This window comes from Canis lupus, chromosome 29 (assembly GCF_011100685.1).
Source record: "Canis lupus familiaris isolate Mischka breed German Shepherd chromosome 29, alternate assembly UU_Cfam_GSD_1.0, whole genome shotgun sequence".
NCBI classification, from domain to species: Eukaryota; Metazoa; Chordata; class Mammalia; order Carnivora; family Canidae; genus Canis; species Canis lupus.
Genome location: NC_049250.1, coordinates 41199349 through 41271437, shown reverse-complemented (window position 1 = coordinate 41271437; position 72089 = coordinate 41199349).

Here is a 72089-nt window from a genome sequence, read left to right as displayed (position 1 = left end):
GCTCTGCTTGGGAGCTAACAGTGGGCTTCCTGTAACTGTCATAACTGCGTCTGTGCCTCCCTCCGGACCTCGAGGACAGTGACATGTCATCCAGGGCCGCGGCCCAGCAGACCGCCTGGCAGACCGCTGACTTCTCAGCACGCATGTGTGGCCCGATTAAGGACAGTCCTCCTGAGCCTCGGCTGCCTCGGCGGCAAAGTGGGGCCGGTACTGTTTCCCTGCGGGATTTCTGTGGGGACTGAGCAGGTGTAGGTGGCGTGCCCAGCGCACAGCCTGCAGAGGGAAGGACTCCATGGCAGGCCGGCCTCACTCCCATCGGGAAAGTGCAGTGGGGAGTAGTGAGCGGAGGCTGCAGGTCAGAGTGGAGGCTGCGGGTCAGAGCGGAGGCTGCGGGTCTGAGCGGAGGCCGCGGGCCAGAGTGGAGGCCAGGGTCCAGAGCGGAGGCTGCGGGTCAGAGCGGAGGCTGGGGGCCAGAGCGGAGGCCGCGGGTCAGAGCAGAGGCTGCAGGTCAGAGTGGAAGCTGCGGTCAGAGTGGAGGCTGCAGGTCAGAGCAGAGGCTGCGGGTCAGAGCGGAGGCCGTGGGCCAGAGTGGAGGCCGGGGGCCAGAGTGGAGGCCAGGGTCCAGAGCGGAGGCTGCGGGTCAGAGCGGAGGCTGGGGGCCAGAGCGGAGGCCGCGGGTCAGAGCAGAGGCTGCAGGTCAGAGTGGAAGCTGCGGTCAGAGTGGAGGCTGCAGGTCAGAGCAGAGGCTGCGGGTCAGAGCGGAGGCCGGGGGCCAGAGTGGAGGCTGGGGGCCAGAGTGGAGGCTGCAGGTCAGAGCAGAGGCTGTGGGCCAGAGCGGAGGCTGTGGGTCAGAGTGGAGGCTGCAGGTTGGGGGTACCTGGTGGCTCAGCTGATTGAGCATCTACCTTCAGCTCGGGTCCTGATCCCCGGGTCCTGGGATCGAGTCTTACAGTGGGCGCCCTGCTCAGTGGGGAGCCTGCTTCTCCCTCTGCCTCTGCTGCTCCCCGTGCTTGTGCGCTCTCTGTCTCCCTCCCTCACCCCCCTCTTTCTCTCCTCTCTGTCAAATACATAAATAAAATCTTAAAAAGAAAGAAAGAAGTCAAGTTCGTTTCCTGGCTGCTCTCCATCCTGGGCCACTGCCCCACGTCCCGCTGTCCGTCCCTGGACTTCCACATGCCTTTCCTCGCTTTGGCCGCACAAACCAAGTCTGCTTGGGACGGTGCTTCCCCAGGGGCAGGCTCTGAGGGACACTATGCATCCAGGTGCTTTTTTGTTATAAGTGACAGAAAACCTAACAGAGGGAATTTTTTATCTCCGAAAGGATCTGGAGTAGGTTGGGTTTCAGAAGTGGATGAATCACCGTGGCCCGCTCCGTCTCTCTGTGGTTGTGCTGTCTCGGCTCCCTGTCCTTGATCCGTGCGACTCGCAGGCTGACCGACCTCACGGTGGCATCAGTGACCGCGGTCCTGTGGGACTTCACTGTCCTAAAGGAAGCGTCCCCAGGTTCACTCTGGTTCCGTGGATGCCACGTAGGCCGCATGCCCACTCCTGAATCAAGAAGACAGATGGGGAAAGGGACTATACGGATTGCTTACGCCCATCAAACTGGAGTCGGTGGCAGGAAGGAGGCAGGGTGAGCTTCTAGAAGGGATACCTGGGGGAGGGAGAGGAAATTACAGGAGTGAAAATCTTACAGGGACGAATGGATGGCCCCCACGGCCATGAGGGAAATTGTTATTATTTGAAAGAAGGTATGATTTTGGACGGCTAGTTGATTTAGGTCAATTCAACTAGGTCTTTACCCGCACCCCCCAAACTCGGGGAAACCCCGCAGGAGGCTTCAGTAACGCCCACATAATTGCGAGATAGAGAATCACAAGCTTCATGAAATTGCGTCCCTTTAATAAAAGTTAGTATTATATCTTTCGGTTGTGGGATTAGATAGAAGAAAAAGAAACAACCAACCCTTGGCTTCCCAACAGTACCTCACGGTTTCAGAAAGCCATCGAGACCCTTTACATCAAGTTCCAACAGAAGATCGGTGATTAATGGTTGAGCCGTAAAATACAAACGCGGGGCTGGTTCATAACGTGCTGTCTCGGCTTCTAGACAACGTGGTTGTCTAGAAGCTCTAAGTGAACGGCCTTCTGCCCAGCTGCACCTCAGGCCTTCCTTTCTGTTTTAAAAATAAAGCTACCAGTTTATAAACAACTTTCATACCAAAGGCTTGACCCCCTGGGTGATAAGTGACAAGAGACGTGTACTAATGGACATTTTAAGAGTCCCGCATCAGCAGACTTAGCCGGGCTCAGACTGGCTTGGGGTTATCAGTGTAATCTTTTAAAAATTACTTTCTAAACAAACTTAACAACTAAGATGATTGGTATAAGGGAAGGAAAGTTAAAGCCAAAAATATTTCAAATGTAGCTTTAGAAAGAATGATGGCACATACATTACTGATCCGTTTCTGAGCTCTGGACATTTTCCTGTTTTCTTTGTAGAGCAGAAGAGTTTTCATCTGCTCTTGTGCCTTTGACCTCCTGCCACACATCGCAATCTAAAAAAAAAAAAAAATGTGAATGTTATAAATAGGATTCAGAATGACTCCAGCGCAGTGCGGCGGACCGCGTTAGGTGTGACGGTAAACAAGATAAACAGCATCTCCTGAGATATGGTCTCTCCCACGAAGCAGCTTTGATTTTACAGCAAATTCTTAACTAGTCTTCTAGTTACATGGGTACGCGGACCTCATGTGTTTTCCTCCTCTACCTCTCCCTCCCGAGGCCCCAAGAAGGAACGAGGAAATATTAAAGGATCAGAAATTCAAGCCGATTCTCTGAAAATAAAACAAGGAATTGTCCCCGACAGAGCAGGAGAGAGGAGCAGGTCATAAGCTCAGGTTCTGTTGAGTCAGATGCTGATGAGGGACAAAGAAGGATGTTGGTGGCCGGCAAATCACTTGCCCCCCGTCGCCTTCCTCCCGTGATGCTGAGGGATATAGAGGTTCCAGGAATCCCTTAAGGTGAGCATGAGGAATAGAACTAAAACCAGGAGACTTGTTGAACTAAAAATCTGTAAAGGAAATACTAGGACTCCAAGATCTCCTTCTTGATGTTTTTTTTTTTTAATTGAAGTAGAATTGACGCACAATGTTACATTAGTACCACGTATACGACGTAGTGATTGGACAAAGGTATATGTTATGCTGCATTTATTGCACCGTTAGTTGCGATAGTCAAGATATGGAAGCAAGCCAAGTGTCCATCAATAGATAGATAAAGAAGATATTGTTGTATGTGTATATATGTATATATATAATATACATGGGATATTATATATGGAATATTATTTAGCCATAAAAGGATGAGGTCTTGCCATTTGCAAGAACCAAGCATGGATCTAGGCGGTATTACGCTAAGTGAAAATCAGAAGGAGAAAGACAAATGCCCTATGATTTCACTCTTACATGGAATCTAAAAAATGAAAATTAATGAACAAACAAAAAGCAGAAACCCTCCGGGATGCTGTGTAAGGGGGGGATGTTACCCCAAGGACGACACTAGACGTGCATTCTTTGGAATTCTTCAAGGCTTCCAGGTCTAGGGAGGGCAGGGAGCGTGTAGAGCTGAAGGAGTGAATTCGATAGAAACCTCCGTTAGGAAACGTGTGCCCCTTAGGCTGCTTCCTTCCTTGCTCCTCTGGACACATAAGTAGCCTGGGACCAACTCCTGGTGCAGGACACTGGAAAGAGAGAGACTGAAAAAAAAAAAAAAAAAAAAAAAAACAACTCCAGAGACACTGAACTGGTCCAGAGAAAATACTTTCACGGGCCATACCTGGGAGCTCCCCGACATAGAGCCGGCGGCTGACCCCTTGGCTATGGTGGAGTCAGCTGATTACAAGCTCCGACCACTCACAGAACTTCCAAATAGCTGAATTAAAAAACCCTTCATTACAGAAAATGTCGAACGTATAGAAAAGTAAAGAGGATGTGTCATAAACCCTCAGACATCCGTTGCTCGGTGTCAGCAATTAGCGCTTTCTGGCCAATCTTGTCCGTGCTGTTACCCATTTTCACTCTCCTGAGTCACTTTGAAGCACGTCCCAGACATTATATCATTTCACCCTTAGCTATTTTAGGATGTATTTCGTGTGTTCCTAAAAGATACTGACTCTTCAAAAAGGAAAAAAAAAATCCACTCTCCTAACATCGCCCTGAAATAAATTGACAGTAATTCCTTAATATCATCCACCATCAGGTCACTGTTCAAATTCACAATTGTGTTATAAATGTCATAATTTTATTGTATAGTTTGTGGCAGTCCCCAGATTAGTTTCACTCTTTGCAATGAGTTGATATGTCTTTTAATCTTTTTACACCATGGGGTCCTTAGTTATCTTTCTCTTTTTGTTTAGAATTTATTTGTTAAAGAAACCAGAGTTTCCTTTCTGAACTTTCCATGTGGTAGGATTTGCTGGTTGCATCCGTGTGGCGTAGTTTCATAAGTTCCTTTGTTGTCTTTATTTCCTATAAATTGGATCTAAAGGCCTGATCAGATTTAGGCTGGAATTTTTTTGTAAAGAAAAAATTCCCAGGTGGTATTGTGTTTCTTCCATTGGGAGGCACATAATACGTGACTGTCTTTCTCTTTTTAGGATGTTAACACTTTTTAATGCTCGTCCATTAATTTATTAAGGGATGCAAAGTGGCAATATTCTAACTCTACCAGTCATCCATTTATGAGTTGTAATGCTTCCATAAAGAGAAACTTCCCCTTGTTTGATATTTGCTTGCATACAGTAAAGGTATAATAAGTGCTTGATTCTCTTTATTTGCAGTTTTCTAAATAATGAGTTGACTCACTGATACTCTCTAATGATGACCAATTAAACTTTTTTGCCTTGCTGCTCTTATGAACTCATTGATTTAAACATATTTAAAGTGTTCCAAACTATTGATATTATTATTCTATGAAGCTTAAATTGTCCCATTTTTGGTGAGTGAGTTTGACTACTGAATCCTTCTGATAGAACATTAATATCACCAATCACTTCTTTGCTATCAAAAGAATGGAATAACACGATGATCTACACCCACTTGGACTATTTTTTCTTTAAATTGCAGTCCTGAGAGAAAAGTGTATATAATATGGAAAAAAGATATCCAAAGAGAAACCCAAAAGAAGCAAAGGTAGTGCAGAAAAACCATAGAAGTCTTCAAGAATAACTCAGAGGTTGCTAGGAAAGAAGATAAAGCACAGGAAATTTCCCAGGGAGAAAAAAGAATAAAAAAGGAAATAATTGAAAATGATCAGCTTGAGACCCAACATTCAACTAGTAGTAAGACCAGAAGAAAAGAATAGAAAAAAATCAAAGAAAGAAAATTACTGGAAAAAACAAAACAAAACAAAACTCAAAACCCAAAACCCAAACCAAACAAACACAAAACAAAACCAACTCTGTTCTCCTCCTTCAAATTTTCCCAAGGTTAAAACTATGAATCTTAAGGGTGAGAAGGCCCACGTGGAACCAAAGACAATGAATGAATATTGACCTATATTAAACGCACCATCATGAATTTTCGGGAAGTTTCAGGACACCAGAAATAAAGCGATCCCCTAAAATTTATTACATACGCAGAAACAAAAATGAGTAGAGCTTTAGGCTTTTCAACAACAAACACACTGAAATACAACAGAGGGACTTTGGCTTCCATCTAAAACGGCGTAACGGGCCTGGGCTTATCCTCCTGCCTAAAACAACTGAAAAAAACAGGCACGATATGCAAAACAATGTTTTCCAGACAGTAGACACTAGGGAGCAAAGTACGGTGATCCCTGAGGGTCGAGAGACAAAAAAGGTTGCCTCAGCTTGCTGCCTTGAGAGTTTTCAGGCCACAGAAGTGAACTCAGGGAGATTAAGTTAAGGGTTAAGGAGATTAAACAAACAGTGTGGTGGCTGCAGTTCACAGGCAGAGCCTGGGAGAGAACAGAGCCAAGCAGAGAGACATCCAGACACCTGTGGATGAGCTCCTTCAAGTGCTCAGCAAAGCACTCATCAGTGACCTCACTGAGGCTGGGCAAAGAACCAGCACATAACAGAATTAGTGGGAACAGTACCTTGAGCTCATATAGGTCTGGGAACAGTTCCCGTCTTTACCATCCAGACTGGAAAACCTCATTAGTGAGCAGAGTCAGGAGGATGTCTCCTCATTAGTGGAAACGAATTAGTCCTAAATGAAATGCTACTCTGCTTTTGCTCAGTAAATATTAAAAACAACGTCCAAAAGGATCAGACTATTTCTAAGGCACTTCTAGGATGAAGTTCAAGAGTATTTAGAAGGATGAAAAAATATCTAGTATCCAGTGACAAGAGTGGAGTAATCTTTTTAAAGTACTGAAAGAAAAAATTTCAACCCAGATTTTCATACCCAAAGTGCTACAGAGTAAATGTGCCCCTCCACATGCATATGTTGAAATTCTCACCTCAGTGTGACAGCATTAGAATGTGGGGACTTTGGGAGATAATCTGGTCAGGAGGGCGGAGCCTTCCTGATGGGATTAATGTCCTTATAAAAAGAGACCCCAGAGACCTTCCTCGCCCCTTCTGCCACATGAAGTCACAGAGAGAAGACCGCTGACTACAAACTAGCCAGTAGGTCCTCACTGGACACTGAATATGCAGGTGCCTTGATCTTGGACTTTCCAGGCTCCAGAACTGTGAGAAATAAATTTCTGTTATTTATAAGCCACCCGGTCTGTGGTATTGTTAGAGCGGCCCGAACAGAACAAGACACAAAAGTATCTACGTGGAAACTGAAGTTGGATTACAGAACTTTTCAGACATATGAAAGCTGAAAGGATCTATCACCCACAGACCCGTATTATAAGAAATGTTAAGGGAAGCCCTTTAAGCAGAAGGAAAATTATACCAGATGGAAAGATGGATCTAAATACAGGAATGATGAGCATCAGAAGTGGCATCTACATGGGTAAATATATGACCTGGAAAGTACTCACATCTGTTTAAAAGATAATTTCCTACTTAAATGAAATGATAACTATACATGTGGAGTCTATAATGTATTAGAAAGTAAAATGAATGACCACAATAGAATACAGGTGGGAAAGGGAGAAACAGGAGTATACTGTTGGAAGGTCCTCATATCATATGTGAAGTCGTATAATATTACTAGAATGTAGACTGTCATAACTTGAAAATGTCTACTGTAAACCAAGAGTAGCCACTGAGATAACAAAACAAAAATTGTACCTAATTAGTCAATAAAAAAAGATAAAATGGAATCATAAAAAATAGTCAGCACCCCTCCACCCCCCCCAAAAAAAAAGTAGAAAAAAAAAGGGAAAAAATGAACACATGAGAAAACAATTTACTTATTTGTTAGGACAAATAGAAAACAAATGGCATGATAGTATTTAAACTCAACTATATCAATAAATATGTAAATGTGTAGAAACATCTTAATTAAAAGGCAGTTAAAATCAGATTGGTTAAAAAAGCAAGACCCCAATTAATACGTTGCCCACAAGAAGCCCAGTGTAAATATAAAGACATCATTAGGTTAAAAGTCAAAGGATGGGAGATCTACTATTGTAAAACTAATCAAAGGAAATCTGCACAGGCTATATTAATATCAGAAAAAGTAAACTTCAGAGCAAAAAGCATGATCAGAAATAAAGAAGGTTATTTCTTAATGATAAAGGAATCAATAAATCAAGAAGTTATAGCAATCCTAAGTGTTCCCACACCTAATAACAGCTTCAAAATACATAAGGCAGGGGTACCTGGGTGGCTCAGCGGTTGGGCATCTGCCTTCAGCACAGGTCATGACCCCAGGGTCCTGGGATTGAGTCCTGCATCGGGCTCCCCACAGAGAGCCTGCTTCTCCTCTGCTGTGTCTCTGCCTCTCTCTGTGTCTCTCATGAATAAATAAATTAAAATCTTAAAAAAATACATAAGGCAAAAACTGATATGACTTGCAATGAGAAACATATAAATCCATAATTTCAATATTCCTCTTTCAGCTTCTGGAACAAGGAGATAGAAAATCAGAACAGAATGGGTGAAGACAACTTGAACAATACAATCAACCAACTTGACCTAATTGACATTTACAGAGCACTCCACCCAACACGAGGAGAGTACACACTCACTCCAAGTGTGTGACAAGTCAAGAGCCAACCATGCACGGAACAAGTCAACACAGTCTACCAAGGCAAGCCATAAAGTAGGCCTTGGTAACTGAAGGAATTCAAGTCATACAGAGTATGTTTTCTGATCATAATGGAACTAAGTTAGAAATCAACAACACGGGGAAATCTGAGAAATTCACAAATAAATGGAATTATGCAACGTACTGAAATATTTACTTTTCATTCACCTTTTTGGAGGAGGCTAAAAGGATGAACTCCAGAGAAATTAGAGAATACAACAAAGAAGGGAAAAACCAGTGCTTCAAGACATAGGAAATCCCACACAAGATCTTGTCCAAAGCAGGTTCAGAATGACAGTTATCCATCGACCCAGAGAGCAAGCAGATCAAAATTAGGAAAAATGACGGGGAATTTCCTAAGGGGGGAAAAAAGTGATGTAGCATCTGGTATGTTTAAACACAGGCCATTATAGAGGAAGAGATTTGAGATATTGGAGGATCTGTTTATAGATAATTATGAGATAAAAGGGAGGTAATAAGATAGTACCAGTAAAAGTAGAAAGTTGTGTAAGGAGCATAATTATACCATACTATTTGGCTATGTGGAGAACAATATTTTGTGTTGTTATAATAGTGGTAATGATAGTTATTGATTTTATTAAAAAAATATGTGACAGCTGTATTGGGAGGCTAAAAGTGTGTTGGTGTTGGGGGATTTAATATCTATCATAACATCAGTAAATAACGCATCTACTTGATAAATCAAGAGGTAGGACCCCACCGTCTTACTTAAAGCAATGGAGGTTAATATCAGAATAAACCACTTTCAAAGCTGAACTTGGTGCCTCTGGATGTTACACTAGGAGAGTGGAATGGGAAATTGCGGATCAAGGGCACTGATAATCTCTATCGGACGCTCCCCTCATTCTTCGGTTAAGACAAAAATCGATAGAGGTATTTTTATTTTTTTATTTTATTATTTTATTTATTTTATTTTTTTCGATAGAGGTATTTTTTTGATAAAATATTTAGAACATAAAATTAAAGCCAACAGTTAAGCGGGACACAGCCATATCTCCAATTACCCTCTAGTTTGAGGGCAGAATGAGGAAAATTTCTTAGCGTCACTCATTGGCATGCGGGCTGTAGGAGGTGACGCAGAGTATGTCCAAGGTGCAAAATGTAGACCTACTTTTATAGTATTTAACTAAGCGTCCTAGCTCGTAATATTGAGTTGTAAGGGTAACGACGTTTAAAGGGTAATGATACTGCATTGAACAGTTAATGGACTGAGGAGGGCATACCAAAAAACCTCCGTAATCAAAATAACATTGTAATGTAATATTTTAGAAATCTAGATTAATGTGAGAAATCTACAATGAGCAAAATATCAGCAGTGTTCATGAAAGACAAGATTGTTTTATATATTTTTTCTTTGTGTTAGGCTCCTACGTGGCTCGGCACGGCGCTGTTCCACAGGTGATGAGTGGTCCAGGTACTGGAAGAACAATGATCACGTCTGCTTTCTTATCTTACAATTCTGTACGAAGAGAAGCTCTTGTCACAAGGGAAAGTTTTTTGAAAAAATACGGTATGAATGTCAGTTGCTTCAAATAATCTCCGTAGTACTTTATTACCCGTTAAATCATTGATTCTAATCAAAGGTATATTGACTTTTAGCAAAGTCCTCAATCCTCTCTTTTCTTCGATGTTCTTAGCAAAATGAGTAATTCTTCGGGATACCATCGTCTTTGCAGGCGACTGGTGTTTAACGTTATTAGCCGTCTGTTCCATTTCCCTTACTTCTCACAAGAGGAGGGCAATTTGTCCAAATTCCAATGTTGTTTTTTTAATTTTTTTTTTTTAATTTTCCTGCATTCACAGCTTGGACTGTAACAATGGGGATGGGACTAAACGCATTTTCTGTGAGGCGACAGTGCACCTGTGGGAACGTGAGCTATTGAGCTTCAGGTTTTGGCAAGTGATGGGGTACTTGGAAGCCAGTGGGCAGCCGGTAGAAGAAATGGAGTTCATGCTCCTGGGCAGGCACCTTTCCCCGAGACCTGTTTCTCTCAAGGTCCATCGTTTTAACTGCTGACTTTGCACAGACTCCAAAAAACCTGCATACCATAATCTGAAAGGGAAGGTCAACCTAAAGGTCACGGGTTTTAAGGGTGCTACTTCAAAGACATTTATCTCCTTTACAAGGCCATTAGTCTTGGGTAATGGTCTATTGTCTTTCATCATCCCAACCTCTTCACCTGCCTGTTTACTTTGAGTCCAACCACAGAATTCAAGGCCCAGCACAAACGGGTGCTTTTTCTTTTTGGTCCTTCGCGCTGGCTCGGGGGAAGCTTGCTCACGGTCTGTGTAAAGCGGTTGTCAGCTGCGGGGAGGGAATGCAGCTCCTCGGGAAGGTTACGTGTTAGCTTTCAGCTAAGACACGGCCAAGACCTTTTCGGGGGGAGTCATTCACAGTGAAGAAAAGAGCCTTATGCGTTAAGACGGGTGTTGTGTGTCAGTCTAAACAGGTATCAGGGGCGTAAATATCGGACAATAAACACAGCTACCTTGGTATAGTACTGGCCTCACCATCTCCTATCAGATCCCTCACTGGATCCGCACTGCGACCCCAGGAAACAGGTATTCTTATTAGTCCATTTTACAGAAGGATAGTTTTTCAAGACTCTAGTAAAGAGCAGAACTGGTGTCTGAACCCAGGTGGTGTGGCTACAAACTATAGGCCTGTAGGCTCTCTTCTATGTTGTCGTACCTATAAAAGAATAGGACAGCCATTTGGTGAAGTATTATCTAGCCTTTAAAGTCTGTGGCAACAGAAATCTGAGATATAAATGTCACGACCCTGGGTGTAAACAGTACAAAATACACACAGTGTAGGTGAAGACTGTCGGAGGCCAAGAACCCCAGATGGCCAAAATTAAAAAAAAATAATAATCACAAAGCTGAAATATACCAAGAAGGGCCATAGTCGAATACGTAGTACGTGTGGAGTAGAATTTGTCAGGGAATCTGTAGGAGAATTTGTGCACTGTTGCTAAGAACTCTGTTCCTGATTCAATTCTGTTTCCCTAGACTCGGGTTTGTCCCCCAGATTTAGACTTCTTGCAGAGCTCTGGAAGGGTTCTTGGGGAAATCTCTTGTTGGTGCACATTCCCCAACTCTCTTTGGCTGCTTGGGTCACACACTAATTCACCTTCACATGGTTCATACTCATCATATATCCGCCAGTCTCTACCCCTGCCCAGCACCCCCATACCACAAAAAAAAGATAATGAGAATAGTTCATGTGGTATGCTGATGGGATTACGGTGACCATTTTCCCTTATTAGAAATAAGAATAGAATGTCTTGAACCCAGCTGTAAGAGTGAGTGTGATATAGGGATTTATTTCCTTAAAAAAAAACCTACCTTGACGGTGAGCATTGAGTACTGTACAGAATTGTCAAATCAATGTGTCGTACACCTGAAGCTAATAAAACACTGCCAATTACACTTCAATAATAAAAAATTGGGAGACGAAAAATAAAAATAAGACAATGAAAAGCCTCCTTTGATCGATCAAGTGGGTTATGTTTTATTGATACCCGGTGCAAACACGAATCGGGTAAAGCTGGGTGTGAGCCTACAAGTGAAAAAGCAAAGACTTCTCACAGTTATGAATGAAATGATATTTGGAGGAACAGGTTGTCCTGGCAGAGAAAGGAACCGATGGATTCCCCACAGAGTCCGTGATCAATCTGTATCAATCCATTCATCTATTCAACAGATATTTATGGAGTATACACCACGCGTCAGGCACTGGGCTAGGTGCTGCATAGTCAGTGGTGATCACCTGGACAAGGTCCCAGCACTTGTAGACTTTACCATATAATTAGTAGTCGAGACAGATTTTATTTTTATTTTTTTAATTATTTTTTATGAATTTATTTTTTATTGGTGTTCAATTTGCCAACATATAGAATAACACCCAGTGCTCATCCCGTCCAGTGCCCCCCTCAGTGACCCCCATCACCCAGTCACCCCCACCCCCTGCCCACCTCCCCTTCCACCACCCCTAGTTCATCTCCCAGAGTTAGGAGTCTCTCATGTTCTGTCTCCCTTTCTGATATTTCCCACTCATTTTTTCTCCTTTCCTCTTTATTCCCTTTCACTTTTTTTTATATTCCCCAAATGAATGAGACCATATAATGTTTGTCCTTCTCTGATTGACTTACTTCACTCAGCATAATACCCTCCAGTTCCATTCATGTCGAAGCAAATGGTGGGTATTTGTCGTTGAAACAGATTTTAAACAATCAAATATAAGTATATAATTGCTAACGGTTGAGTGCCATGAAGGAAAAAGCGGGACATCCGGAGAGAATAATCTGGGGATCTGCTTTAGACTGAGCACTCAGAGAAGGTCCCCTGGAGAGCCCAGGCTGACGATAATGACTTGGAGGATGACGAAGGACCCTCCGTAGTGGAAGTCACCATGAGCCCATCTCAGGTGCTGGGAACAAACAGAAGCTATGAGGACCCCGAGGTGACAGGGAGGAGTCCGAAGAGGCTGGCATGCAGCCAAGGAAGAGGGGACTAAGGCGGGTGAGGGCGGAGGTGTGGGTCCCGCGAGCGTAGTGGATGCAATTGCACGTGCAGTGGGAACCTGGTGAGGATCATTATTGTTGGAGAATAAACTTGAGAGCCACACGAACGAGAATGCGGGGGCCACTGCAGATGTTCAAGCAGGACATGGTGGCGCAGGTAGCGACGGTGCGGGGAGGGGAAGAGCTGAAGGTGGATCGTAATGCAGGAATTCTGGGAATTCGGGTAAGGGGCTGGATGTGGGAAGGACGGGGAGCTAACAGGCTGATGTGTCCGTCGGGGTGACCGCTCTGACCCTCTGGCCCCTCCACGACTCGGTGACTTGCCCTCTAAAAGCTCTTTCCTTGCACGTATCACAGGCCAGTGTGGGTCCGCGGGAGAGGGGGCGAGGTGTGCCTCCCACATTTAGGTCCTTGCATCTTGTGGGGTCTCCGTGGTCCACGGGCGGCCTCCAGAATCACCAGGAGCAGGGCCTGGAAGACCACGTGGAGCAGCATCGCAAGGGCCAGTGCAGATCCGGGGGCATCACTTCTCCCCACATCCTACGGCCAGAGCTCGGGGATGGAACCGCTCCCGACTGCGGAGGTTTGGGGGAGCTGGTGACGAGGGTCACCTGGCTGCCTGTTGAGGAAGAACACGGAAGAGGTTTGTGGCATCCGCACGGCTCCAGTGGCTGCCTGCTCTGGGCTTGAGCGACGGGCCAGATGCTCCTGGGCCACCTGTACCCTGAGCCGGGAAGCCCGGTGGGGAGCGAGTTTGCAGGAGGCGATCGAGTGGGTGGTTTGAGTCCCGCTGAGCTCCAGATGCCTCGCCGGCTCCCGCGCGGAGCTGTCAGGTGGGCGCTGGCCACTCGCGGCCGAGTTCAGGTTTTGGCCACTAAACCACGACGGGGCTTCTAGCTGGGCTGGGGAGGCCGTGTGCCCCGACTACGTGCTGGTCAGACTACTAGTTTGCTTCCTTATTAGACAGGGTCGGATTGATGGACGTCATCATATCTAAAGGAAGGTCGGAGAATTAAAATCCGAGAATGTTTTGGGAAAGGGTTTCCGTTGCGGAGATCCTCACCCCACACGTTCCCGCTGAAGATCACTTAGGAGGGCCTCCGGTCGTCCAGGCTCCTGACATCCTGGAATTCATAAAACAAAACTCGATGCGGATCGCGCTGGGCAGGTGCGGGCTCTTGCTCCACCCGGGGCGTGGCGGGGGTCGGACCCGCTCCCGGGGGTGCTGGAGCCCAAGCTGCCCGGGGCTCGAGGCCCAGAGCCGCTTCTCGCTGTGGCTTGTGTTTGGTCCCTTGGAGTACACACGCCTCCGAGCCCGAGTGTATCCCTAAACCTTCCTGGGACCTCGGGCGGCCCTGGACTCGCCCACGGCCATTCGGAGCCCCTGCCCGAGGCGGCGGCCTGCCTTCCCCCGAGCCCACCCCGGCCCGGCCCACGGCCGCTCGGCGCTTGTCGCTCCTGCTTGGTTGGGGCTCGCTGGGCGGCTCTTCTGCCCCGGACTGGGGGGCCCACGGGGCTCATCTCGGGCACGTGCACGTCCCTACACCCGAGGGAAGGAGGATGCAGGGGACCAGGTGCTGCTGTGATGGAAGCACAGGGAGGCTTCCACGCGGGACAGTGGCCCGGGCACCTCGCGCCTCCCGGGGTGCCGCCCTAGAGGGGCTGGGCACCCAGAAACTCGCCCCTCGTTGTCTCGTTGTCAGACTGGTTCCCAGAGATCCCAGGGAGGCCGTGGGCACGCTCGGGAGGATGGTGGGAGTGCCGCGGCCGCGTGAGGCGATGGGAGCAGCCCCCCCTGAAATAGAGCGGGGTCCCTCTGCTGATCGAGGGCCGAGGTCGCTGTGTGCTACTCAGCGTGGCTGTGCTGCTGAGCCCTGTCCTGCTTCGGGTTCCCGGAGAGAAGACGACTGTCCTTTGACAGGTGGCAGGACCCGAGCCGGGACACCCTGGGGACGCAGGGGGACAAGGAGCCCTTGGGTCAGCCTCCAGGATTCCGCGTGTCTGGGGTGCCCCTCTGACTGACAAAGGTGGAAGGTAGCGTCCATCGTGGGAGAGCGACCAGGAGGCGTGAGCTCAAACACCGTAGCCTCGGAGCTGTGCTCGGGCACTGCTTTTAAGCCGGAATACTTATTTATTTATTTTATTTTTAGAAGATTGTTATTGATTCACGAGAGACCCAGAGAGAGAGAGAGAGAGGCAGAGACCCAGGTGGAGGGAGAAGCAGGCTCCCTGCGGGGAGCCTGATGCAGGACTCGAACCCGGGACCCCGGGGTCACCCCTGGGCCGAGGGCAGCCGCTCACCCGCCGAGCCCCCCGGGGGCCCTAAACCACCTTACTTAGGTTCCTGCCGCTTTCCGAATGTACCTCCTCTGTGTTTCGCTGCAGAGCGCGCCGTGTCGGGCCCACTTGGCCAGTGTTAGGTGAGTGAACAGTTTCCTCCCGAGGCCGGAGATAATCAAGGAGCGACCCGGACGTGGTGGCTCCATCGGGGGCCATTTGCTCCCCGGCTGACACCTCTCCATGTCTGGAGACACGTTTGATGGTCACAACGGGCGCTGCTGGTGTCGGCGTCGGGGTGCGGTGCGGGCCCGTGTGCACCTGTGAGGTCTGCGGTCGCCCGGCCACGCCAGAGCAATCTCTGTGGCAGAGAACTGGCCCCAGACGTCCACGGGGTCGGGCCTGAGAGACCTGGCGCGAGAGGGAGATGAGCCTCAGGGGACTGGAGCTGGGGGGTGGCCTGGAGGGGAAGGAGGTTGCCCTTCCCATGCTACCTCCGGGCGTTCTGGGTCCCCCGCCGTCAAGCCGGGGGGACACATCCTTGCTGCAGTCGAGGCACCCCGCCTCCCTGCTCCCGAATCAGAGGGACCTCCGGGTTTCCTCCCTTCTCCGGGTCACTAGTAGCCAACAGTCCTGCAGTTTAACCCAGTCCCATGGATTAACCTTGCACTAGGGGACAGAGGAGCGGGGCTGGCCCTTCCCGGAGGCCGTGGAGGGGTCGCTGTCCCCGTGAGCTCCCACCGTCCCCACGGAGTCCTTTCATGGAGGAGCCCGAGGGTGCAGGGCACTGCAGTGGCCTCCCACGGCGACGAGGGAGCCTTCAGTCCCGTCCTGGCTCCTCCGGGCTCAGCAAGTCACCGTCCAGGCTGCAGCCGGTGCCCGGGGACAGTGAGACGCGTCGTAGGCTCCAACCTCAGTTCTTCAGTCTGTATTTACGCCTCCACCCGCTTCACGTACACTCGCAAGGGCAGGAGCGCTGGGCACCCTTGCAGGGGGGTAGGTGCCGTGGGGGGGCAGACGGATCTAGAATCTGACCATTTGCAGAAATCATAAAAGAAGAAAAAAACTCCTACAAGTCAATATAACACCCCGTGGCATCTTGGTATTTCAGAACCGTGTGTGGTTTTTCCTACAAATATAATACTTGCCTCTGATTTCCACGCAGGCATTCTTCCCCTTACTATTTAGGTTTATCCGGTGGACTTGCCCCCGTCCTGTTACTGGCCGTGCGCGAAGCCTGAAGTTCAACCTTCCGTGCCGACTATCGTACTCCCCAGAATGCCGAAAGCTTTTATTTCTACAAGGCAAACTGTAGTACTAGAGACCTTATTCGGCCAAGATCTCATGAGTACAGAAGTAAGTTAGACGAAGGCCGTTCTTTTCCCAGAAAAGGGTTTCAACGGTGAAAAGTACATCCCTACGCAGTAAGGAATGAGACATTTTGGACACTGGGGGGTTAGTTTGAAAATCCCATCATGGAAGATAGTTCAGGTAAGGTGACTTCCTCAAATACTTACTGAGTGCCTATCATGTCTCCTAGAATTAAAATAAATTAGGATTTTTAACCCAGAAATCAGTGCAAGAGGGATTTGGCTCCATTAAAAAAAAAAAAATTCAGTTTAAATTCGATAACCCGGTCATGAGGGCGCCTGGTCACATTTTCTGGAATCCATGCATCAACAAATTGAAATCAAATCACCAAGCATTTGGGATCCCTGGGTGGCGCAGAGGTTTAGCACCTGCCTTTGGCCCAGGGCGCGATCCTGGAGACCTGGGATGGAATCCCACATCGGGCTCCTGGTGCATGGAGCCTGCTTCTCCCTCTGCCTGTGTCTCTGCCTCTCTCTCTCTCTCTCTCTCTCTGTGTGAGACTATCATAAATAAATAAAATTAAAAAAAAATCACCAAGCATTTAATGAACAAACCAGAATCCACAAATAGTTGAATGGCTACTGTGCATAAGCACCCGTGGGAATCACCACTGGGGGAGCGTGGGGTTAGGGGGAGACGTATTTTAGATGGTTGGCAACAGGCTCCTAACCTCAAATGTCTTACAGATTGGGCCACTTTGGGGTCCGTTCATGCCCATGATGGTAAACGTGTGCACGTGCACGCGTGTGCATGTCGGTGTGTGTCTGCGTGTTCTGACAATGTCATTGTCCTACTAACCAGTGAAATGGGTCCAACTGAGACGAGAGAGTGACACCAACCTTTCCTTGTAAGTTCCTCCTTGAAACTGCTAATAGGAGGGACAGAGAAGGTTCAAGGTCTCTGGTAAAAAGATCAAGATCTGTTTAGAAACCACACACAGTTCCCGATACCTGAAGCGCCGTGGAAACAAAGGCCAAAGCAAGAAATCCGCGCCCTGCGGCGTGTGGAGCGGGGGTGAGTTGCAGCAGAGAACTACTTGCTTCCTCACCTGCACCCCTGCACGCTCCCTGCCCCCCTCCGCCCCCCGAAGTATGAATGCCAAGAGAGAGAGGGAAGGTATCTGGCTATTTACGTGAAAAATGACTCTCCCCTACAATCACCTTCTGTCAATAAAATGCTTATTTTCTGACATGTCAATTAGGTGATTCATAATCCAGATGACCATCCCCTTCCATTTAGTACCGTTGGACTGGGTTAAATGTCTTAAGTGTTTACCCTTTATGACCAGTGGCTTGGATCTGTTCTCAGTCAAACGGGGCCAATCTGACATGTTTGCCTGTAGGATTTCTCTCGAGGTAAAGGCACCATTATTATCAGATTTTAAACTTAACGGCAGATTAGGACAGTGGCTTCACCATCCGCGGCGAGGAATGCTGCTTTAGGGAGCCGAGGGTCCAAAATAGGGAGCTCGGGGGAAGGGTTCAGGGCAAAAGGGACGAGCCTGTAATTTCCAGAGGCGGGAAGGAGGCTTAGGAGGCAGAGCTCCCAACTTCAAAGGGGTCCCCTGGGTTCCGAAGCCGGTTATTAGGGAGGGATGATTTGTCCGAGCAGCGACAGCTAATTTTCAAAGATCTGATTGATAATGAAGGAATCATTTTTAAAGATTCGGACCGTTCCCGTGCCGTGGAAATCGCCAGTCCAGAGCAAGCAATTCGGTGATTTCCAGCACACGAAGTCATCGTGTTTAAAAAGGCTGGAGAGGATCGGCGGGGGCCAGCCACGCTGCAGCCTTCACCCGGAAACACGAGTGGTACCTAACACTCTGGACGACTGCAGGTCCCCCCCGGTCGCTCCGCTGTGCCACTGCGAAGCGATCTGCAAATAAACATGGGTTTCTGTCCTACCGAAGGCAGGAATTATTAACCAACTTTACAATGAAAGTTCAGGCATTTTGAGCTTTAATTCTGCAGAAAGGCAGAGGGAGTTGCAAACACCCACTTTTCAAATTTCTTTACGAAGATGCTGTTTGGAGGCCACTTGAATGGAAAAAAATTTCAGTTAGAGAAAAATAGTTTTTGATAGATAAAAGCTATTTTATCTATAAGATAAGCTAGAGAACATAGTTTTTGATAAAAAAATCAAGTTTTGGAAAAACTTTTTTTTTTTTTTTGCAGATAGGCTGAATTTCAGAGAAGACTGCTTTTCATGATTTTGGGGGTCGATGTATGTATCACAGTGAAATTTCGACTTTAAAATGTCAGAATGCTATGTGAGTAAAACAGGCTGAACAAATACGCTGATGAGAGGCTTCTGGGGAAGTTAGGACAACATAGAAGATAAAATTCAGTGGAAAATAGAAGATAAAAAATCGTTTTGGCTGAAAGTAGATTCTTTTAACCAGTGCATCTCAGCTAGAGGTGGAGGCATGTTCCAAAGGAAATAAATACAATTTCCTGAGAGTCTTTCACTTTCTAAGCCTCTGGTTCGTACCCCCCCAGCCCCTCCCCACCAAGATTTTCCTGTGTCCTCCTGGTACGTGGTCCGTAACAGCCTCCTCTCCATTTGAGACGAGACAAAACGAGACAACCAAAGCTTTTCTTTTTTACAGAAATGACTTTTAATTTAAATCACACTCAAAATTTGTAATAATTTAGTGAAGAGTTAAGAATCGTTTCTGCATTATCCATGAAGAGAAAGGTTTGCCAAGTAACTACAGTAAAGTTTTTATTTTTTTATTTTTAAAAATATTTTATTTATTCATTCATGAGAGACACAGAAAGAGGCAGAGACACAGGCAGAGGGAGAAGCAGGCTCCATGCACGGAGCCCGATGGGGGACTCGATCCCGGGTCTCCAGGCTCTCGCCCTGGGCCAAAGGTGGTGCCAAGCCACTGAGCCACCCAGGCTGCCCTACAGCAAAGATTTTAGAGAAAATCTTATTTAAGTTGCCTAAGAGCCTCACTTGTGGGGGCACCTGGGTGGCCCAGTCGGCGAAGCATCTGCCTTCAGCTCAGGTCATGATCCTGGGGTCCTGGGCTCAAGTCCCACGTCGGGCCCCCTGCTCAGCAAGGGAGTCTGCTTCTCCCTCTCCTACTCCCCCTGCTTGTGCTCTCTCTCTCTGTCAAATAAATAAATAAAATATTTTTTAAAAAAAGAGCCTCCCTTGTTTACAAGCACATTGAAACTATCATTTTGAACGCTGCTCCGTTAAACATTCAGCAGCTGGTCCGCTATGGACCTTGGTTGGCCATCCTTTTCACACTGCAGCTCCAGCACCTGGGACGGGGGAGAATTTGATCGATAAATTTGGGACACATCGAGTTCAACAGATGGAAAGTGCTTTTTGCTCCACATGATTTCTCAGATATTTTAATTTACTGTTGACATGCCAAGAGGTGGTGTGTCTGACAAGCAAACTTTCCCATTTCACTGGGTGTTTTACTCGTAAGGCTGTGGAACATCTTTTTGTCTCACGGTGTCTCTCTGTGCATTGCCTGTTCAGGTTTGTTACCTATGTCTCTATTGGATGGTCGGTCTTTTCCGCACTGCTTTTTCACAGTTCATTCCTTTCTGTTACACATGTTGCAAGTATTTTCATCCTGTCATTTGTCTTTTAACTCTAGTGTCTTTCTTGAAGCATAAGTTTTTACTTTTGAGTGGTCAAACTGACAGTCTTCCTTCTCATGACTGCTGTGGTCTTTTTAAGAAAAGCCTCCCCCACCCCTCAAGATTATAAAGATATTTTTCTATATCATCTCTAAAAATTATTGTAAGACAGTATTTAAAAGATTCCAGCGCCAGGGAATCCCTGGGTGGCTCAGCGGTTTCATGCCTGCCTTTGGCCCAGGGCGTGGTCCTGGGGTCCCAGGATCGATCGAGTCCCGCGTCAGGCTCCCTGCATGGAGCCTGCTTCTCCCTCTGCCTGTGTCTCTGCCTCTCTCTCTCTCTATGTCTATCATAAATAAATAAAAATAAATAAAAAAAAAAGATTCCAGCGCCAAAAGAGCTTTCTTCAGCGATAGAGATGCTCAATATTTGCCCATCCAATTAGTGGTACTAGCAACATGTGGCTATTGAACACTTGAGACATGGCTAGGGGGAACTGAAAAGCAAAGCTTTAATTTTGTTTAATTTTAGTTAATGAAAATTCTAATTTAATTCTAATTTAAAAAGCTCATATGGGATAGAGGCTACATACTGAACAACAGAGAGATCTCTTTATCTGAAATTTGCTTTCATGGGTACCGTGGGGCAGAGAGATTTTCTATATGAACATCCAATTATTCTAACATTATCTATTGGATCACTCTTACTTTGAATTGATCGATCAATGTGGATTGATTTGAAAAGTCACTTACATCAGATATCAAATTCCCATGTATAAATAGATCTATTCCTGGATTCTGATTTGTTGCATTTATCCATTTGACCCTCCCCGAGCCAATATATCATATTCAAAGTAGTCTTTATCTAGTCGGTAAGGCAAATCCTTTGTCATTTTTCTTCTTTTTCAAAATTTGTGGACACCTCTTGCATATTTTCTTTTCCAGGCAAAGTTTAGAATTGGCTTGCCAACTTGTGTAAAATAGCGTCTTAGAATTTTGATGTGGATTTCAATGAATTTATAGATCTATTTGGTAAATAATTGACATATTGATGATACTATGCTTTCTCTCTAGCTATTCTATTTTTAGTCTATCTTTATTTTATTAGGTCATTCCTAGTTATTTTATAGTTTTTGTTGTGGATGCAAATATTTTCGAATTTAATTTGGAGTATAAGAAAGCTAGACTTTTGCACGTTGATCTCATCTCTGTCTACCTTGCTGGACTTAGTTTTAGTCTTTATTATCTTTTAGTTTCTAGGGTTTCTAGGTAGTCAGTTACACTGTCTTCAGATAAGGCCAATGTTATTTCTTAACCTCCAAATTTATACTTCCTTCTCTCTCTATATTTATCTTACTGCTTTGGCCAGGAGATTGAGAACAATGTTCTCAAACAGAATAACAACAACTGGGAATATTACTTTCATTTTTTCTTTTTGGAAACTGCCTTAAATGTTTAATTAATGTTTGTACAGCTTGCTTATCTCCTCGCTCATCCTGAAGTCTTCCCCATTTCGGTGAATGGCACCTCCAAATTTCTAATTCTGGATAAAAACCTAGGGTATTGTTCTTGACTCTAGTCTTTCTCGTAAACCTTACACCTAAATCCATTTAAAAATCCTGCTGGTTCCACTTTCAAAATACACACAGAAGCCTTTCACTACCTCTGTCACTTCTAGCATCTGCGCATTGATTCAAGCTACTGTCGCCTCTCGTCTGGATTGCTGCCCTGCTATTTGGTCTCCTTAGTTTTGTCTTTGTCTTAACACAGCATCCAGAAAAATTCTGTAAGTTTGTAATTCAAGTCATGTCTCTGTTCAAATCCTTCTAAAGATTTCCCAGCTCATTCAGAGTAAAAGGCAAAGTCCGTACCACGTCTTCTACATGGTCCTATGTGGTCAGACTTCCTCATCATCTCTTTGACTTGTGTTTCTTACTCTTATTATCTTTCTTTCCTCTCTCCTCCCTTTTAGGCTTTTGCTTAAATGTCAGCTTTTCAATAATCCCTTCTCCTACTACTTCTTTAAAACATTCACAACAGAGACCCCAGGCACCTGGCCTGGCCCAGCCTTCCAGAGTTGAGATTAAAAACTTTGGAATTGGAAAAACAAACAAACAAACAAACAAACAAACAAAACAAAACAAAAAAAATAAACATTCACAACACCCTATTCTTCCCCATATTTCTTCTCTGCTTAATTTTTCTCTATAGCTCTTGTTTCCATCTGACATAATCTATATTTTATTTATTTGTTTGCTGTCTATCTTCCCCCACTACAATGTAAGGCCCATGAGGGCAGGGCTTTCTTCTGTTTTGTTCACTGCATTACCACATGCACATTGCCTAGAAGAGTCCTGGGTGCATACTGATGGCTCAGCACATATATAATTTTTCTCCTTAATTCTGCTAATATTAATTAAGATTTAAATGCATGTTTAGCATAATTGTGATCCTGGACTAAATTGTCATTGGTCTTGAATATTTTTAATACTCTGCTGGCTTTGAGTTTATACCGTTTGATTTATGTTTTTGCTGTTTTTTTGTTTTTTCCTTAAGGGAGTTCATAGTTTTCTGTTTGGTTTATAATTATTCATTTTTATGTCAAGATTATACTTGTCTCATCAAATAAATTGGGGAGAAGCTTTCTACCCTTTTTCTATGCCCTGTAACCATTTATTCAATAGTCTTTTCATTAGATGTTTTATAAAATTTGTGTATTAAAAACAGGTGGACTTGGTATGAAGTTATTTATTTATTTATTTATTTATTTATTTATTTATTTGAAGTTTAGAGTCTTTCTATGGAGATTGATTTATTCAAACTCTCTTTTGATTTAATTTTGATAGAGTCTTCCATCTAATTGCATTTTAAAGTTTATATATATAATTGATGTCTTTTTATTTCTAGTGATTTTTGAGTCTTTTCTGTTTTTTGCCTAAAAAGCTTTGGTCTTTTAGAAGCTTTGGCTTTTTATTTATTTATTTGCTTTCTTTTAATTTTTTCATTCACCTTAATTTGTCTATACTCCAGTGTTGAATGTTTAGGCTTCTATTTTTATTTTTTTTCTCTTTTCTTTTATTAAATGAGTATGTTTAACTGTATAGAAAGCATTTGAGCTGCATCACAAAGATTGTGATAGTTTGTTCTCTTTGTCATACATTTCTATTCAGTCTGTAGTCTCCATTTTGATTTACTATTTTCATTCAGTAATTTTCCAGAAGAATGTTCTAAATCCAAATCACATGGATAGATTTTTTTTATCTTTTTGTTATGTTTATTTTTATTTTATTATGCTCAGAATCAGCATCCTGCATGCTTTCTTATGTAAAACATTTAAAGGGATTTAGTCTTGTGGCTTGATGATGAATTTTTTTCAAGTATGTCATGGGTATTTAATAATATATTTTTTCTTTCTTTGTCCTGTGCAAAGTTTTATGGTTATCACTTAACAACTGCATGATAAGTTTGTTATTCAGAACCTCTGAAGTGTTTATTGATTTCAGAGCCAAGAGTTTTAGGATCTCCTTGCTGGACTGTGATTTGCATTTCCCATCATTCCCATTCTCCAAGTTTCAAAACTATGCTGTTAAGTGTGTGGCCATTGACATGATAAAGACCTACTATTCTTGATCTTTACATTTCCTTCTTGGAGTGTTAACTTTTATTAAGAGCCAAAATAATGTGAGTTTTTTTTTTGGCCTGTTTCTTTTTTTGTCTTAAATTCTATTTTGAATAAATTAGCAGCATGCTATGAGTGGCTTAGTTTGAGTAGATGGCCACTCTGGACATGGATTATGACTAGGATAGGTAGGGTTAGGTAAGACTATAGGACACCCAGAGTAGCCACCAGGGCTAGCTAGGGTTTTGGGAGAAGGGAGCACATAGAGGCGGCTGCTGCAGTGTCATGGATGTCCACCAAATTTTACTTTACAACAACGTAAAATGGGGGAAATAATATAAGGCATCAGATACAGGAATGCATGAATTAATTTCACTGTTCACTTTTCTCAAATAAACATCCTCATTTGAAAAGCTTTCTTGATTTCAAAGGGAATGAAGCCAGGTACATGTCTTGCAATCCTTAGATGACTGGGTAAATACAAAACCCTGAGGTGTTAATTACTTTTAAAATCATTAGGGAAAATAGAAGCACATGTAGCAACTCTCAGAAGGGAATTGATCGGGTCTACAGAATAGAATTCTAAATTCTTCAAAAGAGAAGCTCATAAAAATGTCGCCTTGTAAGCTGAGGCCTTTTAGCGGTACTGAAGTTAAGGGGAATTTCAGATTGTTCATTCATCAGGCTTCCCACTCAAACCTGTGTGCTGTATTTTGCAATGTGGCTCAAATGGCCATACTTTCTTAATAAGTACTCCTGCAAAGCAAACCTTGACTCATGTGGAATAAAAGGCAAAGGAGAATCATAGAACCATGTAATTTAAAGCCAGAAGAAAGGGAGGAGGGAGGAGAATTCTTTTTTAGTTAACCACCTGAATTATGGAAGATATTTAAATACATGTAATTTTATAAACTTTAAGTATATGTTGTGAACTAAGATACAAATAGACCTCAGTAAGAAAAGTGGGGCAGGGAAGAGTGACAATTTACCTGGGTTTCACATCACAAGGTGAGATGCCGTGGTGTAGTGAGAGATGTTGCAGCCTCAAGAATTTTAACTAGTCCTGTATGCCCTCTTGGGAAATACATGCTTCCGGCATTTGAATATATTGCATTGTGATTACTTTGTTTCATGGATCTCGCCTAGCAGCACACGGACTTTGAAGGGAGGTGTGTGTCATTCATTTTTGTGGCTATTAGTGCCAATAGCTTCCCAAACTGGAGTTGATGCTCCACCAAAGTTTGCTGAAAGACTGAAATGAATAATGAAATAGGATTTATATAGACTGGTCAAAATCCATCATGTCTTTGTCTCCAAATATTGGTAGATGAAGTAATCGAATTAGGGGCATGAAAATTATTTAAAGTGTCTGTATTTAGCACAAACTCAAAGATAGCAGGCTCCAACTTAGAACTTACAGGACTGCATGAGAAGAGAGTTGTGGAAACATTCCCAAGGACTTCAATCCTTCTGTACAACCTGGGTAACCTCAAGTCCTGGTGTGTCTGGGACAGTCCCAGTTTATGCTGTTACCTCAGTGTGATTATTATTAGTGTCTCATTTCAAAAGTGTCTCATTTGGAAGAGAAATTGTGATCATTCTATGTATAGAAGCTTGTACAACTCCATGTTCCTGAACCTATAGGCCCTTCAAATATTGGAGAGTCTCCTGTATTAGAAGAGGACAGTTTTTCGCCCAAGGTGGACTCTTTTATCTTCTGCAGAAGGTGCGCTTCTGGAGAAATGTCTTGGAACCATGGGAGAGCCAAATTTTACAGCTTTGGGAAATGACATCTTTGGTTGCCTCAACGTGCTAGGACATTTTTGGCTTGAGCAAGACTCCAAGGGGCCAAAATATCTTGGTGCGGTTTTTATGAATCTGAGCCACTCTCTGTTCACTGCTTGACATTTGACCCATTTGAAAAGGAAGAAGTATCAGGTTTCCCCGAAGCTTTGAACATGAAATTCTCCCACACTCTGGCAAAACCCGTTGCCAGTTGCCAGGAGAACTGACATAAAAGTGACGAAGGCAGTGATGACAATTTAGAGCTTCATTATGATTTCAACTCCCAAGTATCAGGTGTGTGGTTAAGGTAGTTTAGAGACCCGTAATGATGATTGCTTTATGCTCTGACCTTTTGTACCCACTTATCCTACCCCCCTCCCCGACTCAGCCAGCCAGCCTGTCCCTACTCTGTCTGCTTGATCCTGGTGCGTTCTTATTAACCTGAGTCATAACTGTAGTTAGTCAGGTATTTGTTCAAAACACATTTGTCAAATACTTGTCATGTGCTAAAACTAGGGACATATAGATTTTTCAAAAGGTCTCTGCATTCTGGGAACTCACATTCTAGAAGTAGGGACTGAAACATGGGTAGATCATTAAGTCGTAGTATGATAAGGACCATGATGGTAGTCTAGCCGAAGGGTTATGGGAACTTTGAGGCAGGAATGATTGATTCCATGTTAAACTTGAGGTTTCTTCTGTCAGATATTCAAGCACAAGTGCCTTGTAGGCCGTTAGGAATCTGGACACGGGCCTCAAGAAAGAGGCTGGAGCTAGAGCTAGTCATTTCGAAGAGATCCTAGTTGGAATCTATCAGAACGGCACATGGTATAGCAGAGTTTAAAGATGCAGGCTCTGGAGTAAAATCCTACTCTGGGAAGACACTAAAGGGAACTTTTTGCTTCTTTTTCTAGAGTTGTCTTGATTATATTTTCTGTTAAATCACTTTTGACTGGAGGTATATAGATGTCGTGTCATATGTCAGCATACGTATACAAAACTCAGAAATTTTTCTTTCACCAGGTAAAGAAAATTCTTTAATTTCTATTGAAATGGCTGAAATGGATTTACTCCATCATACATCATTAATGTTTCTTTAATGAGATTCTATCTATCTATCTATCTATCTATCTATCTATCTATCATCTATCTATCACCTATCTATCTATCATCATCTAGGTATCTATCTATCTATCTGGAACAATTGAATGTGTTACTTTCCTAAATGGGGATGATGGAGAGAACAATTCTGGTGGTGAGGAAAAAAAAAATCTGTCAGGTAAACTAGCTCCCAAACATCTATTGTTCTATAAATATTCCCTCTTATCTCAAGGTGTGGGAGATAAGGCAATCTAGATTTTATCTTAGAAATGTCTCAGGAAAGCTAATCCTGATTGGAGACATCTGACCCAAGAATGCTTATCTCCCCTACCCCCGTTTTATACCCTGAAGCCACAGAATAAGAATGATACGAACCCTTCTGCCAGTGTCTCTCAAACAAAGACCAGGTCCTCTGATAGTTCTTCAGTCCTGTAGCCACCATCCAAGGCTCCCTCCACTGCCAGGGCTCATGAAGTTTTCTGGTGGAAGAAGATTAGGACACAAAGAAGATTAGAGACACAATCAAAATGTCCTAGGAAGGCCGTGTGCAACCTGGAACAGGACGCAGGGCTCTCTCCAAGATCCTTCCTCAGTGATGTTTTTGTTTAGGCTGTGGAGGGTTGAAGATACAGAAAGGATTTACTTTAAATGGCCATAATGGGGAAAACAGTTGGGAGAGGGGGTGTTTCTATGTCCTGAGTAGATCTTGCATGCAGAAGGTAAATGTTAAAATTTTCAGATATTTATAGTAATTATTATTATTATTATAGTAACAACAACAAAGAGTAGCAACAACTAGAACGATGTTAATAGCAGACAGACAGCAAGTCCCGTGCACCACATCTTCTTCTAACCACTTCTTTAATCCTCACAATAAAACCCTTATAAGGCAGGGATATTTTTACCCCCATTTTACATATGATAAATCAGAGGTAATATATTAAGAACGTTCTTGGGGCAAAGTTGGGATCCTAATTTGATTCAGATAATTCTACCTCAGGGCTAGTTTCTTCTTACAGGTACATAGAGAGGATAATGGGAATTTCAAATTTTTTGAAATAAATTTTTTTTCTTAAAACTTACTTTTAAAGGCTAATTAATATATGTATTTGAGATTTTTTTCATCTCTTGACATAAGGTTGTATTTGGCTCAGGAATGGCACAAAGAAACACATTCTAATTAAGTTGTGAATCCTTTTTTTTGGGTCACTTAGTCATGGGTTCAGCCAAACATGCTTTTTCTGCACCAACCTGGGACCTACTTAAGCAGGAGAGAGGAGGACCCTCAAGTAATCTCTTTAGTAATAAATCACCCCAGATACTCAAGAACTTGCTATATTTCAAATAATATTTATCAAGGGATCGAAGAAAATAAATGCTTTTAGAAGTCCTCTGAGAGTTTGAAACTTGGTAGTATATTTAAAATGGAGCCCTGGGGACTTTAAAGCATGTTTTTGCTTCCGTTTATGGTTTTGGATGGGGAAAGAAGTCATGTAATACATTTTCCTTACCCTTTTAGGGAGGAACGAATAATTCTGTGTTCCTAATTTAGGCATTTTTCTGTCTTGATGACTTGGGTCAAGTCAGTCTGATGAATCAAGCCACAGGTTGGGTGGGCAGGAAGTGGCCGCTGCAGGATGCCCGCATGCTGGGTGCTCTGTGTCGAAGCGTGAGAGTCAGAATGACAGAGCCCTGCTCTGTGGGTGCCCGAGAAGAGGTCAAGGTGTGTAGGAAAGTGAATTCCAGGGCTGACGTGAGAGGCTCGGGTTGGAGCGCCAGTTCCGTGATATATGGGGAGGGTGGCTGCGAACAAATGGCCTGAGGTCTCAGGTTTTTCATGAAGAAGTGGCAATGCCTAGTTTGCCATGCAAATATTTTAAAACTATTAAGTGATAAATTAATCCCTGCATGGAGCCTGCTTGTTTTGCAAACGTGTCCCAAGGGCCTACCGTGTGTCAGGCAGAGCTCTGGCACTGATGATACAGGAGTGAGCCAGCGAGTTAGTCTTTCTCGCGGGAAGACAGCTTCTGAGGGCCAGGAATCCAGGAGCAGCTTAGTGGGCGATTCGGGCTCAGGGGTTCTCAGGAGTCTGTGGTCAAGGGGTCAGCTCAGGCTTAAGGCTCGATGGCCTAGGGGACCAACTCCCAGGCTTATTTGGTGACTATTGGCAGCGGGCTTTGCTACTTTAGCACCTGAGACTCTCTACAGCACTGGGTGCCACATGGCACCTGGTTTCTTCCAGAGCAAGTTATCCGAGAAAGGAGAGACAAGCAGGCCGGGAGCTGCAGCCTCTTTTATAACCTCGTCTCAGAGAAGGGACACATCATCGCTTCAGATCGACTCTGCTATATGGTGGGGATGGAACCACGGAGGCTGTGAACAGCAGGAGGTTAGGATCCCCGGGGCCTTCTTAAACGCTGACTATCACGATATCATAATACGTGCAGTTCATAGTGCCGCAAAAGTAACACAGTTCTGTGATAAAGAATGACGGAGGGTTGGGGCCCAACTTAGCCTTTCTAAGAAGGTGACTCCTGAGCTGGGATCCTCCAGCGGAGAAGGAGCCAGCCGTAGGAAGGTCCAGGGAAGAGCTGCAGGGATGCGAAGGCAGGAAGGGGAAGGAGGTGAGTGTTTTCTGGGGCTTGGGAATGAGTGGTAAGGGGAGAGGGTGTGGCTTGAGATACCCCTGGAGGGCCGGGCAGGGGCCAGATCCCCATAGTAATAGTTTGCTTTTTTTTTTTTTTTTCAAAGAATGATAGGAAGTTATTCAAAGGCTTTAAGTGAGACATAAGCATGACCTGCATTTTTTAAAATATTTTTTTAAAGATTTTATTTTTTTTATTCATGAGAGACACAGAGCAAGAGAGAGAGAGGCAGAGACAGAGGCAGAGGGAGAAGCAGGCTCCATGCAAGGAGCCTGACGTGGGACTCGATCCCGGGTCTCCAGGATCACGCCCCGGGCTTCAGGCGGCGCTAAACAGCTGTGCCACCAGGGCTGCCCTACGACCTGCATTTTAAAAAAGATCTTTCTGGCCCTTTCTGGAGACTGGATAGTGAAAGAGCAGGAGTGAAGCCAGGGAGCCTCGTTTTCAAGTTATTTTTTTAGTTCCCAGCCAAGGTAAGAGGGCATGGTGCCAGGGGCAAGTTGGTGAGAATGGAGGTGAAGATCGGTGGGCAATGACGGCTCTAATTTGGAAGAGGAAATTTTGGGATGTGCTGATGGATGGAAATTACTCTTTATTTATTTATTTTTTTAAATTTATTTATGATAGTCACAGAGAGAGAGAGAGAGAGGCAGAGACACAGGCAGAGGGAGAAGCAGGCCCCATGCACCGGGAGCCCCACGTGGGATTCGATTCCGGGTCTCCAGGATCGCGCCCTGGGCCAAAGGCAGGCGCCAAACCGCTGCGCCACCCAGGGATCCCGAAATTACTCTTTATGTGTGTGTGGAGGGGGTGGGAGGTAGAGACAGGATCGAGAATGAATTCCTAGTTTCTGTTGGTGCCATTGACTCAAATGGAGAACAGTGGGTTGGAAGGGTTTGGTTGGGGTGGGTGGATAGGGGTCGGAGAGGATCAAGAGCACCTTTCCGTCTGCGATGTCTTTGAAAAGCCTGGGAGGTACAGTTAACAAGAAGGCAGTGGCACATATGACCCTGCGGCATTGAAAACAGATCTATGATTTTGGGAATCATTAACAGAGATGTTTTTAAAGCCACGGAATGAATGAGATCCTCTAAAGAGGGTGTAGATGGAGAAGCAAAGAACCCAGAGAAATCTAACTTCATTCTGGGGGTAAATAGATGACTCCGCCCATCACCACTGTCACTCCAGTCTTTCCCATGAGTGCCCAGAACATGCATTAAAGATAGAAGGAAAGGAAGAGGGACTCCTGGGTGGCTCAGCGGTTGAGCGTCTGCCTTCGGCTCAGGGCATGATCCCAGGATCTGGGATTGAGTCCCACATCGGGCTCCCTGCATGGAGCCTGCTTCTCCCTCTGCCTGTGTCTCTGTCTCTCTCTCTCATTGTCTCTCATGAATAAATAAATAAAATCTTTAAAAAAAAAAAAAGGAAGGAAGAAGGAAGGAAAGACCAGAGGAAAAGAAGGAAAAGGAAGGAAGAAAGGGAAAGAAAGATCTGTCAGAGGAGGAGCCAGGGAAGGTAGCAGGAAGAAGTGTCTGTGAAATGAGCAGACAATAAGGTGAGGGTGACACCCAGGATAAAGAAGAGGGGACCGTGGTCAACCATGTCCAAAGCTCTGGAGACACAGACATGTTCTTTGAAGTTGTTTACAAGGAGATCGTTGGTGACCCTGACAAAGGGGGTTTGGGGGAAGTGATAGAGGAGGTCATAGTGGACAAGAGAGGAGCTGGGGAATGGGGAAGATGAGACCAGACAAGCAGCAACGCTTCCAGAACTTTTGCTGCAAAGGAAAAAGGGAATATAGTGGGAGCTGAAGGACAATGTGGGAATAAGGGAGGTGTGTGTGTGTGTGTTTGGGGGGGGGGGGTCAGGGCTTCAGGACGCCGTTACACTGGAAAGTTGAGAGAGAGAGAGACTTTGGATGCATCAAAGAGAGCGAGCGTGAGCACACATGAGAGATAGAACAAGAGAGGATGACATCCAGGGACACATGAGGCAAAATAAACAAAGAAAAAATTAGTTTAAACTTTTAAATTCTTTCATTCTCTCCACCACTACCCTCCTCAACTAAAAAAGATTTTAAAACTTGATTTTTTTTTTTTTTTTTGCCAGATTTATTTAGGATGTGGTGGTACTTTCTTCTTTCGGTCTTTGAGTGATTTTTTGCCCAGAAGGCTAAGTTACTCATCCTTAGTCTGACTCATGCCTGGATGGAGGATCTTAAAAAATAAGCCCAGCTGGGTGTGGAATAATATCTTCTACACAACATAAAGGCCTCGTGATACTCCGCGAGGTCAAGCGAAGGGACCACCTGAATGGAAAAGAGAGAATTTTCTCCGTTTGAGGCCAGCCCGGTGTTAAAGGCAAAGGGCAACAAGAAGAGAGGCGGCCTGTTGGAACGTCCGGAGACGCCCCATTTCCCTAGTCGCCAGGGCTCCTGCTCCCCTGTAGGATGTATTATGAAAATTCCAGCCGCTCTTCGAGGGGCCTTCGCTTGTGTCGTAGTTTATTCGACAAGCTAGTTTTATTCTTCTTTCCCTCCCTTCCCCTCTCCTCTCTCTCTTCCTTTAATTCTTTCTTTTGTTCTCTCTTTCTTTGATGCATGTTCTTGGCACTCACGGGGAGGACTGGAGTGACAGTGCTGACGGCTGAAGTCATCTATTTATCCCCAGAATAAGCACAGAATAGGCAAGAGATTACGCAAATTGACATGGATTGTGCATCCAAAAATACTTTGGCCTTAATTGAGAAGGAGGGTGGTTGTCCCGGGCATTGACCTTTCCTGCCTGGACCCCGCGGCCACCCCTGTCAAGGGGAACGGGGGTGACGTCTCCTGAGGACCAGACATCCCGCCGGGCCTGCGTTAGCCCGCTCGGTCCTCCTCGGTGCTCCTCCTCCTCATCCTCCCTCCCTGAGCGAGACTCAGTAACTTGTCTCACCCTGGATTATATTTATTGATTTTTAAACACCTCATTTCTTTCCAAGAAGCATCCACCACAGCGTCAACCAACAGTGGATGAAAAAGCTCATGGAGACTCAGGACTGTCTTCGGTGACTCATTGGCTCAGGACCCAAGCCTATTAGCTGTCAGCGCACTCGGGTCCCCGGGGCTCGTTCGAGGCGCCCTGCTTCCTCCCCGAGGCTGTCCTAGGCCAGGGTCACAGAGTTCTTGAACCGCGGGCACAGCAGGGGTTGGGGCGCAGGCTTTACGTCTGCACCCCTGGCTTCTGCTCCCCCGCCCCCGTCCCTCACCCCCCACCGGGCGAGGCCCCCCACAAGCCTGTCCCCTCCCCAGGAAGGCTCAGGAGAGCGCTTCCCCTGTGGGGCACACAGCCCTTGGGTAGGGTAGCCAGCCTCCAGACCTCCTGTCCTCCAGGCCTCCACCTCGGGCATCCTTGGCTTCGGAGGGGCAGGGATGAAGCTCTCCGGGTACAACTTTCACGTCGGTGAGCAGCTGGGCAGCGAGGGACCTTGGGCCTTCCGGAACTTTCCTTTGGGCCCAGCGCATCCTGCGCCCTCCCCGTGGCTGCGGGGAGGGCCGGTGGGGCCCGTGGGGCCCGTAGGAGACGGCCCCCTCCTCCTCCCCCTTTGCTTGGCTCCCCGCCTGATTTCCAGGTTTATTCCATATGCCCTCAGGTGGGAGTAGAGGAGAGGAATTTGGTTAGCGGCCCCCGTTGATGACCCAGAACACTGATAACCCAAAACCCGGGATCTTTTAAACTGTGATTTAAGGGAATCGAACTGTATATTGAAGGTAAAATGACCTAAACATTTTCTAGTTTCTGGCAATTAAAGAAAACTACCTGGGACTCTACATCTTTATTAAGGGGTTTAGGTAAAGATTGTGAGTGTTCTTTTTGAGTTCACATTTTTATTGTTTTAAAAATATCACAAATACATGCTCATGAAAGCAAGTCGTGGAAGGAAAACGTGTCGACTCCCTCTGCGTCTCCCCTGAGGATGTTAGTTTGGTGTGTACCTTCCCACAACTTTTCATGTGTTCTTACAAGCATATCTATAAAAAATATATATATATATAATAAATGCATAAATACATCTATATATAATAATTGTATGCAATAAATAAAATATATACATACATGTACATATAGATACATACATGCATATATACACATATACATAAATGCACATAGTGGGGTTTATTTGCTAATTTCCATAAAATGGTATCATACTAAATAAATCCCCTTTAAAAGTTTTAACTTTTGTCCTTTCACTGATCTTAATTAAGTCCCTGACAGCCCCCAGGTCAATCCAAACAGATCAAGCCCTTCTTTATTATTATTATTATTATTATTATTATTACTATTATTACTATTATTATTATTTTTAAAGACTTTATTCATGAGAGACACAGAAAGAGAGAGAGAGAGAGAGGCAGAGACACAGGCAGAAGGAGAAGCAGGCTTCATGCTGGGAACCTGACGTGGGACTCGATCCTGGGACCCTAGGATCACGCCCTGGGCCGAAGGCAGGTGCTAAACCACTGAGCCACCTGGGGATTCCCCAATCCTTATATTATTATGACTCAAACAGTAAGGATGAGAGAGAAAGACAGAGACAGGATGGTTCACGGTGTTTTTCATCAAGACCATATGCGTGATGTTGAAGGGATGGAGGAAAGACAGCAAGTTCCATTCTGAACCAAGTTCGAGACGCCTGCGGGGAACCGTGGGAGATACCTAGTTGGGAAATGGCTCTGGATCTCCTGTGTGAAGTTTTGCGGTTGTTAGTGCTTAAGTCATGAGACCAGATAAGATCACCCTCGGACAATAGAAGGGGGAGAGGAGATGGAGCTAGCACTCTGCAGACCCTAACACTCAAGGCTCAGCTTGCTGGAGGGGGAACCAGCAAGGGAAACCCAGACAATAATTGTGTCCCCGAAACAGAGCCAGTGATAGACGTGTCCTGCAATACTGTGAAAGCTGGACATCTACCCCGGGAATGGTCTCGCGTCTGACGTGTTATTTAGAGCACTGGCACCTACATTACCTATTTTAGTGCTCCCAGCATCATCTCCTGGCTTTCTTAGTTATTGTAAATTAAGTTCAGGTTTCCAAATGGGAGAGCTAAGACTTGAAACCACATCTTCCTGCTCCGAATCCAGTACTCTTTTCACTGTTCCCAGTTGTCGTTAAAAAAAAAAAAAAAAAAAAAAGCCAAGTGAAATGTAGATTTGAGCTAGCTTGTTCCTATAATTCTTTTTTTTTTTTTTCCCCCATGCAAACACACGAGGGTTTATTTATAAGCTCAAACTTGGGTCCAAGTATACCCGACACAGCGGAGCAGGGACTTGGATGTTGTTCCTATAATTCTTGAGACTAGATGACCTATTGAGATGCTGTGATGATCTACTTCCCAGTCTCTTCAATCCTACCAATGACTGGGAATTTCTCTTGGCACCTGATCTTCGGCACGGCCCCCAGATGACCCAGAAAAGCAGCCCTGCAGGGCCACAGAGCTGAGGAATAGGCCCCCTTCCTCAGGGCAGGTAAGGGGAGAAGGATGGAGCACAGCGGTTCTTGCAGGTTATCCCAAGAGGGGGGGTATTATTTTGCCCTCACCTTGGCCCAGGTGTCTTCAGTATCTCCATCCATTTCTCCTTCCCTGGATGAGAGGGCATGGGCGTTAAGGTTGGGCTGGTCTGGTTTCAAATGCTGGTTCTGCCACTTGCCAGCCATGTGACCTTGGGGGTATCATTTAATTCTTGAAAGACTCAGTTTCCTTTCCCAGGAGATGGGTCTAGTAATATATCCCCAAGGGAAGAATTATTTAAGCTTGGCAAGTAATTAATGTTCAAGAAAAATGAGTTGAGTCTTGCTGAGATTAAAACTCCTCATTGGCTCTCTGTTGCTCTGGGATAAGAACTCCTTTACCTTCACTGGGCTAAAAAGCTTTGTGAGGCCCAGTCTCTGCCTTTCTCTCCAGCCTCCTCTTGTACACGTGCATTTCCTACGCTCGTGGCTCCAGCCACACTGACCTCCTTTCTGTCCCGTCCCGCCATGTACTTTCCTACCATTCAGCCTTTGCAAGTGCTGCTCCCTCTGTCTAGAATGTTCCCTTCTCCCCCTCCTTTGCCCGCTTAACTCCTACCTACTTTTTAAAACTCAGTTCCCATGTCCCTAACTCCAGAGAAGCCTTTTCTAATTTCTTGACCAAGGTGACCTCTGTGTACTTGTCCCTAACTGTACGGACTTGACGACAGGTAAAATTTTCTCATTGATCTGTGTGGTTTTAAGTACCTCTCTGGGAAGCTTGAGACCTCATCTGTTTTTGTTATCTTCGAATTCTCAGTGGCTGGTACACTGCCGGTCATGTGGTAGATTCTCAATATTTGCTGACTCAACGAATGAATGATGTAATACATGCACATTACTAGACATTCGCAAGTGCTCAGTAAGCGTCAGTTGGTTTCCTAGCTCTCAGAAGTGAGTCAGCGCTCTCCTGCGGCTACAAAGCTCTGGATCCCTCCAGAAGACAATATCGTGTTATGAAATCATATGGCGCTTGGAGTTGCGCTGAAGCGGAGTTTGAACGCCAGCTTTGCTTCCTAACTGGACACACTTGAAACCTCTCTGACCTTCAGTTTCCTCATCCATAGAATATGGGACAATCATCCTTAAACAAGGCTGTTGATGTTCGTTCAGATTTTCAGAGTACCTTCTGTGTGCTGGGCTCTCTTCTGGCCACTGGGGGCAGAGGGTGATGGGAGTAGTAGTCCGTGAGGTCTGAACGGGGACAGGAGCCAGGTCGTGTAGGATTTTATGTGTCACTATGAGGACCTTTATTCTGATTGAGGTCGGGAGGAGGTTATGGATAAAGGAGTGACACGTAGTTAAATAGGGTTATTCTGGCCACTATCTTCAGAATAGATTGTAGGGATGCAGGGGGAGAACCAGGGAGACCAGTTAGATGAGAGACACCAGTGGCTTGAATCAGAGAGGTAGCAGTGGAAGTGGTAAGGAGTGGTTGGGTTCTGTATGTAGTTTTTTTTTTTTTTTTTTTTAAGTTGCTAGCATTTTATTTTATTTTATTTATTTATTTTTTCACATTCAGACATTTATTAAAAAGTTGATCACATAAGTAAAAAATAAAAATATCAAGTAAGAAAGATGGAATGTGTAGTTGAAAATCTTATCTCTACTGTCTTATCAAAATATACTTTCTTCTAAATTTATTTTTTATTGGTGTTCAGTTTGCCAACATACAGAATAACACCCAGTGCTCATCCCGTCAAATGCCCCCCTCAGTGCCCGCCACCCAGTCACCCCCTACCCCCCCGACCACCTCCCCTTCCACCACCCCTAGTTCGTTTCCCACAGTTAGGAGTCTCTCATCTTCTGTCTCCCTTTCTGATATTTCCCACACATTTTTTATCCTTTCCCCTTTATTCCCTTTATTAATGAGAAACAGAGAGATGGGAAATATCTGTATGTATTTTTAAGGTAGAGCTGATTTGGTAATGGCTTCGGTACGGGGTAGTAAGGAAAGAGAAGACCCAAAGGTGAATCATGGACAATAGGAAGAATGGAGTTGATATTTACTAAGATGAGGAAAATTTCAGGAGAAGTCACTTTGGTACATGGAGTGGGAATCAGGATTTTGTTTTTGGACATCTTAAATCTGAGATGCTAAGTAGAGATATCCAATGGCAGTTGGATATGTAAGTGTGGAGTTTGCAAAAGAGGTCTGGAATGGCATTATACATTTGGGGATTGCCTGCAAAAAGATGCAATTTAAAGCCACGAGACTAGATGAGAACCGCATCCGGGCTAATGTTGATAAATGTAGATTTAAAAACAGAGACGTTGGATCCAAGGACTCACGTCTAGAGGTTGAGATGGTAGGGAAAGCAAAGGAGCCTAGTAAGCCAGGGAGGTGGGGGGGGAGACCAAGTGAGTGTGGTGTCCTGGAAGTCAACAATAGAGCAAAATGTTCAAGGGGAGGGAGTAGCCCGTGGAAGTCCAATGCTATTGAAAAGTCAGGCGGGATGAGACCTGAGGGCTGACCATTGGATCTAGCAGTGTGAAGGCCAAGGTTATTCTTATTACATGCATTCATACACGGGAGGGAGGAAGGAAATAATTTAAGCCATAGTGACCTAGGGAAGAACTTTCATTGAAGGGAAATCCCTTCGGGTCAGCAGACTCTGGATTAACACATGCAGGAGTGTTCCTGGAGCCTGAGGCAGTAGCGGCTTAGGTAAGCTGGACCTCTTTCATTAAGGACTACAAAAGGGTTTACACTGGGGGTTAGACGGGGTGGCCTTGGAAGGAGACTGATGAGGAGGAGGGATGAAATCAGAATGGGTGCAGGTTATTGAGATCGTCTGAGGCTGGGGTTGTGGAACACTGAAAAATGCCCGGTGATTAGGGCCACAGAGCCGTGAAGCCTTGGGATGGGGATGTCCGAACAGGGTGCTGCACTGAGGGCCAAACCATCTCACCTGTGGCTAAATCTCTGATGAAGTCGGTCACTCACACCGACACCTTTGAAGAGTGTGTTTTTGGTGTCTTGGTAGAAACCGAGGGAGGCGTTAAGCTTCACGTAGGTGCTAACGAGGGGAGGCCCGCATGCAAGGTGTCTGAGACCAGGAGGTGGTCCGCCAACCAGAAAGCAGCAGGGGCGGGATCCCGGGCTGCGGGGACCGCGGGGCTGCTAGCCTCCCTGGAAGCTGCAGGACGTTTTGCAGACACGGCTTTGGACTTCCCCAGGGTGTGGGGTGGGAGGCCTGGGGGCCCTTACGGAGATGACAACACCCAGGGCCTTCTGAGCTTCCACGTAGAGGCACCGGCCATGCGATGGACTCTATCCAGATGCTATTTTCCTTCCTCCATCTCAAGGCCTTTGGACCCAAATTCAAGCAGGTTCTCCCGACATTTGGTCAGTCCCCCCCCCCCCCCCCGTGATGAGCTAGTGACGTGGGCCAGCTGCACAGTCACCGTAGTGCAGAGGAAGGACCAGGTCCTACCCAGGTGCGGGCACTGGGATGGGGGGCAGAGCAGGGGCTCCAAGGTCAGGGGGGTGGCTCGGCCCCCGGGCTGTGGGGCTGCTTGGTCCGTTCACCCCTGTCCTGTCTGGGCCTGCTGAGGCCTCGCTTGTCCTCTTACTGGAGTGACCCTCCGTCAGTTTGAGGGCCGCTCCCACAGGCAGCCCCAAAATCCGGTGGCCTAGTCTAACAAGGATTCGGATTTTACTGGTTTCTCCCAGTTGGCGGGGGGTCAGCTGGAGTCGGGGTGGGGGCCCCGGCATGCGCCTGGCTCAGCAGCGCAGGCCCTTCCTTGCGCACGGCCCCTTGTCCCCGCGGGCCCCAGTGGCCTGTGCCTCGGACTTGGCCCCACATGAGGAAAGCACATGGGGGGGCCTCCCTGGTCTCAGTGGCCTGTGCTCAGCAGTGGCCTCTGGGATCCCCTGAAATGAGGGAGCGGAATGTGCTTCAGCAGAGCACCCACGAGGGTGCACGGGGTGGTGAGCATCCACCGTTTATGTTCTTTATTATTATTATTATTATATTATTTTAAGTTTTACATTTTTAAAATTATTTATTCCTGAGATATATATAGAGAGAGGCAGAGACATAGGCAGAGGGAGAAGCAGGCTCCCCGCAGAGACCCCACACGGGACTGGATCCCGAGACCCCGGGTCACGGCCTGGGCTGAGGGCAGACGCCCACCGCTGAGCCCCCCGGAGGTCCCAGCATCCAAATTTTAAGTAATCCCTGCCGTGGGCCGGGAGTGGGGAGATAGCGTGGTCACCCGCATAGGGAAGCGGCTCGTCAGAGCCTGGATGTAGGAGCAGAAGGTCCGGTCCCTGGTGCCTCGTCGGGGAGCACACATCAGAGCACAGGTGCGAGGCTCAGGTGCGTGCAGCGCTGACGCCGGGCCCTCGGGGCCTCCTGGCCGCGCAGCTGCTCGCAGGCACGGTGGGCGCCCGCGTCGGGGCATCCTCAGCCAAAAGCCTGGGCAGGGACCCGGCAGCAGGGGAGGTGGGGGCCGGTGCTTCGTCCCCGATGCGGCCAGGAGGTGTCCGGGTCCCGGGGGGGGGGGGACGCTTTGCAGGTGCAGGAGTGGGTGGCTGCGCCCGGGCGGCCCTTCCTCCAGGCCCGTGAGCGAATATGCTCGTTTCTGAATCAGGACGAGGCCCTGGGGTTGACCCAAGGAGCAGGGTGGCCCCGAGTTGTCATCCTCAAGCCGCAAGTCGAGTCTGCGTGGCTGAGCCGGAGAGCATGCGGGGAAGCACGGGGCAGGGGTTGAGCCACGGGGGAACCCCACAGACGTTCCTGAGCCGGCCTCGCCTTTCTCAAAAGAACACTGACATCTTGGGGCAAAACCTCAGGCTTCTGCTGCGTGCTGCCCGGACCGCGTTGCTCCAAAGCGTGTCACCGACGCAGCCTTGAAATAGGAGATTTCTTTTAATTAACATTCTCATGAACCTTATCACCAGGCCCAATGCGATTTTTTTTCTTGATATGCTCGCTCTCTAGCCTGAGGCTGCCTACAGGAGGCCACGTCCCAACGTTCCCATAAAAATGACTTCCACATTCCACGTCCCAATTACTCTGACGGACCTGCCCAAGATGCCTATAAAACTCGACTACGGTCTACACCACCTTCTAACTAATATTCGACATGTGTTTTTGATCATTGAATCAGATTTTCAAAAGTCAGAATGGTTTTCCACGTGGAGTTTGAGTAAACATATAAACCTTTGTTATTTATATACGTGGTTCAAAAAATAATCTGCGAGGCCAAGGTTTCGGCGAGAGCATTGGACTTGGAGTCGGCTGAGCTCAGGGCTCCGCGCAGCCGCTTATTCTCAGAGTGACATCGGGAAGGTGAGCTAATCTTTCGGAGTCTCAATTTCCTGATTTGGAGTCACCTCCAGGGTCACTGTGAGGCTTACGTGAGCTGACGCCTGCCAAGGACTCACGTCGTGAGGGGCTTACGCTCGATGCTCAGGAGATAAACTTGCCTTTGCCTTTATTCGGTGCTTTTAGGTGCCAAGGAAGGAACACATTCAGGTTAAACCTTCCTGGAAGTGCTTTTGGTTACAGTGGACAGAGAACTTGCACCAAATGATTTAAACAGCCTAATAAATGCGTTGGCTCCTCTATGTGAAAATTCCAGAAGTGGGACATCAGGCACGGTTTGATCCAGAGGTTCAGAACGTCGTCGGGACCGCGGGGCTATGTTTCCACGGCTCCCCTTCACATCTGGGTTCATCCGTGGGTTGACTTCTCTCGTGTGCTTGGCTGCCTGCTGCCCCGGGGCTACACCGGGGTTGGGGGCGGTGGGGAGGGCGTGGGCCGTGGGGAAGAGAGCTTCTCCTGCTCCAAACATCAAAAAATAGTCATGAACTCCCTCTGGTTCGATCGTGGGCCCATCACCGGAGCCCACCTATCACTGTGACTGGGGAACTCTGATTCCTTGATTGGCTGACGTCTGAAGCGGGGGGGTGGAGTTGAAGCTTCCCAAACCACGAAGTTGGGGAATTTCTTTTCCTTTTAAGCATGGGAGAGAGTAATGGATATTGAGGAGACACCCCACTGGCAAGTCCCCTCTTGGTTTCCCTCTTTCTTCCCATACAGACCCTTTGAAAACTGTTCCCACCCGTATGACCACCCATCTCTTCCACGGAAGGAGAAACCCCAAGTCCCCCGTGGAGCTCCACATCTGGGATCTGCGGATGTTTGGGTGGAACTCTTCACACTCCGGTGATTCGTGGCTAAATAATACGGCTCGCTCTCGTGGGAGAGCCTGCAAGTAGTCCCCGGGTGGCAGGCTCCGGTCGGCCCTTTCCCCCGAGTGTTCGCGGGGCTCGTGGCCACCCAGCTGGAGGCCGTCGCTCCCAGCTTGCTTTGCACCTCTGCGTGGCCGGGAGTCCAAGTTCTCAATAGTGGGACGAGACCCAAAGTGACAGGTGCAACTTCCCCGCCGCCTCCTCCGGACACGTTATTTGTCCTCCGTCCCCACTCCGTCCGCCCGACGGCAGGATGCCAGGTGGTGCTGAGCCAGCCCCCGAAGGAGAGCGCTCTCAGGGAGCCTCCGCATCAACCCCGAGCTGGGAGGTCGTTAGAAATGTGTAGTTTGGGGTCCCACTCGGACCTGGAGATTCAGAAACTACGGCACGGAGGCCCAGAAACCCCTTAGTTTTCAAGACGTAATGGTCTTATGAAGATAATTCGATGATGCTAATTTAGATGCAGGGGAAGGAGGGACATGGTTTTTAAGGACCTCAAATTATTCGCGGGCCGGGGAAGCCCATGAATACGGGTCGAGACAATACCCCGCTCCTAAAATCGTCTCCTAACATCGTCAAACTCGTTCACTTGCGGCACTTGCAGCCGAGCAAGAGTTTTGCATCCCAGTGAGGAAAGGTAATAGAAACTTCGGTCTCAATCTGCTCTCGTGAAGGGGTGTATAGCCGAACAAAAGTGCTACCAAGAAAAACTCGAAAAGTCAGATAAGAAGTAAAAACCAAAACATCTGTCTGAACGTGTCAGGGAGTCTGTTTTAACAAGCTCTCGGGGTCGTTCCCATACGACTTAAGTTGGGGAGCCGCTGGCAGGGGTCCCCAGCATCTGGCAGCATCTTTGATGGCCACCGGATGGGTGGAGGAGAGGTGTTGCTACCCGCGTCCGGGGGGTAGGGCACAGGGGCCCAGCGCGTGTGTGGGACGCCAGGGCGTGCAGCCGACGTGGATGGGGACCCAAGCGGCAGGAGGGCTGGGGCTGAGACGCTGCCCCCGGCGCTGGCGGGACAATGACCTAGAACCAACCTTGTCGAGCAGCAGCGTCCGCTTGCCCGGGACGCCCTCCTGCGTCCCCCCTCACTTGCCAACCCGGCAGCCGCGAGCCGCCCGCGGCCACGGGGCGCTTGAAACCCAACTCATCGGAACGGAGACGGGCCCTACACAAGCACAAAAAATGTAAAATATCTCAATAATGTCTTATATCGACCGTGTGTCCACGCGATAATATTTTGGACATATTAGGTGAAATGAAATAGGTTTTTTGAATTAATTTCACTCGTTTCCTTTTCTTTTCTTTTCTTTTTTTCTTTTCTTTTCTTTTCTTTTCTTTTCTTTTCTTTTCTTTTCTTTTCTTTTCTTTTCTTTTCTTTTCTTTCTTTCTTTTCTTTTCTTTTTTATTTTCAATGAGGCTGCTACAGAATTTTAAACCCTAAAGGCGAGCGACGCTGCCCCGGAGGCCGCAGCAAGAGACATGGACGGCTGTCTTCTTTGAGCTGCTGGACTTTTAGGTCTCGTCGCAATAGGGAGGCCTGGACGGCTCGCTCTTACAGCAGGCTGAATAGGGAGGCGGATTAAATATAAAACGTAACAACTGCAAGAAAAGCTCTTGTGGGCAGAAATAGACCATGAGAAGGCGGCGCCGGGTGACCACTGGCTGGCTCCCTGCCGGAGCCCCTGGCCGGGGTCAGCGCCTCCTTGGCGCTGCAGTCAGTCCTGGGTCGGCCAATCCTGCGAATGCTGGCTGTGCCTCCTGGAAGGACCCCCTTGCCCGTTGTCCCTCGTGGCTCCTCGGGGATGGGTATTGGTGGGCTCTATCTCTTTCCAGGCTCTGTGCTTCTTCGGAGCCCATTACCCTTTGGTGCAAATTTGGGGGCCCCGGGAATTGCCTTAGGAGCGGAGTCATTACAGGCTGTTGTCAGCCAAGCTTGGGTTTGTTGGGTTGAACCAAGTTCCTAAAACCGTAGGCTTCCCATCTCAGCTCCGGAAGCCGGTAGTCAGGGCCTGAGTTCTGTGTAGCCACGTCCAGGTCAGGGAATCCGTGTGTCAGCGGCGCGCTTCTGTGGGCCGGGCCATCAGGAGGGCCAGGGAGGGGCCCCGGCCACAGTCGGCGCCCCTGTCCCCGTCCCCGCCCCTGGTCGTACAGCAGGCCGCCGGCCAGCGGGCCATCCCATAGGGCTACCCGGAGTGGCCAATGCAGGGCCATCTGTGTCCCCGTCGGTGTCCGTGTTGGTGTCCCCGTTGGTGCCCCCGTTGGTGCAAGGGCAGCCCTGTGGTCAGGAGGCGGGTGGTGGCGGGAGGACCTGGGTTGGCGGTGGGGGCAGCAGCCCTGCCCCTGGGATCACAGTGAGGACAGTGGCCCTGCCCCAGGGTGGTGGTGGGGATGGCGGCCCTGCCCCGGGGTGGTGGTGGGGTCAGCGGTGGCCCAACGGGATGGGCTGGCCCTCACAAGGCCCTGGGGACCTGCACTGTGAGCACCCAGGGGAGCACCCAGGGGAGCACCCAGGCACCTCCCGTGCCTGCACCAAGCCTGGGCTGCTGGGTGTTCGTCAGGCACCGGGGTCCCCTGTCTCTGAGGGGACACACTCAACCTCCACTCCTAGGTTTGCGAGCAGAGTTTTTCTGGCGGAATAACGAGCCCCTCTTGCCATTAATCTTAATAGGCTTTGGGGCTAACAAAATCCATTTTCCCAAGGTCGAAATTATTCTTAAGTGGACTTTGGGAAACATTTTAACCTTTTTGTCACTCAGGCTAGAGAATTAAAACGCATTTCTGGAATTTTTTTCTGGGGTTACTCGAAAGCCAGAGCGAGGCGTGGCTACCTCTGTGTATTTTGCTTTACAGAAATCTTGACATCAGGGGACACGGGCCCTTCTTAGTTCTGGTTCATGTTTGTACTTCCATGTATAGTGCACATTCCCAGAGGATATTTCTAGGAAATAAAAAGGAGTGGCGTAATGATAGACCAAGGAAAGTAAAAAAATGTTTTTTTGAAGCAAACAGGCCAAAGCTAAAAAAAAAAAAAATAATGATTATGACACTGATATACCGCCCTGGTTGCAACCCAGGCAGCAGGGTTACCGCTAGGGTCTCAGACTGAATTCCCCTAACGTAAAGCAGCGCATGGCAAGCAGCTCCCCCTTTGCGCCCAGGTAGGGTGACATAGGAGGAGATGTCACTTTGAATACTCCCGAATGAGAAAGAAAGTGGACAGATTCAGCCGCTGCCTGGTTCAAAGGTGCAGGAAATGGATCCGATACATGGTGCCGTTTAGATTTAAAACAAGGGTCCTCGAGTGTTCAGTGTTACTTGCAATAAATATATTAGATTTAAGCCTCAGTTTGAACTTAACCATAACTGGACTCCTAACTATCTGGTTTAAATGACTGGTAACATGAGGCATTTCATAATTTCTGGTCCATTAGTTGCAATCGGGTCCCAATTAACATTCCAGGACCTGGCTTTAGCCAACCTATGTGGAAAACTGGAAGTGGGAGCACGGATTTGGACAGCCTGGGCCTTTAGTTTGGCATTTGTCGTGTAGTTTGTGTTGCCTTTTTTTTTTCCCTCTTTTGAGGGGTTGGGCTGGTGGAGGTCATCGATATTCTTTTTCTTTTTTCTTTTATTTATTTTTTTATTTTATTTTATTTTATTTATTTTATTTTATTTTATTATTTTTTATTTTTTAATTCTTTTTCTTTAATATTAACCCGGGCTGCATGAATTTCCTGGTCCAGTGCCGCTCTCTGTGCCTAACGAGAGGGAAAAGCCTTCTCCAGGCTGGTGAGGTTCTTATCTAGGGATCAGGCCAGGTTAAAAGCGACGATCCACCTCTCTGCTTTACGTCCATGCCTGAGTGAGAAGTTAAACTGCTGCCCCGCGTTAGCAGACGCATCTAAAATCACCGTTCTGCGCCCAGCTCAGACCTTCCAACACGACCCCAGCCTGCTCCGGGGAGCCCACTGTCCCTCTCAGGGAAGCCCTGTAGGTTTTTCTTAACTCATGAGGTGTCCAAATTATCTGAAGGGGAGACGTTGAAGGGATTCTTATGGAAGGAGCTGACAGGTCATCCCAGGAGGCTTCCCCAGAGCCGTAGTCGGTCAAGAGGCAGATATTGCGAGTCTGATGTCACCTCAATACCTGTAGCCCTGCCAGGCTGTAGCGACTGAAAACGGTATCTTTTGAACATTAAAAAAAAAAAAAATTTAGAGAGGAAAAGAGAAAGAGGGAGAGAGGGAATCTTAAGCAGTCCCCATGCCCAGCACGGAGCCAATCCGGGCCTTGATCTCACAGCCCTGAGATCATGACCGGAGCAGAGATCACGAGTTGATGCCCAACTAGCTGAGCCACCGAGATACCTCAAAATATAGTATCTTTTCTTTCTTTCTTTTTTTTCTTTTTTTTAAGAGTAGCCCCCTCTCTTTATTCCGTAGGTTCACGGTGAGTCGCGTGCCTGGGGTGAATGCACAGCGAGCGGGTGGCGTCTGAGAGCACAGTTCTGTGTCCGTGACAGGCTCGTCTGATGGCCCTGTATTTCCAACTTCCACTGAACACACTTGTCGCAGTATCGACCATGAGTTCCCCCGCAGCTCCTCGAGCTCTTGGGTCCTGTTTGGCTGGAAAGAGCATGTAGAGGAGGTGCCCGGCTTCTCTGTGGTTTTTCCTGGCCCTGGGCCGGGCTTTGCCAGTGTTCCTGAGGGTGATGACATGTGGGCACTGCGACCTCTGCCCATATTCAGCGCCACCCTACATCGATCCACTTCTGTCTACGTCTGGACACCGTGCCTGTTGAAGACCCCACTACCCGTCACCTGGACGGCTTCGGAGCTCACCATGGGCCTCCCAGCAGCCGTTCTCGACCTCCTCCGGATCCTTTCTCTGCTGCTGACAGATGATCTTCCTAGAAGGCAAGTTGGACCGTCTAACTCCCTTCTATACCTTCCCCCTGCCTTCAGGATCAGGCCCTACACTTTTGAGACGGCCCCTAATAACCTGCTTGATGAGCTGCTCCCCGTCTGCGGCCTCTCCGGGCACCTTGTGCGATGAGAGCCTTTTCCCCTCAGCCTGCAACACCTGAGGCAGACTGGAGGTTCGTCGCTCGTCCACGTGTCCTCGCTATTGGTGCTGCCCAGAGCGGGGGTTCAGTATTTGCTATAAACGGACGAATGAAGGAATGACAGATGCCTGCAGGGCCGGAAGCTGGGAAGCACTTAACGGCAAAGCCCACCGCGGCCCGGGGTTCATCCTTTACGTTACCTGTATGTTAAAAGTTAGCTAACACCAGAAGGCCAAGCATCTTAGCTTTTTAGGGATGAATGCAAGGTGGAGGGAGTTGGCATGCCTGACTGGTCGCGAGGAAATGCATCAAATACGATTATACTAAAATTGCAAATGAAATGTCCAGTAGTATTTATTTGTCTTCTGGTCTACAACGGGATAGAAGCGGCTTGGTGGCCGCCACCGCATCTCTGGCTATGGTCTGACAGCCTGCGGATACTTCCGGCCTCAGCATGGAAAAAAAGCGTGCAAAAGAGTTTGCACGTCTGTGCAGGTTTTGCGTTTGTCAGTGGAAAGCTTCTCCCCGTAGGTTAATGAGCCTCTCTGCTTCTACTCCCGTGCCACTTTGGAAAGACTAGAGGTGAAGAGCCTCGCCTGACCTGCATGAGACTTCTTCTTTAGGGGCGTCAAGGCCAGTTTTCCTGAGAACCTGACCAGCCAATTACGTCTCCAGTGGGAACTAGAGGTGGAGGGTGCAGGCCTAGGGACACAGGCAGACCTGCAGCCCAGACAAAACTTGGAGAGGAACTCACAGAATCTCCAACTTCCACGCCACAAAGAGTCTAGATGAACGGTATTAAAAACGAGAAGGTCTTTAAAAAAAAAAAAAATAAATAAATAAATAAATAAATAAATAAATAAGAGAAGGAACTCCCCCCGCCAACCATTTTTCTAGCATCAGTTAGATGCATTTCTTACTTTTATCAAAGTAGATAATTAATACTGTTATGTTTAGACGAATGCATCCAGAGAGACGAGAACTTGCATCAACTTCCAACCCAATAGCAGTAATGACTCCCAATGACACTCACTATCTTTTGAATAAAAAATCTGAAAATTAATGATACATTTGACATGCATATCCCAGAAGTTGATATAGTTGCTCTTTAATCGGCCCTCCATGGATATGCAATTTATTTTTATTTTATTTTATTTATTTATTCATGGAAGACAGAGAGAGAGAGAGAGAGACACAGGCAGATGGAGAAGCAGGCTCCATGCAGGGAGCCTGATGGGGACTGATCCCAGAACCCCGGGATCATGCCCTGGGCCAAAAGTAGGCGCTAAACTGCTGAGCCACTGAGGGATCCCTGGATATGCAATTAAAATCACATACAGCAGTCCCATCCTGCTGCCTGGGATCCAGGTGTGATGGCTGGAGCTCCAGCAGACACTTTGGACCATGAGGACTGTGGACACGGTAACCAGAAGAAGCATGGGCTCTTGGTGTAGATCTGCTCTGGGGGCTGTACTTCCAGTCTCCTCTGACATGGAGGGAAGTAACATTGCCTAGGCCACTGCCCATGTGTGATGTGCGGCCAGACTAAGGCCAACTGCCATCCTGTGAACAGGGAGAGAAGGGGTGGAACGAGCTCTCATTCGTGGCACCCAGCATCTGCTTGCGGCAATAACATTTCCTTGGGGCGCATTTCTCCCCAGGCACTATGTGAATTCTATGGGAGGTGGACACCGCCCCCCCGCCCCGGACCGGGGACCAAGCAGCACATGGCAAGTTTCCTTAGGCTGGGCTCTGCACAAGTGTTCCTGGGGCGGCCTCCTGTGCCAGCTGGGAGGTGGTGTCTCGCCATCACGGAGAGAGCACATGAAGTGGGCAGGGGTGGGGTGGGGTGGGGTGCGGGTGCTTTGGGAATTTCCCAGGATGACTGCAGATATCGTAGGTGTTTTTGTTAAAGACACTGCTCTTCTGAAATGTCATCAGAGCCAACGGTGTACCAGATCCGGCTTGTACCAGCTCTGAGAGCCTCCCTTCTCCTATCTGGGCTCCGATGTCCTACCGACAGCTGGCAACGGGCCTCGGCGGGGGTAGTCACAGTGTGGCCATTGGCAAAGGCTAAAAATCAGGTTGCTGTCCTCCCCATCCCCCTCAGCAGCCCACTGGCTAACACTGGACTAGCGTTCTAAAAAATCTTCCTCTTAAAAAAAAAAAAAAAAATCTTCCTCTTTTTTCTCCCCGAACTATCAGCGTGTGAAGCATAATAGTTACCTCGACAGTTTAGAGCTTCAGGAGCTGCAGGATGCTTTCCTGCCATTGGATCCTTCGAGCCCTGGGGCAGCCCCCGAAATGGCAGGGCTGGGAGCCGAGGTCCAGGGGGCAGGCTGAACGGGGAGCCACACTGGGTCAGAGGCAGTGCTGTTGCCTCCACGGGAACCGACGGCATTTCCCTGGGGACAAGGACAGGGAAGCTCTAGCTCGGGAGGAAAAGATGAATCAAGGAGAGAGTCATTTTCTTTTCCATGTCGATGTGATTTCTTTCTAAAATAGGCCTACTTGAGAGGTAATACGGAAGGAATCACTGTGACAGGTTGAAGAATAGCACAGTACTTTCCTTCGAGGATTAGTACTAATCAGTGTCCCTCAAGAAGCTGTGCAAGTGTGGTGGGGACCATCGTGCTGCCAAGGACACCGCACGGGTTCTGGAATCACAGCTCTCGTTTTACACTCGTTTTACTGAATTTATGGTGTGAATTCAGGTAAATCACGAAACATCTGCACGCGTCTGTTTTCCCGTCTGTAAAATGGGTATAGTGAGGCCCGCCCGGGGCTGCTTCGGGGGGTGAGTGAGATTGCCACGTAGAGCATCCACCGCAATGCCGCGCACACAGGGATACTCACAGGAGGTCGTGCCCCCCCTTTGCTTTTAGATCTGGAAATGCTAATTATCATCAGGGTAACCATGAGCTGTGATTCATGCCTACATTTTCCTCAAAATGGGTCCAAACGCCTCTAACCTAACACCATTTATATTACGAACGTTCCGAAGGGACTCCTGCGTTTTCAAAGCCAGAACCGGCATCACAGGTTAGTGGGAGACGGAGTTCAGAGGAGAATTTAGTGGGGAAAGGCCAGCAGTTTTTAATTTTGCTCTTTGCCTGTAGTACATTCCACGCTGGCTTTTGAGACCAAAACCAAATCTGGCAGCAGCAGGCAATCATAGAGTTTTCATGTAATTCAATAATTTATCACAAAAAATATTCATTTATAAACAATGACTTGTTTTGGAATGATAGCAGCTGTCAGTTTGGAGGCCTGCTGCTCCCCCCGGGAGAGGAGTCTGGCTTCCCCTCTGCTAAATCATGCAGGGTCGCTGGGTTTGGAATCTGAGGCTGAATGCACTTTACAATGTGTTTATGTTTTGGTATGTGCATTATTTCATTTTTACTTCGCGGTCATGAAATCCATGTCGCCAGATGCTGCGAGTGCCTCTGAATAGCCCCCCTGCCTGCGGAAAGGAAATAATCAAGCTCGGAGCCGTGATTGCACCTGAAAACACTTGGATCCGAAGAGCCTCAAACGTCACTCCCCAGCATGACAGACGCACCACGTCCTGGTGCTCCTCTGTGTCATCCTTTGGATTTGCTTCAGCGAGAAGGAATCCTGGATCCTTTGCTTTTTGGAAACTCTACTGCCAGAATGATTTGTACGTCTGCAAGTTGTGATTATGTCTCTCTAGCGTCTTGGGAAATCCAGTGTTTTGAGTTCAAGAGATCAGACTGCCTGCCGGGAAGGAAGTGCTCAGCATCCTATGAAACCACTTGCTACCTTGCATCACTTTTTCACAGCTTCACATCCGTTTCACTAAGAGCCGAAGGGCCCTGACTTCTCTGAGAGCTCCCCAGGCTCTCCCCAGAGCTTGGAAAGCCGTCGAGGAAATGCAGAAGGGAACTTGCCCACGAGCCGGAGGTCCTCCACTCCCAGCCTGCACTCCCACGGCCTGCTGTGGCCCCTCCCCTCCCGGGCTGACCTTCCACAGTTTAATCGCATCCACTCTCAATATCCAGCTACGGGCTGCAGCCAACTGGAAGACCTACGACAGTCTGCTGGGGGGCTGCTGAGACTTTAATAGTGTCCTTCCCCACCCCCCACCCCCCACACAAAAAATATGCTGAGTCCTAACCTGTACTACCTGTGGATGTGACCTTGCTTGCACTTAGAGTCTCTGAGGGTGTAATCAAGTTAAGATGAGGTGGTCAGTGTGGGCCTTATCCCAAGATGCTCGTCGTCCCTCCTAAGAAGAAGGAAATCCGGACGCAGGGAGAACACCGTGTGACAACAGAGGCTGAGCTTGGAGCCATGCCACTCTGAGAATTACCAAGGATTGATGGTCTCCAGGAGGGACTGGGAAGAGATGAGGAAGGCTGATCCCCGGCAGGTGTCAGGGGGAGCACAGCCGACACCTTGACCTCACACTTTGACTCTCCAGAACTGTGAGACAATAAATTTCTGTGGTTGTAAGCTCCCCCCCCCCGCCCCACCTCAGGTGCCGAGACCTGTATTAGTTTGCGAGGGCGGTTGTAACAGAGGTACCCAAACTGGGCGGCCTGTGCGTTCCCCGTGTCTCTTAAGAATCAGAAAAGTGTCCTCGACAGATGAACGGATAAAGAAGCTGTGGTCTATGTACACAGTGGAATGTTCCTCGGCCGTCAGAAACGACAAGTACCCACCATGTGCTTCGACGTGGATGGACCTGGAGGGGATGATGCTGCGTGAAGTAAGTCATTCGGAGAAGGACAAACATTATATGGTCTCACTCATTCGGGGAATATAAAAAATAGTGAAAGGGATTATAGGGGAAAGGAGGGGAACTGAGTGGGAAACATCAGAGAGGGAGACGGAACGTGAGAGCCTCCTCACTCTGGGAAATGAACAAGGGGTCGTGGAAGGGGAGGTGGGTGGGGGGACGGGGTGACTGGGTGACGGGCACTGAGGGGGGCACTGGACGGGATGAGCACTCGGGGGTTATACTATATGTTGGCAAATTGAACTCCAATAAAAAATAGAAAAAAAAGAATCAGAAAAGCCCAGTGGATTTCTGCAAGTCACAGTCTCCCACCCCTTTATCAGAGCTCCCCACCCCTGACCCTCTTCCCCCAACATCCTTCAATGCTCCTCCCAAGGCTCGGCTGTTGACACTGCCTGCGTCACATCGCCACTCGGGGTGGAGGTGCTCAGGCTCCTGACTGCCCGTCCCCACCGAAGCTTCCTGCTCTGGGCCCCATGTCCTCATTCATTGGTCCTCTGCCAATGAGTAGCAATCATTTAATAGGATAAATAACTTCCCAGTGGGATGACTCCTCTGTGATATTCTTTCTGAGGGTTATGCTGATTTAACCCAGACATCTTCTTGAGAATTTCCCTAAGAAGCCCAAGTGGCGTCTCTCAAACACCCCAATGGGCTCCTGGGGAAGACGGCAGCAGGAGGATCTTTGCAGCCCTTTAAAGTACAAGAGTGGTGCTGTATTCTCCTCCCCGCCCTACAGAGAAGAGCAGGAAGCAAGAGCCACCTACCCAAGTTCTCTCTCTTGGTAGTCATGCATCCACCAGGTCTATTTTTGCCCAGATTTTGTCTCAAGGAGAAGAAACTTTTATGTGCAGTCAAAAGACCATGTGTGGTTTCCAGCAAGTGGGACTTTCTAACGGTTTATTTTTTGTTAACAACATAGATCTTGTGGACTGACACTTTTTCTTCAAGAAACTTCACATGGGCTGTAAATTGGTGATGGTCTTAAGCCAGCTCCTCGCATCCATTTCCCGCCCTGAGTTGGAGGGCGCTGAGCCACCTTCACTGCACGCAGGGAATGGTCTGTGGAGCCACATGACGGAGCGGGGCGCCTGGTGAGGTTCTGCTCCCATTTACCCTTACATATAAGCTCCCTGCTGGGTTTTTTTTTTTTTTTCCTCTCTTGAAGTTTTATCCAACTTAATTTCAAGTTGTTAGATTGCGGCAAGCAGTCTGGGGCACTTTAGAATGGGGGTCGGGGTAGAGTGGGTGGCAGAGAGAGAGAGAGAGAAGCATCTGGAAATCTGGAAGACTGTGGTGCATTTGAAATCTGATAAGCTGCTGCTGGTGTTACCAGATCTCAAGGTTTATAACAGGCAGGCAGCAATGGCTGGAGGCATGTGTGCCCCTTGGCGGGTGCAGTGCTCACGCTGCGGGGCAGACCAGGGACAGCACTCAGGCTTCGGGCCTGGGACTGGCTGAACCGTCTACCCTGGGACCGTGTCCGATCAGGGACAGAACCTTGCCCCCCGGCCTGAACCGAGCACCATGGGTGAGGACGCAGTTGGATTGACGTCACCAAGACCCACTTTAGGTAGCTGCCCAGTATGGAGCTCTAGGATGTCCAGGGAGCGTGACACATTAGAATTAATACGGAAGAGATTGGGCAGCCCGGAGGCGCTCAGCGGTTTAGCGCCGCCTTTGGCCCAGGGCGTGATCCTGGAGACCCGGGATCGAGTCCCCCGTCAGGCTCCCTGCATGGAGCCTGCTTCTCCCTCCTCTTGTGTCTCTGCCTCTCTCTCTCTCTGTGTCTCTCATGAATAAATAAAATCTTAAAAAAATATGGAAGAGATTGGGGAGCTCCTAAACTCCTCAACGAGGAGCACAACGAGGCCAGGTGCTTTCTCATGAATGATCACAGCTACGCTAGTGACTCCGAGTCTCCTGTGCATCTGACACTGTGCTAAGCACTCGACGTACATATCTCCTTTAACCCTTACAAGCCTATGAGGCTATCAGCTCCTTCTTATAGGTGAAGGAGCTACCTTAGGGCTTAGCCCAGTGCCGCCATGTAGCCGGCCCCTGATAAATACACGCTGACTACGCCAGGAGGGGTGACAAATGTGCTGAGGTTCGTATGGTTAGGAGCTGACGGAGGCCACATTTACATCTGCTCCGTGAGATATTTTCAATCATGCCAACCAATGTACTCTGCGCAGAATTTCAGGTGGAAGCAGCAGGGCTGGAAGTAGGATTTGTTCATGTGGAGGTCAGCAGCCCTGGAGAGTAGCATTGAAATACCTTTTTTTTTTTTTCCCCACAATAGAAGGAAGGAGGAGGGTTGACGTTGACTGAGGTGGTGGCTGAAGGCACTCAGGCTAGGGCTGTGAACAAGGCAGGAATATTCCAGAGGGCAGACTTGAACCCATATAGGACCCCGGCATGTGGCTGAGGCAAGGGTGGGGAGGCTCTGAGACCTTACATGGTGTGAACAGAAGGAATGAATTAGCTAAATACGGGCAACCCTAGACCAGCCAATGCCAAGGGATCAGTGATAACAATCTTGGTTCCTTTCAGCTTTTGCTTGGAGGAAACTGCTATGTCTACATGTTTAAATGAATAGCTCTTCAATTTCAGGTCCTGTTTTAGACTCTCAAGGGCAGTCAGGGCAGCGGGAGTCTGATTCCAAAGAGGTGATATCACACTGGCCTATCCGAAGATGACCACTTCAGGGCTCAGAAACAGTCTGTGTCATCGCAAGCAAACATGGCCCTCCAGAAAGCAGCTGCTGCTTGAGTCAATGGAAAAAAATATCGTGAGAAGGAAAATGTGAGCCATGTGCCTGTGCCCCACCCCGTTGCATCCCCATTTAAGGAAGTGCCTGCCCTTTGAAATACTAGGAGTGAGGAGTTTGCACGCAGAGGCCTGAGTACTTTGCGACATGGGAATGTGGAGTTGGCCGCTTCTCCAGGAAGGGAGCTTAAGTTCAGACGAGCGTTCAGGCCTGGCTGTTACTTCATTATCTAACTGCTCCAATGGGATGGGAAGGAGCCCAAAGGACCGCAGTACCTTTCAGATGTGGTCCCCATACGTCAAACAAAGCTCTCTCAATCCTCCAGGATCCAAAGAGGCAGTAGGATGGGGCTTCACAATTAATTATTTCTTACTCACGAGTTACACCAATGTATTATCCAAGCAGGTGAAGGGAACTGACACAGAACTTAATATGGAAAATATCCAATATCTCTAGTGGACACTGTTGATTTCTTATCCAGCGACCATCCTCTCTTGTCTCCACAACGACATCCCAGTTTTGTTCGTATGATTTAGGGGGAAGTTACTCCGTTTCCAGGTTTAGAGGTGAGAGCCAATTAATCTCGGCCACCAGAGGAATTGAATCCGTTTGCGGGTGACTGCTTTGGGAATGGATATATGACCTAATTTTGGTTTAGGAGAGGGTTTCCGGAGGCTTCAAAGTTCTTCCCTTTCCTTCAGCGTCCAGGCCAGAAGTCAGCTGCTTCTTTCAAGGGATATGAATAAGGAACAATGTTCTGTTCCTCATGCTGTGGCCGCCAGAGGGGAAGTCAGATTGAGAACAAAGCCGACAGATGGAAGAGGGGAGAGACTCCGAGACCAGTGGAGCCGTGGGTGTATCATCAGCAGAACCTCTCTACCTGTAGATTTCCAGCCAACACAACCCCTTGATGCCTTAGCTGACGTCTGTTCCTGGCCGCTGAATGGCCATCAGGAAACATGGGAGAGAGAGAAGGAAGTGGTGGTTGATGATAAGAGAGGGAAGACGGGCACTGAGGGGGGGCACTTGACGGGATGAGCACTGGGTGTTATTCTATATGTTGGCAAATTGAACACCAATAAAAAATAAATTTATATTAAAAAATAAAATAAAATAAAATTAGAAAAAAAAAGAGAGGGAAGACTTATGGGGGGGGGCGGGGGCGGTGAAAGATAAGGCAAGCATCACCTCAAATAGCTGATTGGTATTTGGGACTGTTGGTCGACTTTTCCCTGTATTTTTCTCTATTAATGGTTGTAGGTGAGAGGAGCAATGGGAGGGACCAGAATTTCTATTGCCTAGTAGATCATGGCTGAGGATTTGTCCAAATCTAAAAGTACGACCTCTGTATCAAGGTCAGATGGTAGTAAAGAAGATCGGTGATAAGTGCATCCCAGAAGAAGAAGAAACAGATGGAATGGCCCTGCCGCTGGCTTGGAAAAATTGTATGATTTTTTAAAATTTTATTTATTAGTGAGAGACACAGAGGGAGAGAGGCCGAGACACAGGCAGAGGGAGGCTGCAAGGAGCCCGGCGTGGGACTCGATCCTGGGACCCCCGGGGTCACGCCCTGGGCTGAAGGCAGATGCTCACCCGCTGAGCCCCCCGGGGGTCCCAATATGGTCCCTTTCTTCATCTGGATGCATAGTGTACCCGTGGCCAACAATGTGGATTTGCACAGCTATCCAATGACTGGGAAGTTTAAAAATGCCACTGCAAAGAGATTTCCTTTATTTCCTTGGAGTAGGTATTCTTTTTTTTTTAAAAGGATTTTATTTACTTATTTCAGAGAGAGAGAGAGCATGAGCAGGAGGAGGGGCAGAGGGAGAAGCAGGCTCCCCTCCGAGCAGGGAGCCCGATGTGGGGCTCCATCCCAGGACCCTGGGATCATGACCTGAGCTGAAGGTAGATGCTTAACGAGCTGAGCCACTCAGGGGCCCTGGAGTAGGCATTTCTTATTATAAGTAGGAGTTTGGGGAGCACGGACTTATCAGTGATCCATACTGACTGGTGTACTTGATCTTTGAGTCTAGGTTACAACCGTGGCATGCATGATGGAGATAATGGCTAAAGGCTCGGGTAGTTGGGGGCAATCAAGGGACCCCCAGCCTGTGGCTATGGGCTATCACCAAGCTGGGTAGCCTTAGTGCACAGACTGAACAGAGAGCTATGACATTGGCCTCATTAGCACCCCGGCTAGGGCCACCTCTAAAGTGCTTCATGTTTTTCTAGATCGTAGACATGGCTGTGCCCATGGTTCACAGAACCAGTAACTCTTTCTCCACCAAACAACCAACCAATCAACCAACCATTCGTGTGGACACATAAACACACACATGTACAGACACACACACACACGTAGGCAGGGTAGGGGAGAGAGAGGAAGAAAAATTGCATTGATGTCAGTGCTATGTCCTAAGTCCATTTTGCTGTGAGATCATGCTGTCTAGGAACGCTGCTTTGGCCACCAAAACTCTTGAATCTCCCTTTCTGGGTGTGAGTTTGCTTAACATAATACTCAGGGCTACAAAAGTACGGCACGCCTATGTGTTGACAAGTGACAAAGAGCCCTACGGGTCTAAGCCGGCCATGCACTGGCACCTCGGGTGTAGCAATTCCCGACTGTTCTCTGCCACAACGTGCATGATGGATGGTGTTCACGTGCAGGGCCCACTTCCAGGAGCGTGTCCCCTGTGTCTCCACGTGTGATTCCAGGTGTCCTCAAGGTCACACACTTTCTCCGCAACTCAAGCATGCTGGCCAATGTGGTGATTTGCAGTGACACGATTATAGGGATGACCTCAAGGCTGCTTCCGACTTCTACTTAAAACTGAATGATCCGCAAATGCCAGGACTTTATCACTGGCGACGGATCACTTGCAACGTATCTCACAAGGGATGGTGATAGGCGAGGATGACATGACGCCGCAGTTGAGAGCTGTTCCTCTCACACATAATCGTGCCTCTTTTATCTCCAGAATGGAGGCAGTTTCCCTTATGTAGCCCCGTATCTGCTTATTAAGTTAGTAGACGGTGCAGTGCTTGATTTCAAGAAGCCCTTCCGAGGACCTCTAAGGTGTAAGCGCACATAATCCACATCACTCCCCAAACGCAGCTTGGTGTCACGTTTTCCATAGGACTTACTGAAAAACTATGAGCAAGTGGGATAATCAGAGAACGCATGAGAGAAGACCGTTGAAAAGAATGATTAGAAAAAAGAACATTTGATACAGAAAACTGGCTTGACGGCTAAAGGTCAATGCCACCACCCTGAGTAGTGGGAGGAGTAGCGGCACGATGAAGAACTCAGATTCAACTGACTGTTTTTTCCAAAGCAAGTGCTAAGCTTGATACAGCTTAGACGTTGACGGCCCCCCTCTGCCGAGGGACGGTGACGGGGCGGGGGGGGGGGCATTCAGCATCTGACGAGGCGACTCGGACCTGGGCTGTGGGGCAGCTGCAGCAGCCCGGTCTCCTCTGCGGCTCCCCTGCTGAGGGGGGGGTCCTGGGTGGACGGGCACGACGCCAGCATCCCACGCAGCTAAGTGCTGGCCGCTGCGCCCCGGGAGCGGGTGCTGCCGGAGGATCCAGCCTGTGGTCGTCCGTGTGCCCTCTCCCCAGCCGGGACTGAGAAGGCCGGAGAACTCCCAGAGCCTGAGTTCTTCCTCCTGTTACTGAAAGCTCTTGCTTCTCATTTTTTTGCTCCTGGTTGACAGGTGGATAAAACCCAGCGCAGGGGACGTCATAGGAGGAATCAGTCCAGTCACACACTCCCCAAGGCAGCCAGTTGGTCTGATTACAGAGAAGTGAAGCCCACCCATGGTCTGAATTAATGCCACAAACACGTGTGATCACAGCCAGTCAGCGCGCACACGCTCCCCAGCACAGGCGGGCCCACTCGCACAGCAGAGCAATAACAGCTCAATCACGCCAGCGCTCCGGATGAGAGGAGACACTGCCAAGCCCACAGTGGACCCGGGCGTCAGGGGGTTTGGAACCTGAAACGTCTTTCTTCTCACTCCCCAACTGCACTCCTTCAACCGCAGGGAGTGGAGAGTGTCATCTCTTGGCTGAACGAGGCTTCCTGATGCTCAGGGAAGAGGGTTCGCCGTGGCACACCAGTGCGGAGCCCGTGGGATACGACAGCCCTGACAAAAGGAGCCTTGACGAGTTAAGTGTAGATGAATCAGAAACAGATGGATGAGGTTTTTGTTAAAACACACATGGGTTGTACAGGCGAGGGAGGCGGGGGGCTGGGGGACAGCGTTGGCAAAAATGTCTTGGAGTCCGCTGCGTCCTACCCAACTGTTCAATGAACCCAGAGCACGGCCGAGGGTCAACCTCCCATCATTACCAGGGAACCTATAGGCCGTGACCCCACAGGACCCGTGAAGTAGAAATGGCCTTACTAGATATGCCCGCGCATTAGCAAGACTTGCAGGTTGTGACAAGGCCTGGAATGGGGCAGATTATGGCGCGTGATTGCCTGACGTGCGTTCCTCAAGCCAGCAGTTGACTTGATGTAGGGATGTGGGCAGAATGGAGGTGCTCTCTGTACCTGTCTCCCGTCCTGGCGGCTGGGCACTCTTGGGCCGTAATCTTTCACCGGATATTGAAAAGTGATGCTTTTAAATTATGATTTGCCCTCCTTTTTTTTTTTTTTTTTTTTTTTTGCCACATCTCTTGACTAATTAAAAACTGACAGCAGAAAATGCCCTCAACCACAAACATCTAGAAGAAAATGGAGATATTTGGACAGGCTGAAATGCTGGGACTTTTATGAGCTTTAATAAGGTTAATCAAGGCTCTGGAAAGGGTTTGGTTTCATGGTGGACTCAACAAGACAAGGAGCTTGGACCTTCAGTGATTGGCTGGCGGGGGAGGCCCTGGAGCCGGGGCCCTGATGAGCGAGCGGCTGGTAAGGTTGGGTGAGGCCCTGCCGCAGCTTCTTTCCAGGCTGACGCGACCATGGCGGAGCTTGGACATGCCCGTTGCTTGGCCTCTGGGCTGCTGTCGGTGTCCGACCACTGGAGGTCCTAAGTGGCCTCCTCTGCAGCTCTCACAGCTGAGTTTATCCCTCAGGAACTGGTTTTCGGAGGAGAGTCACCGGAGGTGGAGGAGCTTCGCTTCTTGGCAACGTTACCCAGCCCAGGCCGGGCTGCTGGGTGCGCGTGGGGCCCCGACGGGCCGGAGCACTCGGGAATGGCAAGGGAGCAAGAGGGAGCTGACGCTACCTAAGGATTCGTGGGAAACGGGGCGAGAACCTGCTTCCTGGGCCACCCGCCGTCTCCTGCAGAGGGGCTCCCAGGAGGCGTGGACGGTCGCCCCAGCCGGCCGTTCTGAGGCTGACCCCCAGGCCTCCCGCCCAGCAAGAGGCCCCTCCGGGTGGCAGGTGCCGCGGCCACGGCGTCTCCACGGGATCTAGCCAGGGCGGCACTTTATCTTCAAAGCCTCCAGCCCTCCTTCCTGAAGTCTTTTCTTCCCTAAGTCTCTTCCACGATTTTTTTTCTCCTTCTTCTGCTCACATCCCAGGAAGTTCCTCAGCCTGGCAGGGAGAGAGGTCACACAGTCTTCAGGGCGGGGGCTTCCCCCGCGGCCTTGTCCCCGAGCTCCTGCGCGGTGTCCAGCGTGGTGCGCCCGGCAGGATCGACGGGGAGCTCCTGGAACTGGGCTCTGCTTGCACTCGCGACTCGGCTTCGGCCGTGATGGGGCACGAGAGGGCATGGCCTGCTGCTCTTTGGCGGCGCCTGACATTTCCTGCCTTTCCTCTCCCTAGGAGGTGTGTGTTCACGTGCCCCCCACTGTGCGTTGGCAGGAGCCCCCCAGCCTTCCTCCACCAACTCAATACGACCCTCTCTGCATGCTCACCCCCGGCAGTGCCCTCTACTAGAGGCAGCAGAGGTTGACTCTGCTCCGTGGGTCCTGTTCCCTCTACCCTGGACAAGAAAACAGTGTCCACGACATTTTCCGTTCATGCGGACCAAGGCTAATGGATCGCTTAGCTGTGCCTCCAGGTAATATATTTCTGTTAGAGAAAATGCCCTAAGCCCAGAGGTGACTCAGGGGCGAGTGGAGGGGGGGGACTCCAGGCACCACAGTGAAGGCCGGTGCCCTTCCCCCGTGGAGAAGGGGTTTGGGGCATCAGAAGGCCACGGCCCTCGGTCAGAGCCATCGGAGTTGGTTCCCCGGCCTCCCACTTACCAGCTGTGGGAAAATACAGCAGGCAATTTTCATAAGCTCCCAGAGCCCATTAGACATGAATACTCATCCTCGGGCATCCCCCCTCCTCCCCCCTCCTTCCCCCCCACCCGTCCTTCCCCTCAGGGTTGCTGCAAGGATTAAATGACGTGCCACACGGAGTCTAACCCAGTGCCAGGCACACAGTAGGCACACACCAAAGGCAGGTGCTCATTTGCCGCTACCATGAGCTCCGACCGCAAGCCAGCCTTGCCAGGCGCAGCAGGTGCCCCCGCCCGAGCTGTGAGGCTCGCTTCCCGTTGGCACTGGAGGCCGGGGCTCCCCGCTCCTCCAACAGGCCCCACCTTACCTGAGCGAACTCTTGCCAACCAGCTGCTCCTGGGCCGCTGAGGCCGGGGCGGCCGTCCTCCAGGGAGTGCTCCCGAGGGCTGCGGGCATCTCTGGGGCTGGCGTCCACTCTGCTCCCAGCTCGCTGCCCGTCCTGAGCAGGCCCGGGTGGCCTCCCCGCCAGAGGGCCAGCCAGGCTCCTTCACAGCCCCGAGCCCCGCTCCTGCAGGGAGACGCGGGCCCGCTGCCCCCGGTGCCACCTCCTGCACCCCGGGCGCCAGCCAGCATTGCCCCGGGAGGAGCTCCAGTTGGTCTGAGCAGAGGAGGGTGGAGCGGCCTGTGGAGCTGGACTCGGCTCGTCCCCTGGAGCGTGGATCTCCGCTGACCAGCTCACCGCCGAGCTAATAAATATCAAGCCCTTCAACGGGAAAATAAATTATCATCCCGCTGCTAGGCAAAACAGTCATGATAAATTGTCGTTTTAGCCAACAGTGTTTAAAGTAAAATCAGTAAAGTGTGAGTAATGACGGCTGAGTCAAAAGTCTTGTATTAAACACAATGGTCTGAGGAGGGCGGGGGCGGTGTTCAGAGAAAAGTGAATGCAAGTTTAACTAAAACAACTCTTGCTCAGAGTGGGGAAAAAAGGACTTGGGATTTATTATCCTATTAGTTTTTTCTGTAGGAGCAGCGCTCAGGGTGTCCCGGGCATAAAGTCAAAATCTCCATTTACCAGAGATGTTTAGAAAACATGTTCTTAAAAGTGGGAACTACCAAGTTTTTGACTGGACACCAGAAATATGGTTGAATTCTTTCAGTTTAGTGAGGAATCCTGAGAGAGTCCTATGGTATGGCCCCGGTGCTCCGCGGGCCTGTCTGGGGAGGACTTCTGGGCGAGGCAAATCTACTGGGTTTCTGCTTGAGAGATAAAAGGCAGGGTGTCTGGTTAGGTGACCCTGTTTCCAGTATTTATACATTATATTACATAATGTACAGTCAAACCTTACTAATTCCAATGAAGATTAGAGAAAAACGGAAATGATGGGAAGTTGAGTGTGATGCATTAAATGAACCAGCTTTAAAGTTCTAGAACCGTAACAGTACGGACAGATGACACTTGTCATCGAGAACTTAAGGCCTTCTATGGATCCTTTTACACGGATTAAATATTAAATAACTTTCCTAGGGTCACATAGGTGGCAAACTGGTACAGGCAGGATTCAAACACAGGTCTGCCTATTTCTAAATCCTCATTCTTAACCACTATATAGGTGGCTTCTCTGTTCAATCTATAAATTCTATTTCATTATATTCGGGCACACAGGATTACCCAAAATAATTAAGCAGGTTGCCAAATGGGCATTGGATGGGCTCAAGTTTAATGATGACAGAAATTTCATTACCAATATTAATCAATAACCATCACATTAACTGTTGGCCAGCAAATGTGCAAATAGCTAAGGTGCCAGATGCTTAGAAAAAGGATTTATTTTCAGGGATGCCATACCTTTATATTCTTATTTACATTATAGATATTATTAGCTTTAGTTAGTTAAGGATTTTAGGTAGCTTAGTACATCTATAGATTATGAAAGAACACTCATCCTTCTTCTCATCTAAAGTCATCCCCACCCCCTTTGCTACTGACTGTGACCCCTTCAACTTTCTGAAAGGGGACTTGGCTCAATAGATCCAATAGATCATCTCCGATCTCTTCTCCATCTTTGCCTTTTCTCTCTGTGCTCTCTCTTTTCAATCAGTCCAACATCCCTTCATTTGGGGAACTGTTTTTCTCCCATTCCATAGAAATTAGGTAGGACTGCCAATCTAAAGACTGTGTTTTCTCTGTCACAGGATACAGACTGGCTAATCAGAATATCCTGTTATCAATTGACAGTGATGATCCCTAGGTGACCATAGGTAGCAAGCATAATCAGAATCCTTTTTATTTGTAAATGCTAGGGGAGGGGGGGTAGGGAAGGGAGGGAAGGGAAGGGAAGGGAAGGGAAGGGAAGGGAAGAGAAGGGAAGGGAAGGGAAGCTAAACGAAGCAAAGTGAAGCGAAGTGAAGCAAAGGAAACAGAAGAGAAGAGAGAGAAGAGAAGAGAAGAGAAGAGAAGAGAAGAGAAGAGAAGAGAAGAGAAGAGAAGATAAAGGAAGGGAAGAGGAGAGGAGAGGAGAGGAGAGGAGAGGAGAGGAGAGGAGAGGAGATGAGAGAAAGAGAAGAGAAGAGAAAGAAGAGAGGAAAGAGATCTTTCTTTTAGATATGTGAGTCCTAAATCCTTGTAAGACTGATTACAGCCATCTATAAATGTATATGAATAAATCCTAATCATGAAGCCAATGTAGAGGAAATCAAGGATGAGAGATGGAGAAAACACTTTGAACAGTGCCCCCCTCCCCATGCCTATGTTCACTGAGCTCTTCATTTCCGATGACTGTGGGTGACAATTTAATGAGCTGCTACGCCAGAGTACTATCCCTCAATTCTAATGGGATTTTCACAGGCTTCATCCCAATGAGGTCAGATTTTCAAACCTACATTCCTTCCATTTCCTTGATGGTCTGTGCAAATCACTCTTTGGTACCAATTTCTTACACAAGTTCAGGTTCTTGGTTGCAAGAATGTTAGCAGGGATGAATTTATTGTTCAGATTTTTAGTTGCTAAATTTAGCAGAAACACATTTATTGAATGACCTTTGGGTAGTTCATAGAATCGATTGAAAGCTGGAACACCAAATTAAACACTGGTAGGCACCAAGGGAACTTGGCAACAGAGAACATCCTAATTATCCTTGCATTATTATATCGCTCTGGTCAGAATCAAAGTCCTGGGGGGGAGGGTCCTATTGTCAGAGTCTAAGTCACTTGCCTACCCTCATTCTTTTTAAGGGGTTTTGTGTTTATGTTCATAAGGGATATTGGTATATAGTCTTCTTGTGATATCTTTATTTTTTGCTATTAGGGTTATACTGGTTTCATAAAATAAATTGAGAAATGTTCTCTGCTCTTCTATTTGCTGACATAGTTCACGTATAATTGTTATCACTTCTTTCAGATGTTGAGGAGAATTTGCCAATGAAGCTACCTGGGCATGGACTTTTCTTTCTGGGAAGGCTCTTAATTAACAAACCCAATGATTTAAACAAATTATACTTTCTATTTCTTTTCATATCAGTTTTGGTAATCAGTGTTTTCTCAAAAATTTGCCCATTTCATCTAATTTGTCAAGTTAATATTACTTCATTATCCTTTGAATACTTGTATGATCCTTAGAGGTGTCACCCTTTCCTGATCAATCTGTCTAAAGGTTTATCAACTATCAATGTTTTCAAAGAACGTTGGTTAGGCTTCTCATTGATATTGTTTTTCTGTTTTTTGTTTCATTAATTTCTGTTCTATATTTTGTTTACTTTAGATTTAATTCATTTTTTTCTATTTTTACAAGGTAGAAGCTTAAATAGTTAATTTGATACCTTTCTGATATAAGCACTTAATGTTATGAATTTTTCTCCAAGGACTGCTTTCACTCATCCCACCAATTTTGATATACTTTCATTCTTACCTATTTAAGAATATTTCTTTCTTGTAGTTTCTTTTTTAATTCATCCATTATTTAGAAGTATGTGACTAATATCTAAGTATTGAGGATTTTCCAGATAGCATTTGTTATCAATTTCTAGTTTTATTCCTTGGTGATCAAAGAATATATTTTATATGATTAAGGTATTTTAACTTTATCAAGTTTTTTTGTTTGTTTCGTTTTTAGTTTAGAATATGATCTAGTTTAGTGGATATCCTTGTGCACCAAAAGCATGTGTCTGAACCTGTTATTGGATGGAGAGATTATATAAATAATAATTAGATTGAGTTGGTTGATAACTTTTTTTTTGCATCTTATATACTTTACTGGTTTTTTTTCTGCTCATTTTGTCATTATTGGGAGAGGACAGTTGAAATTTCCAGCTATAATTAGGGATCTGTCTATTTCTACTTCAAGTTCTATTAGTTTTTCTTTCATATATTTGGAAGTTCTGCTATGAGGTATAGACATTTATGATTATTATGTAGTTTTGATTATTTGATCTCTTTATCATTATAAAATATGCATCTTTATCCATTGTAATATTTCTTGTCCTGAAGGCTACTTTGTCTGATATTAATATAGCCACTCTAGCTTAGTGTTTTCCTGGTATCTCTTCTATCTTTTTGTCTTTTAGGATTTTTTTTTGGGAAAAAAAACTAGTTCTGTTTGCAGATGACATAATCTTAAATTAGTCTACAAAAATTCTTTTAGAAGCAATAAGTAAATACAGAAAGCAAGACACAAGATGCAAAATTCAATTGTGTTTATTTATATAAGCAATGAATAATCTAAAAATGATATTAAGAATAAGTTCCATACATTGCAGCACCAAAAAGAATAAGATATATAGGAATAACTTGAACTAAATAAATACATGGCTTGTATGTTAAAATCTACAAAACATTGCTAAGAAAATTTAAGGAAGACTTAAATAAAGGGAGAGATATTCTATGTTCATGTATTAGAAGGCTTAATAGTGCCTGTATGGCTGTTCTTCCCAACTTGATCTAGATAGTCAATAAAATCCTTATTGAAATCCTAGCACACTCCTTTGAAGAATCTAACAAACTGATTCAAAAACTTACATAGGAATGTGAAGGACCCTTGAATAGCCAAACGGTCTTGGAAAGAACAATAGACTTGGAGGACTTATGCTACCCAACTCCTAAACCCACTATAAATCTACAGTAATGAAAATTGTGAAAAAAAAAAAATTGTGGCACTGGCCCAAGGGCAGATATATAGGTCAGTAGAACAGAGCAGACCCCAGAAATAACTTTTATAGTCAATTAAATTTTTATGAAGGTTCAAAGGCATTTAAATGGGGGATGGTATTTTCCACAAATCTGGATATCCACATGTAATTTTTATAGACCCATGTCATACCTCACACTCAATACACAGAAATTAAGCCCAAATGGGTCACATGCCTTTTTACTGTTAACCTAGTTATTAGGTCTTCAGATTTAAAGTGATCATGTTTTTTTAGTCCAGTCTGACAACCTATGCCCTTTAAATGGGCTGATTTAGACCATTTACATTTAATATAGTTACTGATTTAGGTTAGGCTTAGATTTACCATCCTGCTCTTTCTTTTCTGTTCATTCCTCTTGTTCTTTGGCTTTAATTTCTGTAAGAATTTGTAGAATTTCAGTAGAATTTCTTCTGTAAGTGTTTGGTATAATTCACTAGGGAATCCATCTAGGTTTAGTGCTTTCTGTTTTGAAAGATTATTAATTAATTGTTGATCCCATTTCTTTAAAAGATTTAGTCCTGTTCATATAATCTATATGTCCTTGTGTGAGTTTTGGTAGATCATAACCTTCAAGGAATTCCATTTCATGCAGGTTATCAAATTTCTGGGCATTTGTGATATTCTTTTATTATTCCTTTAATTTCCATAAGATCAACAATGATGATCCCTTTTTCATTTATGATATTAGTGACTTGTATTTTCATTCAATTTTTCCTTAATCTTGCTGAAGGCTAATTGATTTTATTAAACTTTTCAAAGAACCAGATTTTGGCTTCATTGATCTTCTTTATTGATTTCTTGTTTTTAATTTCATTGATTTTTGTTTTAATTTTTATTTATTTTCCTTTATTAAAGATTTATTTTTTATTTTATTTTAAAGATTTTATTGTTTATTTTAGAGAGAAAGAGAGCGTGTGTACATGTGTGAGTGGGAGGAGGAGCAGGAGAGAGAAGAATCAGCAGACTCCTGGCTGAGTGCAGACCCCAATGTGGGGCTTGATCTCACGATTCTGAGACCATGCCTGAGCTAAGACCAAGGGTCGGATGCTTAACTGACTGAGCCACCCAGGTTCCCCCATTATTTCTTTTCTTTTGCTTCGGATTTAAATTGATTTTCATTTTCTAGTTTCCTAAGGTGGAAACCTAGATTACTGATTTTATATCTTTCTTCTTTTCTAGTGTATGCAGTTGTTGCTATAAATTTCCTTCTAAGTATCACTTTAATTACATCCTACAAGTTTTGATAAGTTGCATTTTCATTTTTATTTAGTTCAAAATAGCTTTTAATTTTTCTTCAAACTTCTTCTTACACCCATGTGTTATTTGGAAGTGTGTTGTTTATTCTCCAAGTATTTAGGGATTTTCTAGATATCTTTCTGTTATATATTTCTAGTTTAATTCCATTGTGGTCTGAGAGCATTACTTTGTATGATTTCTATTCTTTTTAGCTTGTTAAGGTGTGTTTTATGACCCTGGGTGTGGTGGATGTTCCATGAGAATGTGTACTCCTGCTGTTGTTGGATGAACTATTCTACAGATAGGAATTAGATCCATTTGATTGATGGCAGCGTTCAGTTCAATGATGTCCTTCCTGATTTTCTGCTTGCTGGGTTTGTCAAGTCCTGATAGACAGGAGGTGAAGACTCCAAGAAGATACATAATACTTGGATCTCTTTAATTCTCAAACTCTCCTTCGTGTTCTGCAATTTAATGTTTGGTCTATAAAATTTATCTTGTTCAGAACTTGATAGAATATTTTAATGTGAGGATTTTCTTTCTGTTTGGGGAATTTTAACCATTATTTCTTTATTGCCTTATCTTTCTAGTGACATAGATTCTTAATCTGTTTTTCATATTTCAACCTTCCCTGCCAAGACAGAAACAAAAACAAAAATGAAACAAAACAAAAAAGCACAAAACCCAAGTCTCTGTTTTCTTTTTTCATTACAGGCAAATCATTAAGGTCCAAATTCTCTCACTCGTTCCTCATCTGTGCCAGCAAATACATTGTATTTTTATTTTCATAATTTTTCCTAACATCTCCAATTGGCATTTTGTGTTTCAAAATAATCTTTTTCTGCTTCATAAGTGTAAACCCAACTTTACAACTGTGATGTTCCTAATTATGCTGAAGTTACACATTTTACTCTACAATCAATTATTCCTCTCCATGCCTCAATTTCCTCATGTTTACTAGGAAGGAATCCCAAAGAGCACCATTTTCATATATTTCGGTAAAGATTAAATGAGATAATGCACAAAAAACCCCCCTCAGAACATGTAGAGTTTCTCTACCTGATAGAACATTTCCTCTCCCCACAAAGATCTTCTGAGAGACAAGTCCGAGTAGTCTCAGGGGCTGCGCTCCAAGGTTTTCAGTGAGAGTTGGGGACTGATGAGGTTTGGGTACCTGAGTTGTACCTTTTCAGGCCTTGTATACTCTTTGATCTTATTGCTCAATCCTTCTGATCCAAACAAGGCTGTTGACAGGGATGTTCTTTCAGCTGCTAACTGTCCCTGGGTGTTGCAGGGAATTAGGGAAGACATGTAGAGGTCACCTAGCCTTCTGTTAGCATGTCAATACCCCAACCAGGTCTCTAGGCCATGGCCCCAGGCCTCCTCTTGACTTTGGCCTTCCCCCAAGCGTGAACCATATTGCTTCTCCCACCTTTGACATCGTCTTCTGCTGAAGGTTCCTGTGCACACTGTGAGTGACCTCTTCTCTGGGTAATAAATCCCCCATCTCTCAGGGGGGCTTTACTGATAACCTTCCCTTTTACCTTTGGGAACGGTTACATATTCAGAATATCAGCCGTTTCCGGTGGTGTGTAACAGGCCACCTCCACAATGAGGTGCTTAAAACGTAAACCCTCATTTGGTTCATGGCTCAGCAACTCGGGCAGGTCTAACTGGGTGGTTGGAAGGCCTGGTGGCTGACTGAGCTTGCCCAGGCGTTGGCTGGCAGCAGTTGACATTTTATCGTATGAAACTTTATCTTGTCTATAACCTTTGATTTTCTTAATTCTGGAAGTGATGGTGGTGGGAAGCTTTTTAAACATTTCTCCATGTATTCAGTTCCTCATTTCCTATTTAACTCTTTAATTCCATCTGCACTTTATTCTGGTGTTTGCTGTAAGGTACCGCTCTAATACATTTCCCTGTAAAGTGTCTATATGTCTGAATTTTAAATCATTTATTAAAAATACATATATGTTTAAAAGATTTTATTTATTTATTTATTCATGATAGAGGCACAGAGGGAGGCAGAGACATAAGCAGACCCACGCAGACCCCATCCCTGGGACCCCGGGATCACGTCCTGAGGGGCAAGCAGATGCTCAACCACTGAGCCACCAGGTGTCCCCAAAATTTTTTATGATTATTTTAGAGAGCCTACTTTATCACATATTGAGTTTTTATAGATAACTGAGTCTTTCTGGACTCTTGTTTTATTGAATGCTTTTTATTTGCTTAAGTACCCCTCTATTTTAATAAGATAGGTTTTAATGACTAATAGAGGTAAAAATTCTTATTGCTTTTTTTCAAAATTTTTGTCATTCTCAAACATTTATTTTTTTTTGTAAACTATCAACATTTTTTTTCAAATTCCCTACTAATACTGCGTACAATTACAAAATAATATGGGCAGAAAAGTCAATTTTTGCAACTTTTAAAAATACTGCATACTTGGTGATAAATTTCTTTGTATATTTAAAATTAAAATATATTCACATTATTTATACTTTTAAAATAACTCCAAATTTCTCCCAAGTAATTCCTGTTTTTCTGTTAGGAAATTATAAAATCCCTATTGTAAAAGGGAACTATCTTTTTCTAAAATTGATGTACTATTTAAAAAAGTTATTAACAGTATGAAACAGTAATACTGACCTTAAAATTTATCTTGAACTTTACTCCTTTACCTAAGTTGTTTTATGACTTTTAGTGGGTTTTCTTGTGATATTTTGACCCCATAACTGCATGAGCCAATTCTTAAAATAAATCTCCTTTTATATATATCCATGTATATCTTATTGGTTCTGTTTCTCTGGAGAATCCTAATGCATATACATAAGTATGTCATCTTCAACTATTCACTTGTCTCTTTTTAATACACAGTCATTTCATTTGTTATAACATTTTGCATTAGTAAAAATGACTATAGTGATAAAATTAAAATGGTAGTGGTAGGCTTCTTTGCTTTGTTCTTGAATTTGAGTACATTATTGAGGATGAAATTGGCCAATTTTAGCATCCACTGAACCAGTGAATTTTATCTGAAAGATTTTTGATGTGGCCATTTAATTGCGTTTTTAAATAATGTATCATATTTCCATTTCTGAGATAATAAGCATTTGGTTGTGATGTTCTTTTCTTCTAAATGTTTGCTGAATTATATTTGACAGTAAAAAAACTAATTAAAATGTATATTTTTATATATTTCTTAAAAGGAGAATCTCTAAGTACAATGTGGTTTTTGTTAATTCTCTTCTTTTTAACTCTTTTTTTCCCTGTCTGTAGTATTTTTTGGTTGTAGGTTATTAAATGCAAAGAAGTATTTTTAATATCACATCTTTATAATTAATTTATTTCTGCTATCATATCCTAATGATCTCTTTTGTATTTCAAGAGTTTATTAATATGTTGGCTCATATTATATTTTAAGCTTTTCAGTATCTTTGTGCTTTTTGTACATCTCTAAATTCATCATGAATTTGCATAACCAAATAGCATGTCCTTTGGTGAATGAGTTAAATTATTTTATGTTCTTTTTTTCTTTCTTTTTTTTTTGTTCTGTCCTCTGTTTTCCTAGTTTGAGTTTTATAAAATAGGACTTCCATGTTTTTTCCTTTATATCATAAATTCTGATGAATGGACTGTAATATTTTCTTTTTCATATTAATATAATTTAAAAGTTAAAATCCTATACTTAACATTACTTATGATTAATTTAAAACTGGCTATAAACATTCTTAATTGCAGTAGTCATTAATTTATTACTGTAAAATCAGTCACAATTACTTTGGCAAATGTTTAATATTCTAATCATTAATTTAGATCTGTACATTTAAACACAATTACTTTGGTCACTCCTCTGTGGAGGATAAGACATTTTTGTGCTTCATGACTCCCCCTTTCTTCTATTTGTCATTTGCTTAACCTGAGGTTCTTTTGCCTTCATTAGTTTTGATTTATTTTGTTCTGTTTTTGTTTAAACAATTAGCTAGATGTTTCAGCAATATCACTCTCATTTCTTTTATCCTCAAGAAGAGGATTTACTCTAGTCCTATCAGTATTGGCTCACCAGTCTTTTGTATTAACATTTGCTTATTTTTAAAATGAAAAGAAAGGAAAGGTTGGCTCTACTGGATATCATACATTATTTTCTGCATCTAATTTTTCATTCAAGGATTCCTTCTTAAACCTCTACCCCAGGATTTAGTGTGCTTGTTAATAGCCCACGTGATCTCTGCGGAGAGGGCATTCAGTAGGTTTTCTAGAAGATCCACCTCCAGGGAACCCAGCCCCTCCTTCAATCAATGGGCTCTGAGTCTGTCAACTGACTGAAATCTGAAAACTGAGTTTTTCACTATGGTGCCTGTCATTAGCCTTCAAGTCATCAACCGTTGACTTTTTCAGATTATACAAATTGAGCTATTATACAAATAGTTCTCCATTTATCTTGTCCCCAGGAGCACCAGGATCTATTCTCTTTACTAGATCCCTATGGGTTAAGTCATTATGATAATTAAATTCATCTTGCCTTTGACGTGTGAGTCCTCTAGTCCTCTTTGCCTGATCTCTGCTATTCTAGAATCCCATCATTCTCACTGATACTCCGCATCATTAATCCCCTACCATTATGTTGGCTTGCAGAGAACAGCCAGCCCCTAGTTTCTCATTTTTGCCAATGCTCCTCTTACCAATGAATTCCTTAATGCTTTTCTTAGTGAATTCAATACTCTCTAGAACTTCCCAGGAACATAGGTAGAGTGTTCTCAGGTAACTCAGTTAACATAAGCATAGTTGATGCTCTTTTTTTTTTTTACAGCTTTATTGAGATTTAATTCACCAACAAAATATACAATTAAATGGCTTTTAGTATATTAACACAGTATTCTAATATCCATTTATCACCACAGTTTTAGAACATTTTCTTGCCTCCACTAACACCTTGTATCCTTTAGCCATCACCTTCAATCTTCTCAAAGCCTCTTTCCCTAGGCAACTGCTAATTTGCTGTTCCTATAGATTTGCATATTCTGGAAATTTTGTACAAAAGGAACCAATAATATGTTATTCTTTGTAACTGAGTTCTTTCACTTGGCGTAATATTTCCAAGGTTCATTCATGTAGCATGTATCACTACTTCATTTCTTTGTTATTGTTGAATAATATTACATTATATGGCTATATCACATCTTATTTATTCATTGATGGATGTTTCCACATTTTAGCTATTGTTAATAATGCTACTATGAACATTTATATACAAAATTTTGTGTTTACTTATGTTTACGTTTTGCTTGGGTATATACCTAGAAATGGAATTGCTGGGTCATAAGGAAACTATGCTGAACTGTTAGAGAAACTGTCAGACTGTTGGCTTTCCAAAGTGGCAGCACCATTTTCCATTCCCACTAACGGTGTATAAGATCTCCAGTGTCTCCGTATCCTCAGCAACACTTGTTATTATCTGTCTTTTTATTATAGTCATTCTAGTGAGTGTAAAGTAATATCTCATTTTGGGTGGATAATGATGTTGCACATCTTTTTAGGGTGCCTGTTGATCATTTGTGTATCTTCTTGAAGAACTGTACATTCAAATCCAATTTTTAAATTAGGTTAATTATTTTTCTGTTATCAAATTATGATAGGTCTTTGAATATTCAAGTCCCTTTTCAGATAATTTGTAAAAATTTTTCCCATTGTTTGATCTTCTCACTTTCTTGATGCTGTCCTTTGAAACACAATTAAAAACATTTTAAATAATGTCCAGTTAATCTATTTTTCTTTTGATGCCTGTGCTTTTGGTGTCACATCTAAGAAATCACTGGCTAATCCAAGGTCACAAAGATTTACACTTGTTTTCTTCTAAGAATTTTATAGCTTCAGCTCTTAACATGTGGTCTTTGAGCCTTTTGAGTTAATTTTTATATATGATATGAGGTAAGGGTTCAACTTCATT